We start from the raw sequence: 60,948 nt of genomic DNA, 5'->3' as shown, positions 1-60,948 counted from the left end.
TCCATGCAGAATGTAAACTTTGTTAGTTCAGAAGCTACGGTCATTTTGGGCAAAATTTGCGATCATGTTAGTTCATTTTTTTTAACGATTTATTGTATTTTATCATTGAATGAAAATAATGCGAGCTGAAAATTTTTGATATTCAGACCTAAAAAAGAGGAGTTATAAGCATAATTTTGTAATCATGATACGTACCTGTCTCACTTTACAAACAAAGCGAGCGCAAAGCGCGAGCTGAATTTTTTTTATATTCAGATCTGAAAAGGGGACATTTTAAGGACTGGAAATCAAATCCACTAATGCAGCACGGGCTGGAAATATTTTATATTCAGACCATGAAAGGGGCAATCCCTTTAAGTACTCATTAAAAGGAAGAATGTTTACTCCATTAAATAATAATGATAAAAACTCGAAGTACTAGGAAATATATTTGGTGTATATTGACTAGAAAACGGGATGTTTTAGTACAATTTAATCTCCATGATTAGAATTATTCATCTCTGTCATTAAACAGACGATGCGAGCACCAGGAGTGATGAACATATAGGCACTAAGCAAATTTTTATAAAGTACGGTAATGAAAATTATTTCTTATGTAATATTATAAATATAATCATGATAATTATAATATAATATAATTACTTCTTCTACCATTACTTTTCTCCTTCTTTCTCCCTCTTTTCTTCCCCCCCCCCTCGTTTTTTGCCAGCTGGTTAGGGAGGGGGCACGTGCCCCGTGCCCCTCCCCCCGTAATTACGTCACTGTTCGGGGGTGGGGTGACATCCCCCTAAATCACTATCATAGTACAGTGAGAATATGTTATATGAAAGGTGTTCAAATGTAATCTGCGGTAGCTCTTGGGAAGCTCTTGCCCTCCCCGGCCAGTTTTTCACTACCAAGAGTACAAAAGAGACTCAGGAAAGAATAGGAAAGTGAGGAAGGTGAAAAATTATATAATTTTCTGAATATCATGTCAAAATCTATCATAAAGTTTCTAGCCATGGAGATTGTCAGGTGGATCACCCCCATGGGGCCATTCCGTGGTCACAGCCACGGAACAAACCCATCGTACTTTTTGAGGATTCCATCCTGGAATTCACTGTCTGATACCAACAGAGGGAGACAAAGCCCTTTTCACACGATGTTAGATTCAATTCCTGATTACAATAGTGAAGCACAGCTATTTCTCCAACAAGTCATCATCAGACTTTATTATAGCGCTTGTGATATAGTAGGCTACATCAATACGTAAAACAAGAAATTGATTAATGATGTATACATATATTATTACTAGGATTATTGATTGATTGATTTATTTATTCATTCTTCTTCATTTCAAACAAATTTACAAAGTAAGTATGAACAAATCAGAATATGAATAAATGAAATGAAAAAAAGGGAGCTCACTGGAAAGCATCGCTTGTTTATGTGAGTCCCTTGAAATAAATACCTAATTAAAATTCATCAAAAACAACTAGAAATTAATCATGTTCAATAGAAAAATACTAATGGGGTCAAGCTTCGTAAGTTTTATGCACTATATTACACTTAATACAATCCTTACTACATGATCATACCCATGGCATACAAGATACAAAACAACGATTCTAATAGTGTTTATAAAATAAATTAGACAAGACAAGACGCAATAATAACAAGTAAAAAAGACAAAAACAGTGTACACAGAGGACAAGACAAGACAAAACAGTACAGAAAGAAAACACACACACAAAACAGAAAAAAAATCCAAACGACGAAAACAGACAAAACAAACAAGAAAACTGCACAATGAAAATTAAAAGAGAAGACAAAAGTGTGAGGAGAGGGGAAGGGAGAATAAGAAAAAGAAGAAGAGGAGGAAGCTGCCTAAGTGACGATGGAGGTCTGCATGCGGTTTATATTTGTGGAGAAGAATTTTCTTTGATCCGTTACTGAAACTAAAATGTGTCAGTTTATTGCGCACTGTTTCCGAAAGAGAGTTCCAAAGTTTTGTACCGGTAAAAATAAGTTTTATTCAGAAGGATGGTTCTAGCTCTTGGTGGGTGAAATAGTCCGGCGGACCGTGTTGGATAATGATGAATATTGACATTTTTAGTGAACATGGGATAAAAAATGTCTGGTAGTTCATTTCTATCTAAAGTATACATAAGCTTTCCAAGATTATAACTATATAAATCACCGACCTACAAAATATTATGATTGTAGAAAAGTACATCAGTGTGTGAACGAAAATCTGTATGACAAATAATATGCAAAGCCTTTTTCTGTAAGAGTAGAATTTTGTTGACAAGACAGTCAGCACAATTCCCCCATGCTATTTTATTATACCATACTTTAAGTGTGGCAGAATCAAAGTTGAATACAAATTAAATAAGATATGGGTGGGGAAGAAAATTTTTACTTTATTAATGATACCAATATTTCTCGAAATTATTTTACAAATGTGATCTAATATCAAATATCATCAAATCAAATATGATTATTGCTGTCAATAGTTACACCAAGAATCTTAGTACTGTTAACTCTTTGTATAATAGTATTTTAAAAAATGACATTGCCTGGAAGATCATCTATAACATTACTGAAGAGCAGGTAGTTTGTTTTTTGAAGGTTAGGTGATAATTTATTGGCTTTGATCCATTCTGAAACCTGTTCGAGTTCATGCTTAATTGTAGCAAGTAAATGGCGTGGATCCTTGTGCGAGAAAAAAATATTAGAGTCGTCAGCGAACAAAATAATTATTGTTATTGTCATTATAACTACAACAATGATAATAATAATAATGGTAAAAATAATAATAAGAACAATAATAATCATTATCATTTTTATAATCATTTTCTGACCTGAAAACTAAATATTGCAAGCACTTTTGGGAATAATTATCGGGAATGATATTTAGAAAACTGATGACTGCGCAAAGTGCGAGTTTAAAAAAATTGAGATTTATACACAATAATGGGACATATCCTTCTGAAGAAATGATATGAGTGCGGAGCACATGCGAAATTTTTTCATATTCCATTCTGAAAAATTGACATTTCAAGCAAATTTTGAAAGCGTGCACAGAAATGTTTGATTAACTGATATGACTGAGAGCCTCATATGCACCGATTTCTATTTTTCACCTTTCATCTCTCTGAGCCAGATCAGCTTTCAGCGAAGCACTTTGGGGTAAGGGGTAAAACAGGAACAGCGCCATCTTTTGTTTTGTGAGTGCCACCGCACCGGTTTGAAAATATTTTATATTTATATTTCGTCAAAAGTGATGGCCACATCAGGTTTATCATTTGGATAATCGAGGCAGAAGCGAACGCTGGAGGGGGGGGGGGTAAAAGGGGTTACCCCCACCCTTTATTTTTTTTTTGCTTGTCCATTTTTTGTACGAAACGACCTTAACTTTTCTGGTGAAGACATTTATTGATTTTTTTTTAATTCACGATACATGGGAAGATGCTCGCGATGACGTCAAATTAAAAAAAATCAGTAACCGTTTAAATCTTCTGTGGAATTTCCTCAATCCTTCACCAATATATGTATATTTTTTATTTCTGCTATTGGCAATAGACTTTTTATCATGGTGGACTTCCCTTTAAACTGGCGTACAGATGGAGATTTGAAGGGCATTGCCCCCACCAAAAAGAAAATGTTATATGACCTAAAAGAGAGGGGGAGAGAGAGAAGAAAAACAAGGCGATAGAGAAAGAAAATGAAATGAAAAAAAAGGTAAAATAAGTTTTATCAAAACCTATCGAGATTCATCCCTTTAAACAAAATGAACATAATCATGATATTGTTGACCGTAGCCGACAGTGCATCGTTCTCCCTTTCTCTCCCCATCTCTTCCCGACCTTTTCCAAAATAATAGTCTACCATCCACATACCCAACCCCTCTCTCTCTTTCTGCTTCTCTTCCGCTCTTGTTTCTCTCAACCAGTTTGCTAAAGTTGGCCATCCATCCATCTATCCCGACCCCGCCCCCCCCTCTCTCTCTCTCTGCTTGTATTTCTTTCCCTCTATCTCACCCAATTTAAGTTTTCTGCTTCCCTCCCATTTTTCTTTCTCCTTCCCAAAACTGAACAAAATCATCTACCAGTCTGCTACTAATCTGCACCAGTCCCCTTTTCTTCCCTCATCTAACTCCGAACCCCCCCCCTTCACTCTCTCATTTTCTCTCTGCTTCTCTCCCACTTTTTACCCCCCCCCCCCCCTCCATACCTTCTCACCACAACACACACTCTATATCTCTCTCACACACACATACGATTTTTATTCTTTTTCGCATCACTTGCAGTTCCTTAAATTCTAAATTGTTGAATACGAAAAATAAACAAAATGAATGATAAAAGTCGTTCTATTAATTTCACATTTTACATGTTTATTGACAACTTATTTGACTTCATAAGTCACATACTGTATCACTATGTACAATGGATATACACTATAAACATATATTATACACTATACAGTTATTCACCATGATCAGTATCCCAGAAAAATGAAGATGTATTCATTGAAAAAATGACATTACAGAATACAAAGAGTTCAACGGACCCTTTCACAAACTACTCTTAATTCACCATAATTCTATAATACATCAATATCCTAAATGCTTTCAGCCTTTCAATGATCCCCGTTCCTTGTGCATTAAATGACATCAATATCCTTCAAACACGCTTCATCTTCCCTTAATGACATTACTTGCTTTCATATTCAAATATACTTGCAAAGAACAATTTCATCACATAGGCTATTATATCATTAAAAATGTCTCAATTAGTTCTCACAATGCATAACCATGGCAACATTAAAATCAGAATCCTCACCTACATATCAGAAATCACTTTGATAACAACTTCATGACATTTCCTGAATAATCAAATTCCATTCCCGTAATGGAAATTCATGTGATACGATACATGAAGAATTGTAACATACTAAATAATAACCAATGGAATTTGTGAAATGTATATTCAATCCTGGTATGGTGTGGGGGATATGAGATTCATCAGAAACATTAAAAAAACATGTTTCATATGAAATGTTTACTTGTTTCATTTCACACAAATGCTCAACACCTGTTACATGTACTAAAACTAACATGGAATATGAAAAATTCACAATTCCCTTTAAAACTATATGATACTGCCCCCAAAAGGGACACAGATATTTGAGATAAGAGACCGGGATAGATTGAATATGTGGCCTTTGAAAAATTCAAATACACTTTAAATTCGAATCCGTGTTGGTAAAATATTTCCAAAATGAGATTAAAACACAACACAAAGGAAAACCGAATACTGATAGAAAGTAAAAAAATAAGTAAAATAAAAATCCTTTAAAAAAAATCCAGCTGAAAAAATGGAATGTCATTTAGATCTTCTTTACTACAATGGCACCATTCAGGTTTAAAAAAAAGATAATTACAATTGTTTACGTTTAAAAAGGATGAGAGAAGAATTTCATTAAACAACTTTCTTTTTCAGAACAAATCTATAGGGCTTTATTGTGTAATACAGAAAATCACCCGGTGAATAGAAAATTGCTTAAAAGCAATGGAAATCAAAAGAAATTCTAAATATTTCTTGTCATTTCAATCTCATTTAAGTATAATTCTGATGATTGATTAAAGTTGGTATTATTTTACATAATCCACATATAATATTTTTCCGAAATAATCATCGCAACATAAAACTTACGCAAACAGTACAATTCATTATCCTTAGTTTTGGCAAGCAAACAGGAAAGTTATTTTTATTCACCAACATTGTTTACAGCCCGGGACTTTAAGAAATAATCTACGAGGAAATCTGAATTGGCTAGCCAGCTACCCAAGGTAAATTTGCCCCGACCCACTTGGCTAGGAGCCAAGATGCATCATCAAAATATCAATGTTTGTAAACTTGATCACGGAAAACCCACACTGGATAAACAAGCACCATGGCAATGCCACTGCACATTACGCATATTATGAATTTCCTCTTGGAGAACTTTCCCCGAGATTCGCCGCAACTGCTCGTCAGGGTTTTGTTGGGTAGTTGTGGTTTGTGTGCGTCACTGGAGGTTTCCCCCAAGCTGACACACAGCTCGGGAGTGAAAGAGGAAGGCGGTTCGCTTAACAGGTGATTGGGGTTTGATTCTAGCCAGCTACTGAATCAATTACTCATTCATGACTTACTGAATTCCCAGTAAAATAAACTCACCTGTTGTGGTTATTCATTTATCATAGTCCCCCTTAAAAAAATATCACACTCATCTCAGGAAGCATCAGTTTAAGTATCAATTTCATTATTGTGGTTACCATATGAGTATAATAACACATGAATTTGAATAAAAGAAGGGAAAAAGTAATTTAGAGCAAAAAAAGTATAATGTGAATGTATGATAGCTTGCCTGATAGATTTTCAAAGTGGTAAAAACCATCACATTCTTCATGTAATCAACCTTTACTCATAACATATTTCTTTTCTATCCATTAATATTTATAGGTTAAAGTCCAATGTAGTACACATAGCAAGAGAAAATATGAAAGCAGTGAATAAGAGAGAAGGGGAGACAGGATAAATATATATGTATGTATATAATACATTTCACAGCCAGTTCCAATGTCTCCAAAGTTTTACACTACTGACATAGCAACAGACCACTTTAAATATTTTCCCATTGAGTTATGAAACACTGTGGTACTCTAAAATATGATTACTTCTAGAATCTTGAACAAATAATCCACATTTTTGCAATGACCACACAAAAAGTTTGCAGTAATTAATCCCTGCTTCAACAGTCTTTGTTCAACAAAATAAGTTCCCAGCAGTTGAAACCACATTTCAACCAGACTTCACCCAAAAACTCAACCACATCTATTTTTTTTTCTTTCAAACTAACCAAATATCTTGACATCTCAAAATTCCATGTGATCTCCAGCTCCATTCATAAAAAATAATTTTCTTTTTTATAGTCCTGAGACAGTTTTGAATTAAAAAAGTTCTGCAGATAGAAAATATGTTCTTTTAATTTTGATCCAAACTGATATAGTCCCCTGAGAAACTTCACACATTGCCTCATCTCCACTGAATTTTTCTTCAATTTTTTTTCTAGTTTATTCTTTCTTTATTTTTTTTGTTGTCAAATTTCCTGCCATAAAAGACAATTTCTCACAATATGGCTAAGTAAGGCACTAGCTAGTAGGATAGTAATAATAAGATTCTGAGGCATGCATTGAGTAAGAAAAAAAGGTAAATAATGAGCTCGATAGAAAACAATTTGAAAGTCCATGTGAGAATTAAAAGAACAACCTGAAAACACAATTTGAACAGTAATACATTAATCAATCAATCCATACAAAAATCCAGTTCATTTGAAGAAATATAACAGACTTATCAAAGTTCAGTCCCTTACTTTGATAATTGAAAATTCTGATGTTTCTATCAATTTTTTACTGCAAGTACTCACTCATTTTACAACAAACAATGATTGCATTTCAAAAGGTAAAGCGCATCGAACAAGGATTTCACAGTAAGTATATGAATTGAACTTTTAGTTTCAATTTGTGAGAAAATTACATGATGAAAGCAAAAATAATAATATCAACACAGACAATAGAGGCAAATATCTGGTAAAGAAATAAATGAAATGCTTTTTGACGATAGTACCTATTTGTTGCTTTTAAGTACATTTTATATACTTATCCTTAACTATTTTACAATTTTCTCTTATATTATTTGCTTTAGTAGGTTTTAAAGATTACTAACATAATCATACATGAAATGTAAAAGGAATTTTAACTACTAATCTTATTTGACAAAATATGAATGTATTATATTTTAAAATATAAATTCTATTTAAATGCACTTGTAAAGGTGCATTTTTTTGTAATCATAAAATTCAATATGAATTTGTAAGTTTGACCTGGACAATAACTCATACAGTGAATGAAACTAACATATACATGCTAAATTGACATGATGTAAAGAAATAATTCATATGAAAAAATAACTTATAAAGAAAAATGCCAAGGTTTTTCTGCACATACATGTAACAGATCATTTCAAGAATATATATTTACATTACGCCAAAATAAGCATAAGTACTAGCCCACCTGTTTTGGGTTTGTTTCTTTGTTATTTTCTTCCATTTATTTAATTATTCTATTTTTTTTTTGGAGGGGAGGGGTGTTGGGGAGATGTATGCAATGAACCAGCCCAGCAATGAAGGTATAATGAATCATGGTTTTGTAAAACCCATGAATACATATGGTTGAAATGTGAGAAAGTTACGTTTGTTTCTATTCAGTTTTATCCCTATTGACAGCACAAACAGCTAGAATGGATATAAGACTCCATGGACTTAAGAAATTTATGAAATTGATTCCATTTCTCTATATGATTTTAGCCAGCAGTAACTTCCCTCTCCTAGCCAGTAAGTAAACTAACATCACGACTGTTCTAATATTTGATCGCTTTTATTAGGTGTAATAACTCTTGATCAACAAATATCAAATAAAGCAATAATAATTTTGTTGGCAAAAAAGTAATCCTGCCTGCAGTGCTGAAAAAAAATTACAATCAATCTGTTTCTCAAAGAGAACTTCATGCCATTCATCCAAGCTGCTCAATAGGATCCAAAAAGAATTTTCGGTTAGAGGCAATGCAGCATATCACATGAATAATAGATATTTTCAAATCTTGTATTTCTACTTAAATGCGACATGATTTGTTATGATTAAAAACAGGTCATACAAATTTGAAACCAATTCACCTGGATCATTTCAATAGAAATTGACCAACAATACCAAATCCCTTAAATATGAAAGTGTTTATTTTTGTTTGTGAGCAGATTTATTCATGAAGTATAGAATCACTGTAATTGATAGAACTGGTGTAGGTGGGTATTGGTCAATCGTGAGGGTGGGTATGACAAACCTTGGTAAACCTGGCACGTAGATGACTATGTCGTATCAAGGCAAAATTGGCACACCCCTTTGTAGGTGGGATCTAAAGCTGGACCAGAAACATCCACAAAAATGTGGTATCCAGGTAATTTTTATCAACGTCACATCTTAATCAACTGTGCACGTAAGGGTCTCGAGGACCTGCTTGAGGACCCGCTTTCTTCCACCCACATTGCCATAGCCCTCCATTCTGACGAGGAAGCAGTATGTGTATGACTGAAGATGACATGCCAATGCAGCATCTAGGTGAACCCTCCACCAGGTCCATGGTGTCACCGTATTAAGGAAAACCAGACAACGCACTGTGTAGTTTCTGAGCAAGTTCTGCAGGGTCTCGGGGATACTGTATTTAGGTGAACCGAACAGACCTCTGATGAGGCAGTATCTCGGTGAACCCCACAAGTCCCTGTTGACACTGTTCTTAGGTGAACTGGACAACTGTTTCCAGAAGGTAGACCTTTATAAACAAATGCTGATGTGGTATCTACATGAACCCCACAAGGTCAAGGGGATACCGTACTGTCAACCAGACAACACACCATGTGAACCCTACAACATCATGGGGATACTGTGCTTTGGAAAACCGAACATCCCATTACATGGTATCTACTTGAACTCTAAAGGGTCTTGAGGACACTGTATCTAGGTGAACCTGACGCACGCTTTCTTCCACCTGCACTGGGTACACCACATGTCTCGGTTCTCCATACCGTAAACCTTGCGGCATTTCTTCCCCTCCGATCTGATCTTGGGTTGTCCAGCTGAGCTGTGAGGGGCCGACTTGTGGCGGACTCTGTTCCCCGTGGATGGCTGTTTGTGAAGGAAAAAAAAGGGATGGGGATTAAGTTGGCCTATTGGTTTAACAAGTCTGGTGTGAAGGTTTGTGAAGGAAACTTGATGAAAATCATGTTGAAAATACAATACAATGATTGAACAAATTTTATTCACCCAAATTACATTTATTCTATTCATATTTCACATTAAACTTAATCATCATTCTATTTTTTTTGTATTTGCTTTACTTCATTATCATTTTTATTGATTTATTCATGTTTCGTTCATTCTTATTTTTTTTGAAATTCTTCTTAATTGTAATTTTCATTACTTATTTTTAATTTACTAATTTATTTCTTATTTCATTTTTTTTATTTCTTATTTCATGTTCATCTTCATTATTTTTTATTTTTTATTTATTTATTTATGTTTCATTCATTTTTTTTTTTTTTAATTCTTCTTAATTGTAATTTTCATTACTTATTTTTAATTTACTAATTTATTTCTTATTTCATGTTCATCTATCCATCCATGGACCTACTAGTAAGTCCATGATCCATCCATCCATTTATTTTATTCATCTACTTAAATTATTTACATATTTCTGGGGGGGGGCAACTATCCCCCTTAAAACCCCCCATCATACATTATAGATGACTTACCTGGGAGGGTGGGGAGCATGAGGGAAAGCTAAATGATGTCGGAGATGACGTGACTGGGCACCAAGAGAACGAAGGAGCTTGGGTGCTGGGAATACTCACTGGAGATGCAATCTGGAAGACAGAGAGGGAGACAGAAAGATGGAGATGGAGAGAAAAAGGGAAAGAGAGACAAGAGAAGAAAGGGAAAGAAAGATAAATAGAGGGTTGGATGATAGAAAGGAATGGTAAAAATAGAAACAGAATACAAAAATAAATAATGTGTATTTTGTTACCTTATCTCTTTAACCAAATCAGCTGAGAGAGAGAGAATCATAGAACAGCAAGCAGTGTAAGGCAATCTCAAGGTTTATCGTTTCATGACTGCTTATAAAAGCAACATTAAACAAATAACACCTTTAAACAATTACTATTGACATGAGAAGATAAATATTGATGTAATGTCTGTTAAAAGTCCACCGAGACAGACAAAACAACATCAAATGAGAACTCTAGCCCAATGCAATAGATAATACAAATCAAATTTGAGTTGCAGAGAAAGAAAAGAAAACATGTTCCAGTTTTTACTCATAAGACCTGCTCATTACAGAGAAATTTTGAAAACCTGTGATTCCATTTCATCAACAATGATTATTTTAGAAATACGTAATTTTAAACTCTAATGCAGAACTTTCTTTTCTATTACATCAGCAACATCTTTCAAGTGGGTAGGTACAGCCCACATCCAGACTTCAATCATCCAAAACAATATTGGGGTATTTTATTGACAGACTGCATGCCTATTCACAGTTCAGTTTTAAAACTCAAAAGATGCAGCTACACAATACACTGTATAGATGTAGAAGTTTTGAGTGCCAAGCTGCTTTCTAAACCAAAACAGACCCAAAGGTTAAAAAGAACAGGCGGGTTTTCCTCTCCTTCCTGAACGACATTTGAAACAGGAAACACGATGAAATCTGCTTGGCAAACTCTACCTAACTTCCTACGTCGCTTCCAAGGTACCCTTTACATTGATTCCCCTAGATCCTATTAAAGCAGAAATTTCTGCAACACTTTTCCCCCATCTCCTGTCCTTATTTTCAGTCAGCTTTGAAAATGGCATGCTCATTTCGTCAAACTTTACTAAAAATACACGATATTTTGATTTAAAGAGTTAAGGATTCACTTGTAACCTTAACTGTTTGACAATCCTCTTTTCAATCATTCTTTAAGAAAGAAAGAGCAATCTATTAGAAGAGTGGTTCCAATATCTAGGTCAACAGTGACCAGCTTAATAACACAGATGAAAATGTGTGGGTGTATACAGGGGCGTGAGAGGACGTGTTTACAAACCAAATATTTTATCAATCAATCTGTTTAGGTCAGGCAATTCAAAGAATCAAATCGATTCAATTGAAACTGAAAACAAAAGGTTTATCGAGATTTCAAATCGGGATATGTTTCCAGTGTTGTAAATTCAAGGCCGATGAGGCGATTAGCCAATAGGCTGAAGGATGGGAGCTGAGATATCAACATGACAAAAATATAGTTACCATGGCGATTGCTTGGTTGGGCAGCGAGCCAACCAGAGGTGGGTTGGTCGAGTCACCGATGACGCTAGAAGAAACGATGTCACTGGACGTTGAGAGATGTCGCCCTCTCTTGGAGACGATGGGAGAGGGAGAGGACACCTCCATTGGTTTTTGAGAGATGTCTTGAGGGACACTTGGGTGGGCGTTCTGAGAATGAGGGTGTGGTAGGCGGCTCTGATCAAGGACGAAACCGGCGGATGGAGGTGGTGATGACGTGAACATGTTCGCAAGGGTATCGGAAACAGATTCAACTGTAGTATCAATCTCGGTGTAGTAAAATTCCTCTTCGTGATCACTGTATTCCTCCCCTTCCTTTTTCCTGCAAAGAAATAAAAAAAATAAGGTTAAGATATCTATTATCTTAGTTGCCTTTAATTTTGTTTAGCAGTATGTACTAGAACTGAAAATACACAAAGTAAAAGCTCCATGTCCAATTGAATTTCAGAAGACAATGAGAGAAACAAAGGAAGGAAAAGAATATCAACTGTCATCTACTCAGATTTCAGCAGATATCAAGTTACATTAACTCCATGTCATAAACATTATCATTCATAACATTATAACATTTTGATCAAATTTCAGATTATGTGAAAGCAACAAGATAATATGATCTTTATCTTTTTATGATTACCTTCTTCTCTTTTGTATAAATGGAATAAACATATTTCAAGGGATGCAGCAGCTAAAATGATGTCATACAAATCAACGTAACAAGATACCAGTGGTAGATCTAAGGGGGGGGCACAAGGTGCACATGCCCCATCTATGTTTAGAAAATTCCCATATTGGACATGGACATTTATCGAGCCAAATCTCAGAAAGATGTCATTAACAACCCCTCTTATTGCAAAATCCTGGAACTGCCACTTGAGGTACATTTACCAGAAAAAAACCTGCAAAAAACAGGGATGATAATTGCTTCTTCTCAATCCATCTTCCAAGGACATTAGAGTCTCAATCTACATAGGTGGACTGGAGCAATTTGATTATGTAAGGATTACGTAACAAGTTGTTATTTGTGAATCGCATCAAGTGAGATATCATAACGTTTACAAAATTATTTGTAAGAGCTTAAGGGGATAGAACTATGAATTATTATGGTATGACATAAAACTAAAAATATCTCTTCAAATCCAATTTTGGGGGCGAGTTTGATGAGCCATCTTGGAAGTTATTTCACTATAACAGGCAGATGGAAGGAATTCAGCAAAAAAATGTGAGAAAATGGTTTAATGAAATATTTGAGAACCTTAAAAATTACGCTATAAAAAAAAATAAGGACACAAATCTTTCTGAATTTTTCAGAAACATAAACAAGATAAATACCTGTTACAATTTCATGTAATTATGTCACAACCCCCCCCCCCACACACCAAAAAATATGGGCAGTCCTGAAATTATATGTCTCTACTAGCTAGTTGACATGAAAGGTGTAATCTTGATTACACCTTTTCATGATTTCTCCTTGATTTTATGAAGTGTGGTGAGGATATAGAAATAAGAGTGGGGGGGGGGGTAAAAAAGTTATCATTTCATGGAATGGCCAAAACATTGATGATCACACGAAGGAGAGAATATATGAAATAATAAAAGGCCATGCTCTAACTGCAAATATATTTTGAGCAATAGTTTTGCACTATTTTTTTTGCAGTAAATGCAATGATAGTAATAATTAAATGAATACACATAAAGGGAATTAAAAAAACAACAGAGAAGATCAGAGATCCAAAAGTAATAGACAGGTTTTATTCATTTGGAAGATATCCAAATAATAATTATTATACTACCATCACTTTTCAGGTAGAAATGCATGGAAACAGCTGGGTGTTCCATTATCTACAGTGCACTCATCAAGATGGCAAAATTAAAATATGCAACTAGGCAATTTAATACAGCAAATCATTTTAAAAATTGTACTACTCTGAATACAGATTTACACCATATGAATGAACAAAATAACACAGTTTCACCCATCATTGCTTGCATTTCTTTAAAACTATATATTTTAAAATAATTTCTTTGTCTGGCATGCAAGCTCAACATGGGGACTCGGGTGCAGAGAGCATTTTATGCATACCGCTCTGCTTGCATTAGGCCAATATATATATATCATTTAAAATCAATAGCAATGTGAACTTCCCCCTTCATCCCTTCCACGGCCCCTTGATGGAGTATGTATGCTAACATTAATCTGCTTTCATAGCAACCACGTCGATTGTTATAACCATAGAGTGGAATATATCTCATCCCTGTGGAGATACAAATATTTTGAACAGCATAAAGGGCTGAAAACTGTATTAATTCTGTGATAACCACATTTCCACCCTTTTCCAATGGAGTAGTTAACGATACAGGGACAGATGCATATAAACAAATCTGACAAATAAGATAGATATACTACAAAAAAAACATTTGAAACAGTGGCATAATGAGTAAACAAAAATGAAGGGGGTCACACATGGTGTACTGGGCAAATTTTCTAAAAAGCTGCGAGAAAGCTAGGCAAGTGAACAAAAAATTTCACCTCGCCCCCCCCCCTTATCTGTAGACTGTTGGTGCTATATTATATGAAACATTTCTCCTTGCCCTATCGAACGGGGGAAGATACCACACACTGCGCAAAATATAAACCAAGTAGCAGAAAATAGGCAGATAAATTATTCATACACGGCCAAGGATAAACTGATTTGAATCTCTGTCAGCTTTTACCGATGAACTATTGATCAAGATTTTTCAATGTGGATAGTCAATTTGGATAGGCAAGGTTGGGTAACAAAGGGTGCATGCTCTTTGAGAGGTTTGATAATTGGAAGAAAAAAATATTGACAGAATATCTGTTGGAGGCAATCCTTGATAAAGAACAGAGAGAGAGAGAGAGAGAGAGAGAGAGATAGAAGGGGGTAGAACTAAGAATGGGTGATAGAGGACAAGAACACAATGAAGGCATTGAAAAAAAAAGAGTTGAAGCAAACTTATGATAAACCAAAGGAAGAGAGAGAGAAAAGTAACTAGTGATGAATAAAGAGATAGGATAAGAGACCAACAGAAAAGGAAAGAGCAAGAAAGATCATGGTAGTTACAATATAAGATGGAGAGACAGCAAAATTTTCACATAATTTTTATCTGCCGGAGGGGCGGGGGATAAGTGTATTTTCCAGATTTCATGAGAAAACCAAACTGCACATGATTAACTGTGACACAAAATCATATCTAAATCACCTGATCAGAAGAATGGAAGGTATTGAGGTAGTGGTATAAAACCATACCATATGGTATGTTTCCTAACGTACTCCCAGGTGCTGCAAACGAAACCCGATTGCTGGATTTGGAGCGCTAGCAAAGGTTCACTGTCCGACATGATAGATAGAAACCTTGATGCACGATGGACATCATAATTTTGAATTTAGTCTAATCATCAAGACCTGAATTGGTCAATTACCCAATCAGTTTTGTTTCGAGTACGACAAAACCTCAACAAAAGATATTTCTACACAGAGCGCCAGAAGTTATATTGCTGGGCATGTTTGTCTATATCATATGAATCAAAATGAAGGGAAGTAGACAAATATGTATATAGTCAGGCTTTTGGTCAAGTATAATATTGAGGAATCCCCCATCTTGATTCATTGTGGTTAAGTCTAAACTGATCAGCATTTTTCTTCTTCCGAAACCTATACCAAGTGTGTGTGCTTGTATATATGCAGCAAAGGACCCTGGGAAAATTGATCCGATACCATGATACCTAGGTTGATTTAACCAACCCTTTTCTCTGTTCCTGTGCATGCATTTCATTTTTCGCTTCCATTAGGGCTTTAGAAATATAAATAGGACTACCTTTTCAAATAAGATGACAAGTATTTTAGGTATTATGTACTTGTGCCAACAGTGAATTGATTTGGTTGGGAGCATCATCATTACTATTTTTTTACAGGAGTTTCAAGGGTCTGATATTACAGACTAGAGGGAAGTTCAATGACACTGGATGGTGGTGCAAAGATGAGGAAAGAATGGTGGAAATGGACAGGTTTTAAAAAGGAAAATAGAAAGTGGGCATGATTGAGAGAAAAGAATGAAATGAGTAATGAAAAATTACATAAGAGTGAGAAACGAAGCTTAGTGAGAAAGAAAGAAAAAGGGGTGGGGAGGGAGAAAGATACACAAAAATCAAAAGAAAACCCCCCAAGAAATGAAAAAAAACATAATGGAGAATGAGGGAATGATTTAGAAACAACAGCTTTGCCCCCCCCCCCCCGGAATATCTCAGATGAAAGGGAAGGGTAAATTAAAGAAATTGTTGAAGAAAAAGAAAAAAAAGAGAAGTAATGCATTTTTATGTCAACAAAGGGTCTAATATAAAGTAAGAGAATAGAGAGACAAACAAAGTAAGAAATTCTGTAGAGAGGGGAAGAGAGAAAATCTAATGGAGTAACAGAGAAATAATCAAGAGGGCTAATAAATAGAGACATTGGGACGAAGAGGAAAAAAGCTTTGACAATATTGAGGCCAAGGATGAAGCAAAAAGGGAGAAAAAAAAGAAAGATGAGCTAATACTCTCCCGATCCCCGGAAAAATCAGTATGCCACAACCACCCATTTCCATAAATTAATCTAATACCTCTAGCAAGTGCACAGCGATCTTGTACGTGCATGAAATATCTGCATTCATAAGTAATTAGGCTGATAAGCCCTCATCTGAAACCAGAGGCCACAACAAAGAGTGGGTACGTTGGGCAAAGCAATTTCCTTGATCGCGGGCACAATGTAACTACGCATGAAAAGTATTGCGAACTCGGCAAACATAATTCCCTCTTAATTTGCGCACAATGCTAACAGCCACCACACAGGAACTCCCATAAAATGACGAGAGTATTATTGCCCTAAGCGCTCAACCAGCAATTAGTAAGATGTTTCTGTATAAGAGATGTTATGATGTAAATCATTGCTATGACTACTCCAAATTAAATCACATGTGGGGAAAAAGTTTGCAGGCCGAGGGATAATTGAATCACCGGCAACCGGCTTTCCTTGGCACTGATTCAGAGTGCTGCTCTTTCAAGGAGCATGACACGGTGTTTACATTTGGAGTCCTTTTATAATTCCAATAAAAAGAAACCGATCCTTCTCTTTATCCTAATTCTTTTGTGTAATATTTTCTTTTTATGCCATGTTCATCTGGCGCAAAAGTGGAGTGAGCAATGATAAAAGTCAGTCTAAAAATAGCTTTCTGATATGCAGTTGGCATGGTGTGTATATCGTCCAAAACATCAACATGCATATCATAAAATTAAAATGCTGACAAAAATAGATATCTGTTCATACCATTTCTAAAGGTATTTTGAATCATATTTCTAAATTCTATTCATGTCTCATTTATCTGGCATACAAAATGTAATGGGGGCGGGGTTATAGTGTTTTTTTTTTTGGTTCCTTGGTGACAATCCTAAACAACATGAATTTATTCCTCATGCTACCTACATGTAAAAATGGCAGTAGAATGAGGATAGCCGTGTAAAAAGAACCAAGATGCAGAGATGGTGCACACATTACCATCTCCGAGGTCAAAGGTCATTACCTGAGGTGAATAGTCCTGATGTGTCTCTCAATGCCTTGGACAGTAGAGAGTGTTTTTCCGCATCCCTGCCAGGTACATTTGTAGGACGTCTTCACAGATGGCTGCAGAAAAACAAAAAAACGAAACAGAGTGTTACATAAAATCATTATTCACTATTTCAATGCGAAAACGTAGAGGACTGCTACTTAAAAAATTAACCATTCACTATCATATGCATTATGCCAATGATCCAGCTATCATCTCAAAACCTTAATTTTTTCAAAAACAGAATCCACAACAAATATCTCTTTCTGTGTCTAACTCAAAGCATGCGCTTCAATGGCATCATGCCAATCACATAAATATTCATCCCATGACAACATTTCTACTTTAATATCTCATATCTATTATATACTGCAGGACAGGTTTGGTGAGAGAGTGGTATAAGATCTTGTAATTAATACACCATACACGCACTGGCCACTTGCCAATAACGTTTGGGTACCAGTCTCTTTCACATTCCACTCAAGAAATATTGCTTTAATTCATGTGATCTCTAGGTTTCTAGTCTCGCAAACACAGTTATCATAACTAATCTATCATTGTGATCCCAAAAACAATATCTATTGGAAACCAAGACTGAATAAAGTCCAGCTTTGAAAATATTAGCTGAAATAAGGCAATTCCCCTTTTTTTCAATGAAGAATTAAGTCAAAGTTTGTGCTAAGAAACATTCTTAATTCAATATCTTTTTAAGTTTCGATGGTGTCAAGTGCTGGTTCAAAGTTTGAAGGGGAAATATGTAAAGATTACTTTTCCGTATTTACTATATGTGAAAAAACAAGAACCCCCCCTCCCATCTTCTTTTTTTCCAAACGTACCCCTTCTCTTTCTGGATTCTCCTATCAAATTTTACTTTACTATCATCACACAAATATGGACAAGCAACTTGCCACATCTTCTTGTAAAAACAACGCAGTTCTTGGGGAGAGAGATCATCTTTCCATTTTCCCCACTTGCTGAGGTTTTCTTCCTATTTTTGGCAACCACGTTCTACTTATGTTTCAAGACCCCATGTCATCCCACTGCGTGCCCTAATGTATCTCCTTACCGGGCTATTCCAACGATCCTTCTTACCCCTTTGGAAATACAATGTTGGTATTCTGCACAGCTCAGGAACTGGAGCCCGTTTCACAAAGACTTACAATTACTGTAACCTTGCCATTCTGTAAAATCCAACGAAAACCTTGATTGTGATTGGCTGTTGAGCCAAATTTCCATGGAAGTTGGCATAATGCTAGAGTTGAAATAATTGTAATTCCCCAAGAAACATGCCCCAGATCATGACTATAATGAATACTTAAATCATTCGCTGGTATCCATACAATTTTATCACCAAGTCTGCCAGAAAATCTAACGATTTCCCTATAACATCTAATTATAGATTTTATCACTTTGTTTGTAATCAGAGGAATAAGGATTTGTCACACAAAGAGTTGAAATTAAATGCACCTCTAAGAATCAATTGCAACTGCATATTCAACCAATCAAAAGCCTGCATTCAGGATTTGCACTTGATTTTTCAAGTTACGTTTTTAAAATTCCACCCTTTCTTTAACAGGCCTTTGATACAAATCTGTCTGTCTGTTCAAAAGGAAAGAAAAATTCATCTCAGGATCATTATTTTTGTTTTAATTCAACCAGGCATTTACTTATCTCACCATTGAAAGTATTACGTCATTGATCTTGCACGTCGTTTGAGTTTTCAACATTGGGTTACTAAAGCGCATCATTACGATAGGCCTACCTAGCATACTGCATTGAATTGAATAATTCAACTATGAATACTATCAAAAAATAAAACACATCTGTTCAAATGAACAGAGACATAGTGATCAAGTTACACTTGACTGTGGTACACAGAGCCTTACTAATTCGTTATTCAGAGAACAATAGTTGTTTCGTAGGGAAGAAGGTCAGTTGATGAACTTACATTTGGCAATAGAACATGGATCAATACAGACAGAGAGAGAGAGAAAGAGATAAAATAACCACGGAAGATTACATTTATTCCGAATTGAAAGTGAAGGTGAAGAAATTAAATTTCTTTTCTTATGACACAATTTGAAACAACATCTGTTTAAACAAAACATAGTGATTGATTTCTACACAACTGCGACATGATGAGCACTAATACATGATTACCAAGCACAGTTCATTGTTTCAGAGAGAAGTAGGTCGGATTGCTGAACTTTCGATTGCCAATAGGACATGGATCGAAAGAGTGCGAGAGGATGAAAGCGAGAGAATAAAGGTAGGAAATAAACAGTTATTCAAATTGAAGGTGAAAAAATATGCAGTTGTTTGAATTAAAGATGACGTCCATCCCGAGTTCCTGACATTATATCAGTTTTAATAAAAACAGACAAAATGAGGAACATTATACCATATGGATTTTACACAAGTGCATGTAAAAGAACCACATAACTGTATTGTCAGATTTTACCTTTACATTTACAAGTTACAACCTCTCTCAACACTCTTTAAGGATATTTAATTAAAAAATAAAGTAAATTGAATGAATACAGAAAATCAATCTGCTCGAATTTACATTGAAGAAAACAGCTCAATCTGCAAGTGTGTAATCGAGCATTTTTTACTGTGACTAATGGAGAAGGACACCTTTTTATTTCCATATGTGATATTACAATATTATAGCAGTCATTGAAAGTCTTGTCCATATTTCATTGACTTTGAATCAAGCATTTAGGGAAGTGAAAATATTATTACCCTATCACATAGCAGATGCCATGATTCAATGTGAGAAAGAAATATATTTACGAACAATGAAACTTGAAATACAGAATTTTTTTATATCTCTGCATTTGACTAGCTGCTTAGTTGATTTTGTCACAGAAATTTAGCTTCATATGCTGAAGAAATTTTTGTAGAATGAAAATAAGACCCTGGATAAGCAATAGAAGGGGACCTAGTTATGATTTGGAAGTCTGTTTGTATTCAGCGCCATGTTTGAAAATAATCACACCCTGGTTTTACCAGTCGCTAAACTCTTCTCTATGCATTTTAATTTGCTCCATCAGTAGACCAGAACACACCTGGAGTTATGAGCTCGAATCATTGCGATCAATTTATCGTCATTCTCTTCTTCTCATTTTCTCTGATCCTTAACTTCAGGTTTTTATTATTTCACATAATAAATGAACTACTGGTTTGTGAATTCGGCATCCTGAACAAATTGGGTTGAGAGTTTTCTTTTTATATTCTGTCCAATATAATTTCACCGATATGGATTATGCACTAAATGAAAAGTGTGTTTTTTTTCTTAAGTGCTCAAAGTAACCCCTTACATTTGATTAAAAAGAAAACTACTCAACTTTCATTGATCACAATACATTTATGCACTTTAATGATGCCTTCTTCTCCATTACATCTTTGGACCAGTAAAAATTCATTAGTTAGTAATCATGGGCCTAGTACTTGAATCCCACATGGTAAATTGCGTATAAGAAATAGGATATACAAAGTGCTCGTCTCATTGTTTGGTTTCAAACCGCCTCGATCACAAGAATCCCCATTAAATTACGAGAACTTTTTAAGGCTAAAAAATACCCGTTAATTATTCCTGCATTCACACCGCCCCGAAACACATCCTCCGGGATAAGTTCCCGAAGTTACGAGCGTGCGCAGTGTGGTCTGATAAGCAGGCAAGGCGGGAGATTCAAAATCCCTAGCCCAGCAGCCACCCACGCCGCCGCGCCCAACGACACGCTGGGATAAAAGTTCCCGTAATTTGCTTTCACATCGCCAAAATACCTGCGACCTTGGAAAAATCCCCACGAAAGTTCTCGTAATTTCGCCAAGTACCTACTATTTAGCGGGTATTTTCTTTCGGGGATATTACGCGTAGTTTGCTTTCACATTACCAAAATACCTGGTATTTTCTGATCGGGGTAAATTTCCCGATCAGAGAATACCTGGAACTGGCGAACTTCGAGGCGGTCTGAAACCACCTATAGTTGTATGACATTTAGGACATCAGACCATAGGCATGACCGAATTGGTGATTCCAAGTACCCTTCCCCATTATAGTTTTTATACCCCTCCCCTGAAACGAAACAACAAACACCCTGTTAGTCTACCACTCTGTACAAAACCAGTTTCACATCTGAATTAAATCTAAAACCACAGGATCATGTACGCGATTTCAATTTCTGTATGATATAAATTCAATTAAATGTGCATTAAGGGACTATTTTGGTTATATCAATTAATGGGAGAGACTCCACAAAATGAAATACATGTAGTATTACATATTATAGGGCCTATGTCTTCAAAAGGAAGAGAGTTAACCCCCCCCTCCCTTCATCATTGTCACCTCCACCATCTCAACAAAACAAAAAATAATGACCCATCGTCACTTCTTCATTGTCCCAAGAAGAAAAGAAAAGAAAAAGAAGTCTATATTTGGGCTCATCAAATTCAAGAAGAATGAAAACCTGGATCTGTTTTTCCAATCCCTTTCTTTGATCTCCTCTCAAATATGACGAAGCCCAGATGGTCCTATTACCTATATGTAGGCAGGGATTTCATACAATACTGTTCTTTTAGGCTGGCAGTGTACACAGCAACACACACACACACAACCAACACACTCAATAGAAGATCAACTGAACAAGTGCCTGGGAAATAGTAGTTGCAGATATCAGACATACATATATTCCGTTCTTGACAGAAATACTATAACAGACTTATCAAGATGTATTTGATTAAGATATACAGGTTTGCCTTCATTTTCTTGAACACTTTATTTCATTTAAAAGAAAAAAGGTCAAATTGGTGATATAACACTATTTAATTTGTTGATCTATATGCATCTGATGAAATAGACTACTACTACACCTGCCTCTTGTGGGCAATGCAGGGGTGTGGCAGCTAAACCTATGTTTCCTGAATGTTGATTGGCTGTGCTGTTCAAAGGTCATTCTACTGGGTCATTGTAATCAACCCTAGTCTACTATTTCAGACTACCATAGTGTAAATGTTGTGGCACCCCCCCCCCCCTTTTGCTACAGACCCCGGTGTCTGCCTTTCTGGGTTGTATCTCTTCTTTACTTTCCATTTAAGCTATAGTACTCTCTCATAATCAAATCTGAATGTTTATTATGAAAAAAGACCCCACTACATTTGTGGGAGCATGCTTCGACTGCTTTTCAATAAAAAAATGCACATTCTGTTTCAAAATCAAATTTTTACAAACCTATGATTAATTGTTCGTCCCCTGGAATTTCATCTACACGTGTAGGCCTATAATACTGTTAGATGAGGGGCTTGAAATTCATCAGTGTAGGGGGGGGGGCATATAATTAAAAAAAAATTAAGACAAGGCCAATAAACCAGAATGGTAATGTTTTGCTCTAAAATGGTAAAAATTTCAACAGCCATACCGGTCCGGTATTTAATGGACTAGAACTGATTTCATAGTTACATGCATGTCTCCCCCATTCCTGCTTTAAATCCTAACTCCCTATTCCTGCTTTTCTGACCAGATATATGCTGAAAGCAAAATAAAATTTAGGACCAGTCACCAGTAATATGGGATTACGTGAAAAACATTCCCCTAATCAACTGGGATTTTATAAACTCGAGAAGGGCAAGGGCAAACGGGTACATTGCAGCCAACGATAAAACCAGTTCTTTGGCTGAAAGCATGAATGCAGAGTTTGTTGAACCTGTGAAGAATAAAACCTGGCACCCCTAAAGATGAAAAATGGAGCAATCCGTTTTTTTGTTAAATGATCTCGTACTCATGGGACAAGTTATGGAAAATTTATGATGAGGTGCAACAATTATGGGGGGGATGTCATTGAAATAAAACACTTTACAGGGAATCAAGACATTGATAATGCAAACATGCAAATAATCAATCTGGGAAAATTCAGGTAAAACTTTTATGAGAAAAGTAAGAGCTCTCTAAAGTACCATCAGCTCACATACTGACAATTTGACATAGATTCTTGCTTCATTTAAACTAAGGGAAAGTGCTCGAAATGTATAGTCTCTACTACAATTTACATTGGACGACCCTATGGGAATTCCTGGGGCTCTTTTCTAAATTTTTCAGGGCTTTTAGGAACATTTGGGGGGCAAATTTGCCGCGAGCTGCCATTTTCCACAATAAGTTAGTGCAAGATTTGTGATCTCTATTTGTGCTAAATCAAATTCTCAAGCATTTAGTTTACCAATCAGCTACGGTTGAAATCTGATCTCTGTAGATTCAAATGTTTTGTTCACAGCGAGCATTTAAATGCAAACTTTGTTATTCGTCAAAATTTGATTGGGTCACATAGATATAGTTCATGAATGGGTGTCTGATTCAGCACACAAATGGTCACCAGTCATGGATTAAGCCATGCATTACCAAAACGGCCCCTTGATGTAATAGAATAATGCTTCGATCCCAACTTACCTTGAATTTTTTGGTAGGACTGTCACTGTGTAAATTGTCTTCCATTGAGAAGGGCAATCCCCCGCCACTGATGTCGATTCCTTCGTCAACCGACGAGCTGAACAGAGCCGAGGATGATGGGATAGAACCCTGGGCGGTATTGAAAGGAGGGCACGGCATGCTTTCCATATCACCTAAAAGATTACATCAAAACGTTTAATCAATCATTTTTTAATAACAACATTCAGCTTTTTACTGTTACTTCCTTTGACTATATTTCATACCCTTGAAGTATTTTTTATCATATATGGCGGAAATCTACTAATATTTAAGCATAAAGGGTATAAGTAAGTACTTAGTCAAGCCATAGACATTCATGGTTATTCAAAATTATATTTAAGAATTGTTTTACAAATTATGGATGAATTAAGTTATAAATACAAATTTATAATTGTACTAAAATAAAGAAAAAATCATGTCCATTTCCTGATGCTATTTTTTTACCCTTCTGAATTATCACAAGAAAAAACAGATAAATGAAATAAATATAATCAAGAATGAATATTGTTTCAGACTAAATTCAAGACAATGTGTAAGAAATAAAAGACATGAGGGACAAATTAAGTGGTAGCTCAAAGTTGGGGATCAATCTTGAAAATCATAAAATAATTACTACTTACTATTATTTGAGGATGAAGGGCTTGGCGTACTTCTCGATAGGTCCCACGTGAAGTGAGCATTGATTGACGGGGATGGACTCGGTGATATACCGGAGCTGAAGGAACTAGCTGGGGACATTGGACCTCCTCCACTCAATACACTGTCACCTAATTTCAGAAAGAAACAAAGATTAAGATATCATTTTATATGCACATATTCTCAATTGTATAAAACTATACAAATCTGTAAAGCTGATAAAAGTATAATCCAATCGCATTTGAATCAACACTTGATTCAACCCCCCCACCAAAAAAAAAATTAATTAATTAGATTAAATTAAACAAACAAGAAAAATTTGATGTACCTCTTCTTAATACTGTATTGCATCTGGAATGCTAATAAATCGAGATATTCAGCATAATTCTATGCTTTAAAAAATAACCAAATAAAATTCATTGTAATTTCATTGATCCATCTTGATGAAACTAGTTTTCCAAATTCTAGTACACTAACAAATAAAAAAGACATTCAGATGTTAACCACTTCCAACCTTAGATTTGAATTGAATAAAAAAAATTGGCATACGTCATTTTAACGGCAGGAAGAACACAATCAAGTGTATGATAATGAATCATAGTTTATGAAACTGAAGATATCAAAAGTTTTGAGAGACAAGGAAATGTCATTACAACCGTCATTAAAAACACTTCAATTATCATTCAATATGTAATTATGGTACAGAAGAAGCTCTCTGAATACCTTTCCTGAAACACGCATTTAAAATGTATTTCCTCCACTCAACAAACGGCAATCATCAAGACATGAATCACTGAAAAGTAATTGATATTTTGATCACTGCAGCTTGTAGTTGTACTCACATTATGGTGAAAGTGTAATTTTAGTATCATTTGAAAAAAGAACTGGAGAATATATATGTATATATAATATATCACAGCAAATCTTGTTCTCTAGTGTTACTGCGTGAACAAAATCACTCCATTTGTGAGGATGCTGTGATAGATGGGTTACGATTTCCACAGTAGAAACCATATAATGAATATATACTCGCAGTCTCGAATCAGTACATTTGCAAACAAAATATTCCACTTTAAGGCCTGGTCACACCGCCCGAGCGTTGTTGGAGCGGTTGTGGAGCGGATAGAAAAAAATCATCACTGCTCGCTACCGTTAACCATTTTCGATTTCGATTGTTTTTATTTTGTTTTCGATTCATGTTTTCAATTTATTCCCCAATTTTGTGAGAAAAATTCGACCCTCTCTCCCTACCGCTCCACGACCGCTCCAACAACGCTCGGGCGGTGTGACCAGGCCTTTACTTCTTCAAGACAGCACATTCACAAGAACATTTTTCACACTTTCATTTATCTCTTGATATGATACAAGTTATAAACAGCATTTTTTTTCAATATTGTCTTTAAAAAAATCTTAGCTGCAGAAATATCCTTAAAATGTGTTTTTTATTTGAAAAATAATTGCTGATATTCATCATAACACCCTCTTACACCAGAGGGGTATTTCATAAACATTTCTTGTCTAACAAGTAGTCAGATAAGACAACTTTCATTGATTTTTCCTGGGTAAAATCATCAATATTATGCTGTCAGATAAAACATTCAACAAGTCTTCTAATGCAACACTCCCCAGTTACATGTAAGTCCTGTATAATTTAGATTCAGATTGAGAAATAGTTTCGAACAAAAATTAAATAATCATCATCATGAAGTAGTTTGGACATAAAGCAGAGGTAAAGGGGTGAGATGGAAAAAAAAGATTAAAAAAGGACTAATATAAACTGCCATTGATTGATTTCGCAGCATTGATTGATTCAGAAGAACTTTCCTTTCAATAATCACTGTCCAAAAGAATGGTCACAATGAAAGCAATTAAAGCAAATGAGGTTAAAAGGGACTGAGTGGGATATTGATCGCTTCAAGGAACAATCAGATAATACGCCTGAAACCTATAGTGAGAATTGGATCAATACGTAGCTTGAAATCAATTTCTCAGGATGCTTTTGTTCGTGACCTCATCGGGCTCGTCCGGTTATTCTTGCATGGGCAATAAATAGATGTGTGCGGTTTTCATATAGCCTGTCAAGGCAGAGTATACCACTTCCATGACTTTGCTCCATCAGTTACATTGAATGACAAGTTGGAAAGGAGATGATCCTCTCTAGAAAGTTGAAATTACATATATAGCCCTTTGTTGATATTATACTGTTGATCTAATCATGACTCATCTTTTAACCGGGGATTTCATCTTCTAACTTTTCTGTTCAATATTCTAACAACATTTTCTTTTTTTTAATATTTGGGTCTGGAGACCGGACATGTTTTTGGTTCCTCAACAACGATAGGCACATATAAAGCAAATATGATGTGTGTTTTTGTTCATGCTGTGGCAAGTATTTGTTTATTTGCTTTCAAGTTCTGAGAAAGTTGAATGGTGAAGAGGTGTATTCATCCGTAGCCCCATTACGTCAGCACGAGACACCATCAATAGAGGGACAAAAGAAAAGGGATAGCTTGATCGGGAAGCACCGCAATATCATCACCTGATCCGGTCAGAACAGGAAAACTGACAAAACAATAACTGCAAAAGGTCTGATCATGTGATTGTCATTGATAGCATTTGAAAGGCCTAAATATATTCCATTCTTAGGCATTTTGGCATGCTTTTTGGATATATTTCTCAGGATTGGAGTCTTTTCCGGAACCCAGAGACAGATGTGAACGATCAGCAATAGACTGCTTGATAAAACATGATTGTCTCCTACCCCCCCCCTTTTCATATTAAATGTGAATCCGATAAATGACCCACAGGCCTCTATGTACATATCTTCTACTCTTTCTCTTCCCCTAAGGGAAGAGAAAAGAGATGATCATCTACCGTTTTCAGAAACCGTATCAGCATTTCAGCGCCTCTCTCTAACCTGTCACATACTGGTATATATATGCCCTAAATTTCCCTTGACTGGATGCAGTGGTAAAGAAATAAAAATAATCACTTTGACAAGTTCATTCTGATTTATCGCTCTTCAAAAATAATCTGAGGTGACTAGAATCTCATCATTCCATGGCATGATCCTTCAGGCCAAATAGCTGTAACTTTCAATTTCAGTTATTGATATACAAAGAGTAAGGCCTATATATTCATGGCACACTGCTATCATTACAAGCTGAAATATCTCCAACACTATAGAGATCATGGATATGATGGGGGAAAATAAGTCTACATGTATAGGAAAATAATGGATTTCAAAATTTGATATCCCTTGCCTTTCACAAAATTGCTACCTTCATTTTTTCAATTTGACAAATTATTTGTTTGTCTTCATAGGTATTATGGTATTGAGGCAAATGGGGGATAGCAAAGATGTCATAAAATGATTGTCATTAAATACCTCTGGCCTCAACACTAGGTGAATGCTTTTAACTTAAAAAACTTACACCCTGAAAGGGTCTGCTTTGGGTCGGTGTGAATGTGAAATAAAAATCATCATCGGGTATTATGAGGCCTAAACAAGTTCTCATGATTTAACTGGTATTCTGGTGATAGAGGCATTCAGAATACACCTAATATATCAGTAATCTTTCCTTTTTTGGTACCCTCCATTTTTAGTACCCATCGATCCACAAGGCAGTAAAATTTGCTTTTATTAATTCACAACAGAACAAACACCTTGTGATCCTAAGGCAAGCGTCCCAACTATTTTGATCAAAAATCATTCTGAAAATCCAAAATTGTGCAAGTTACGGCGCACTGGCCACACCAGCAATTCAGTAGAAAAAGGGGTATATACCCAACCGTTGCAAACAAATAATCATTACAATTCGAGAATTTAAAATAAACTGGGAAAAAAATATCTTTGTAAACAAAATCAAAGGTGCCTAATTTTTCTGCAGAGTTGCAGTTTGAAATAAGTGAAAACACTTTTTATAGTGTTTAGGTGTATTATCATATCATGATCTCCACTTGGTACCACTCCCTAAACCTCCTGCGTAGATCTAGGTATATGTAACCGAAGAGGTTTCTGGCACAGCCTCAGACCTGTGCAGTTTAGTGTTATATCATAGAGCTATTAGAGAAGGAGAACCATCTTCCAATTCCTCTGTTAATCCTTTGTTATTGCTTCCTTCGGGCGAGGAATGATATCTAACATCAATCGGCGAGCCGCCAGGCCAAAGTTAGAGCACGCTTACATAACGCGATAAGCCCCCTCGTAAAATCTGAGGTCAGAGATTTTTTGAAGGACCCTGCGAGGCACCGCCGTAAACAACGTTCTCCCACATAACTTCCCCCTAGCTCAGTTTTTTTTTCAAAATTGAAACACGACTTGCTGTTCTTCTAACATCCATATCTCTTCGTACGGATTCCTGATGTACGTCTTTTATGTATGGTTGAACTTCTGAGATGATCCCCTGTGCATACATACCAAATACGGTGCAATCTGAAATGACTCAACAAAATTACAAACGGAGGAAGTTGGAGATTGGTCATTTTAAGTATGTCTGATTTTCTTCCATGGTTAAATCTTTTCCTACCCGTACCTGTTTTAGAAATTATAATAAGATGAAAGAGCATATTTTGAGCTAAATTTTCATGCCAAGATCATTTGCAGGAGTACAATAGAATCGATAATATAACGACGAATCTGCAGGGCATTTCTCTGGCGATTGTCGCATCGTGGAGTACCCTCCGGTGCCCCACGCATTCCTATTTGTGTAAGTTGAAAGTGAGTGTAATGAATGACGGGAGCCGTGCTTGCTCAGCTCTTGTCTCTGTATCGTTTTTGGAAAATAGCAGGGGCCGCGGAGCGAACAGATTTAATTTACAAACCAGTAAAAAGGAGAACAAAGTATAAAAATTGTTATTCTACATAATAAAGAAATTAAAAACAACATGTTTGGGACCACAAAGTATACCCATTTCTATGTCAGGACGATTCATTTTAAGTTACAAAGTCATTTGGAAAAAAAATTACAAGCGAAGTTTTACAATTTTTAGGACCAAAAATAATCATGATTTAAAATGATTTTAGAGAACAAAATAAAAGATGATTACAACTATTGAATTCATATCTTTAGTTTAATCTAAAGAAAAAAAAGGCTTCCAAAATATAAAGTGTCCGGACGCCTGACCCCCCCCCCCCCCTCATTTCTAAAACATTCTCTTTCTGTTCTAGATATATTAAGAAACATTGAATATCATGATTTTTGTTAGATTAGGAGATTTTTTGTTTGTTTAAGATTGTACTTTTTTTCTTTCTTTCATATCCTTTTCCTGGCATCATTCTATCCTTCCTCTTTGCCCCTTTTTTTATTCCATCCTATCTTTCTTTCTTGATCTTCTCTCTCTGTTCATTTTTCTCTCTTTCCTTGTTTGTCTTACTCTCCGTCCTATTTTAAATTTCCTTTTTTCCTTCATTTTTTCTTTCCAATTTTCTTTGCTTCCTCTCCCTTTTTTCATTCTTTCTCGATCCTTCCATTATTTTCTTTTTTTAAATTCTCTCCTTAATTTTTCCTCCCTCTCTTTCATCCTTTCTTTCATTCTTTATTCTATTTTCCTTCTAATTTGTGTCCTTTTTTCTTTATTTCCCTCCCTCCCTTCCAGGGTGACCAGACGTCCCGTATTTCCCGGGATTGTCCCGTATTTTGCTCCTTTGTCCCAGCGTCCCGACAAACCCTTCCCGGGACGCCTTTTTGTCCCGTATTTAAGAATATTGAACAAAATGTAGTTATTGCATTTAAAAGTGGTGATTTTTTTCATCAAATAACCAACAGATGACGAAGCAGAGATAACAATGAAACTAATTTGGAGATATAATCGGTGGAACAATTATTTAGTTTTCATAACTAGATCTTGTTTCAGCTTTCGTTTTGAGTCTTGTTGTGTATGATGCCGCTGTTTCATCTAATTTTTAAGTTTGACAATGTTTCACTTTAAAATTTTACTCATTTCTAAATAATGTTAGTTTTTCAAAATTCTGAAAATATATTAAAAAACACCAAACTTCATTATGATTTTTGTTAGATGACTTGATTTTTTTGTTTGCTTGAAGTTTGAACTTTTTTCCTTTTTCTTTTGTATCATTCTTTGTTCATCCTTATATCCTTCCTGCTTGCCCTTTTTTGTTCCATCTATCTTTATTTCCGATCTTTTTTTCCTGAACCTTTCTCTCTCTCTGTTCATTTGTCTTTCTTTCCTTCTTTCTGTTACTTTTCTTTATCAAATTTCCATTCCTTATTTCCTGAATTCATTCATTCTTTCTTTCCTTAAACTTTTCTTTGCTTCCTTCTCACTTCCGGCCTCTCCCCTTTTTCGTTCTCTCCTTCCATTATTTTCTCTTTTTGTCATTCTCTCATCTCTTCATTCTTTCCTCCCTCTCTTTTCTCCTTTCTTTCATTCTTTATTTTATTTTTCCCTCCAATTCTTTTCCCTTATTATTTCTTTCCCTTCCTTCCTCCCTTCCTATTTTCTTCTTTGTTTCTTTCTTCCAAAGAATGAAGGAAAATATTTCTTTCCTTCATTCTTTCTTTCCTCCCCTTTTTCTCACTTTCTTTTTTCCTTTCTCTTCTTTATTTTGTCTTTAACACATCTATTCATCTTCCCTTCCTTTCTTTTTTGTCTTTCTATATTCAAAGAATGACGGAAACCTTTTTTCTCTCTTATTCTTTCTTTCATCCTTCTTTTATTCTAATTTTCTTTAATGTTTTTCTTTTCATTTTCCCCTTCAGTTCATTTTTCCTTTCCTTTTCTTTTATCTTTTCTTTCTCTCCTTCATTTACCCTCCCTTTCAATTCTTTATATTTTTCACATGTCTAACATTGTGTATCTTTTTTGATCTTTTTTGTTGATTGTCCCGTCTTTCTTTCTTTCAAAGAATAAAGGAAGCATTTTTTCTTTTATTCGTTCTTTCTTTCCTCATCCTTTTTTCTTGCTTCTTTTATTTCTCTCCCTTATGTTTTCTTTCACACATCTTCCCTTCCTTCTTTTCTTTTTCTTTCCTTCTAAATTCATTTCAAATAATGACGGAAACATTTTTTTCTTTTATTCTATCTTTCATCATTTTATTCTAACATTCCTTTTTTTCTTTATTTTTTCCTTCATTTTCCCCTTCATTTTTTTCTTTGTATCCGTTCTCAATTCAACTCTTTTCTTACACCTTTTCATTCCCTCCTTCATTCTTTCGTTCACCCCCCCCCCCCCCCCCACCTTCCAATTCTGTACATTTTTCCCCAAGTCGAACACCGTGTAGCCTCCTTTGTTGATCTTTTTTTAAGACCTGGCTCGGTCGATCCGCTCATGCAGCGTACTTTGTCGATTGTCCCGTATTTCTTTTTGTGAAATCTGGTCAGGCCTGCTTTCAGCTGGTTCCAAAATCAGATTTTCGTCTTCGAAATCACGACGTTCGAAATCGTGAGCCGCCATGTTTGCATAAAATTCGTGAAGCCGATGTGAAATGCATTATGGGTGAAAACACTACTGCGCAAGCGCAAACCCGAGCTGTTGATCGCGTCGATCAACTTTCCTTATCTGATTTACGAGCGGCCTCTGTAGTGCGCCGTGAGGGACCCTGCTGAGAGGGGATTAGCGGTGCCACGCATGGGGCAAAGCGTTTGAGAGAGTCAGATCTCCTTCTGTTAATAGCTCTATGGTTATATGGTGAAATAAAGGATTCTACATGCAGTCCTGAAGCAAATTGATGATTGGACATCAGACTGCATGCTTTTTATTTCTCCTCCGCTGGAAAAAAATTGGTACAAATATAGCCTACACAAAATTCATCAACATCTGAGTATCACAATTGAAATAATCCCCATCCCCACACTTCCCAAATTTGTTCATTTAATCCCCCAACTTTTTTTTCTGAACATACAGTACATAGGGGCCTACAACATCATTGATATTACATTATGGGTGGATTGATAAAAAAATGTAGCCTTCAACCTGTTTCTACTCCCCCCACCCCCCTATATAATCATTCAGACACCATTTTATTGATCCAACCCCCTATCTTTGGAAAGTCACAACTACCTTACCACCCCTTCACATCATTCCAAAAATACACCTGGGGAGAAAGAAAAAAAGTTTTTCATCTCTTATTTCTGTCCCTGGAAGGAATATTTAGCCCATTTCAAGATGGAAACTTGCTGGGGTCAAATTGATGCATGACCCCCATCGCTATTCTGCTAGTTTTAATAAATAGACCCTGATCACAAACAGCCACTTCCCCCCCCCCCCCCAATGGAGTACTTTTTCTTGTTATTCCATTGAACCAGTAGGTAAGCTGTGCTTCTGTTCATAGCCACACTTTACACCATAAGTCTCCCCCTTCTCCACTCCCTGGTGAATATTCCAGCCAGTCACAGAGGTACATTGCTTGGCAGACCACGAACAATTCCATTTGCATCTACCGGGTCATATTCAACCAACCCCTGGGTGGGAAGGGGCAAGCATAGATTGATGTCTTGCTTTCACGATTTTGAACTCCAACAGGCGAATCAGAACCACTGGGCCCAAAACCATAATGATGCACTTATAAACATCTTTCATCAACAGTTCTTTGAGGTCTTTAACAATTGGATATTGTGTCATGGAATGTATTCACTCTGTTATGGACATTGTACGTTTAGCCCCCCCCCCCCAAAAAAAAAGGTAAGGGCATACAATACTTGCATGTAGAGTTAAAATCACTGGAAAACACTCCTTCAAACACCATGTCCTTATACTCGGACATAAACAATATCTTCCAGATTCCAAAAGGGTCTGAATACATAGCCTAGATTTGGCTCAAAAGGGATTGGTTTCCTGCCTTTGAAAACAACACAGGGAAGCCGGTAGGAATACCAACCAACCGGCCGGCTTTCAACAACTAAAAACTTGGCAATAGTCGAGTAGGCCTATAATACATGTATGCATGCAAGCAGGATATAATCTGGTGGATGTCTTGTAGCAGGCTTTAATACACCGGACTCCTGCCATCAACATTTCGGTCACTGATTATCACAGACCATTTAACAAAATACTTCCAAACGAAACAATCAAAAGAAAGTGAAAACATCAGTATAACTGACCTCAGATACTAGAAACTATTAGTAATGAATAAGACCTGCCTTCTAATGTATGTCCTTTTTGAGGGCAAGGGAACATAGGCCTACCTTTCGACCATTCTCTGTGTTTTGGCAATGAACAAAATACAACCGTAATGCTAGATGAGTGTGTCACCTTGCAAACTCCACTCCGCTGCCCCCTCCCCTACCCCAAGGTAAACCACACTAGCTCCGTCCAAGTGGATGGTGCCTCTGGATATGGTGCAGGGCACCGATTTAAATCCACACAGCTGGAGTCTTCCACAGAAATATCCAGTTACCCCCAACCTGCATTCCAAAACTGCCACTTCTACTTCTTAAAGAAATATGGTGAAAAGAATATATAACCTCATAAAATATCGTAAAACCTAAATAATATCGATAATATAACAGAGTCATTTAAAAAGAAGGGTTGCCCCTTTTTTTTATTTTAAGTAAGAAGTGCATAGACTTGGTTTTAAAATAGGCAGTAAGAACACAACCTCAAAATTAGCATGAAGTGAATTGACTGACGTACAGGACATTCATTGGAATTCATACTTGTACTAAGCCTAAATAAAAGTCCTAGAAACCTGATTTACCTAAAGCACATAATTATAGGCATATAACTATAATTTGAATGTAAAATGGAAATTAAAAAAACCTACAATTTGAGAAAAACGATTCATTATAAGGAATAAAAGGAATGAAGTAGGCTCATGTAAAGTGAAACACTTTCAAATATACAATTCTGTAAATAATCCATTTATTTCTACAATGTATCATTTATTATCAGACATATATATATATATATGTATGTATGTACATGTAATAAATCTAGGCTTATTCAGCATAAGGTTACCATGGCACAAACAAAAAGCTTCATGGTAGAATATATGAAGAAATGCAAGATACCATAATAATGTCTTTCCATTTTCAGGGCATTTTGCATTTTAGGTCATGTAGGAATCAGCCCCCACAATAATTAATGTATTATCATTCCTTTGTTGTTGAAAGACTGCCAAACATACATGTGATTTACCTCAGTTCACATGCAATAAAGGGCCTTTTCACATGTGTATCTGAAATCATCACTGTAAAGATGATTGCAATCCATCTTTAGAATCATCGGACCTTTCTCACCGAAAAACGTAATTTGAGTGAAACGCAAATGGAAATCACCTCTGAAGTAGAGTTAGAATTCGTGATTGTGATTAGCATTCGTGACTCTAGTTTGGTTTCACACATGCTAAAAATTTGTCACTAGCCTTATTTTTCACTGGAATCATCATTCAAATTACAATTTTTACCATGTGAAAGAGTGGAAATTGATCGGTGGGGAAAAACACATACAACAATGCTTATTGCATATTTAGCTAGCCCTGTGGCAGCATGCAAACCATAATTATTTGTAGAGAAGAATACTTGACAATATTGATAAGTTTTCATTGCGTAGCAACACAACTTTCAGTTTTGGATCATCAAGCACCCATTACAAGGTCAGCCTTCAAGCATCTAGTAGAAGTGCCAATTGCTTGCTTCGTGGTCGACCATCATTGGTCAAGCAGCAATGACCATGGCATGGCCATCAAACAAAGAGATTCGATGAGGTCAACTAGCTGGGGAACTGGACAAGCAAAGATGAGGTCAGTTTAGACCTTGAAGTAAACATGGTGTATAAAGGGTGGTGGTGGGGTGGGGTAAGGGGACCATACAGACCATACTGCAACAGGTCAATGATTTGGTAAGGGAGGGGTGAGAATGTTTCTGAATTTGTACCATTTGCAGAAGATTAACGAGAGGGGGACACAATTCCCCAAACAGTATAATATTTCTCATTTTAAATAGATAACCAAGTTTCTCGTCATTGAAATTTCCTTACTATAGTGTATTGGTGGTGATGGGGGGGTGCAAAGCCGCAAATTGCAGAGGGTGGTCTCGCCCCCCCCCCCCATGCACCAAAAATATGAAAAATTGCCATGCCTGGTTATAACAAACTTGTCTATATATTAATGTTTACCCAAATGTGGCTTGCAAAACATTCTGTCCCTGATTTGTATTGTGTTTCAATGCCAGAAAATATTTTCTTCCTGATAGCATAATGGGTGTCTCTTTAATGAGTGTGTGGTCAATAATTGCAAGGTCAATGGTCATTTGATGGTCATTTATATGGCAATAATCATAGCTGCAATCTGTTCCTGAAAGCTTGGAGGACAAACATTAATAGTCTTTGCAAAATAGACCCAAATTATTATTATTATATAGGAAAGCCCTTTACAAGGAACTACTGATGACCAGCCTATAGGCCTATATGTTTAATGTTTAGGCAATAGATCACTGGGTTGGTCTTGCTTTCCGTAACTGCATGTGATTTTGGCAATCCTCTAACTTTCATGCATAAACATAGGCCCATTATAACAAAACAGAAACTACAATATTATCATATTGAATCATCAATTAAATTTCATGGTACCTGTATTTATTCCATATTTCTTCTATTTTATTTCATCATTTGTTTTGTTCCAAGTTTCCATATGTACTTGGTACTATTTTTACCAACAGGTTTTGAATATGATGTGGTCCCAAGGAAGGGGGACATGTTGTCCTATCTCTTTTTAAGGATCTACTCCATTAATAATATTAATTATAGTATTGTTTGGCTTAATGTTACAACAAAACCCTTGCTGTTGTACCACCCCCCCCCCCCCCCTCCCTGTCACATTAAAAAGTAAGAAGCATTTATATAGCGCCATCTATCTAGAAATATTCTATTCTGAGGCACGTTGTTATTATTATTACCCTCACTTAAGCTCGAGATGCCTTTCAGTGCTCATGCATTCAAGGAATTAATCCTGCCAGGATTACCACCTCACCCGGGTTGAGTGCAGCACAATGTGGATAAATTTCTTGCTGAAGGAAATTACGCGATGGCTGGGATTCGAACCTACAAACGTCTCTTTCAAAGTCAGAAGACTACCGGTAATCCACTGGGCCACAACGATCCACATGAAACCCAAACGGGTCTGCAGTGCGAGTCTATATCCCACCACTCATACCAAGTCATGTGATGTTTTTCACCCAGGTCTCTTCATCATTTTGCTCAGCATTTGTGCAGCTGGCCCAATTCCACCAGAGGTCATCCACTGCTGAACACATAAATTGCCTTGAGCTTGACATACTTGCATTCAGACCTCGCCACCACAATTGTCCGCAAATGATCCATAATTCACACATGAACCTCATCACCCGCTGCATTCTCGCCACAGCACTTCCTTTCCACAATACATCAGATTATAAAAATAGCATGATTACTGTCATCATTGCACATTGCAATTCGTAAACATTATATTATGTTCACAACTTTACATCTTTTCATTACAAGTAGTCTGAAAATAAAGACTGGGCATCAAGAGCAAGGTCCACATGAATGCTGAGAAGGTTGTGCTTGAGATAAATCCCTGCACCATTTAGCTTAGGTTTTATTTAAGTGTTACACCAGAAATTCATGTTTGCTGTGATAAATGAATATCTTACATTAATAATTTCCAATGATTTCTTTAGTCTACTATCAACCCTGAACTAAGTCACACAATATTATCTCCATACATACAAACACATTAATTTATCCATATCATCATTATGTATGTTTTTCAATTTGAATCAAGCAAAAAAGGTCTATTAATATGCCTCACAGCCAATGGCTGAATAATGTGTACAATGCACGATAAAATGACACATATGTACAAACATGAAATCATATAAGTGGAATATAATAACTTCTTATATAATTTATGTTTATTTAAGGGCTTGTTGCCCTTATCAATAATCTGATGTTATTCCAATGTTTGTCAAGTATCAAGAGAAGACTAAAAAATGCTTACCTGAAGGGTTCCTCTCTCTGTCAACTTTAGGACTACCAAAGAGACTAGTTAACACCATGGCTGCCATCACGTCATCCATCGGTGGCTCAGCCTCATGGGTCTTCTGCGTTTTGGCACTACAAGGGTTAATCAAAAATGAGAATAGAAATCTGTGTCATCAAGGCTTTTTTCTTAAAGTTATACAAAGTTCTGGGCTAGGCATACATGCATTTGGAGTCACAATCAACAAAATTCACCAAAAGGCCAAGGGAAGGGTGGCTATTTTGTCTTTTTGTTCAGCAATTTTTAAAATATTTTTAAAATATGGGGGGCTATCTGCCTTACCCCATAAACATGTATTGTATCATGGCGAACATTAGTTTCCTTTTCTTAGCATGCCAGAAAAATTCCATGTTTTATGGGATTCCTGTATTATTTGGTGCATATGTGCAATAGCATGTAAAGACTTTATTTGTTCGTTCATCATCCCACCGCTGCCACCGGTTGTGGAGAACAACAAAACAAACCAAATGTTAAAAACCAAAATAGGGATAAATTAGACTCAATAACACTCAACGATCAAACAGAATGTAACAGGAGCAAATTCTAAAATCTTATACCCCTTTCATAAACCCAATTATGCGGCTAATAGCAGCATAATTTGGTCGTAAAATCAGAGGAGGACCAGAGTTATCCACATTATTTTGATGCTGCTATTATAGCAGCATCAGGACCAGATTTTGACTTTATGAACGCATTTCCAAATAATGCAGATAATTGCCATGGTGCGGTCACAAGGTCATCCTTTTCCAACACAACCACATCGGAGGGGCCCGTGTGCAGTTGTCATGACGATTATCTGCGCTCGTAAAAATAGTGCGGATTATTTTCAGAGTTTGAAAACGCAATTTTTTTTTTTAGGAGGATGGGTGTATGAAAAGGGTATTAGAGTCCAAAGACAGAGGAAAATGAAGAACTCATGAACTCATCTCAACAAAATCTTTTCTGTGCTGCTTTTATCAAAAGCAAATGAGTTTTGTAATCATGTTGCACATAATCCTTTATTCTAATTGAATCATCCAATTCTTAGGTTTACACATGCCTGCCCCCTTCCATTCTTCCAAGATCGCTGATAGATCAAATGTGTCTGGTGATTCTTAAAATGCCTTCATCACTGATCATTTGAACTTGGGTTTCAGAGATTCCAAAGATACCAAGAAATGTCATCAACAAGCAAATTGGTTTGAAATATCTAGCCCATGGATGAACTTGTTGGTCCCCCTTCACATCATTCATCTTGTATGTCACTGGGGTGGTGGGGGGAACTCTTGACAGACACATCCGGAATGTGAGATACAATGGGAGAGAAATAGAGATGAGGGGAGGAGAGAGGGTAGAGAGAGGGATGGAGAATTGGTGGGAAGGGGAGGGTTCGAATCAAAAGAGTAAAAGGGTAAGATAGATAAAGAGAAAGAAATGATAAGAGCAAGGAAGGGTGACTAAGGAAAACTTTGGGAGAAAGGGATAGGTAGAGAGAAGGGAGGGGAGGGGTAGTGGGAAGGGTAGGAATGGAAGGAGTTAGGATGGGGATGAGGGAAGGGAAAAATCAACAGATGGAGGGGGTGGGATGGGAACCAGGTGGGTGTTTCATAAAGCTGTTCGTAAGTTAAGAGCGACTTTAAGAACGACTGGTGATCCTTTCTTGTGGTAAATGGTATATTCCTTGGCGATGGTTAAGCACATAAGAAAGGATCTCGAGTCGTTCTTAAAGTCGCTCTTATCTTACGAACAGCTTTATGAAACGGCCCCCCTGGACAGGAAAAATACCAAAAGGGGAAACCATGAGAAAGATGAACAGAGAAGGGATAGGTCTCTTTTAATGATGCCATGGCCAGGTCTTTATATCTGCAATGATTGATATAGCAGAACTTTCCACCATCCAAGTTCAACCAGCGTGTAGGTTGGTATTGTTAATAACATCCCAATGTCACTTCTGCTCACAATCAGCAGTTCAGCGACCTCGTTGAGGCTGGGTGACAATCCGGTGTGATTAAGCTGTATCATGGCTGCCCATCAAAATAGCAGGGGTAGGCTTATAAATATATTTCTTGGGGCTATACGACACAATCATTTCTCACAATTTGACAATTACTTTATTCATATGAAGACATTAAAAAAAATCATTTCAAAGATAGCACCTCAACTCTTTTGTGGCATGTGAATTTAAAAAAAAAATTAAACATGACTTGAGAGACTGAGGTTGACATGGAGATAGATGTAGGCCTAAATGCATTTCAGAATGTTTACAAATTTACCAAAACAAAACACACTTCATTTATCCATGTAGTGAATGCTATGATAAATAAGGCAAGAAGATAATGAAATATATATATAACATAATATAATACTCATACAATTCATATCGAAACAACTTTGGAAATTCAGTGATTAACATTTCATCAACAATCAAAATAGCAACATTCTCACAAATAACCTACATAATAGGCACAACTGAATTTAGTGGGAACAACAAGTGCTCGCAATCACTGCCAGCTCTAGAATGTTCTACGGTATTCACTGGAACTTCTACTTCACCAAATACTAAATTATGATATCAACCCATATTTACCAAGTTCCTGTCAAACAATCATGACCACCAATAAAAGTGTGCAATAAGGAGTTTACCAACTTGGCATGATTCCAATAAATTTTGCTGCGATATAAAAAGATCTTGTATATACAGGTATTTCTCTCTTCCGTTCCGATACAGGGTCGGGTGTTCAGAAGGAAAAAAGGTACAATAGCTCGCACATAATTATGACGTATTTCGCTTCCTTTCTTTGGGAGTTACCAATCTCTCCTCCGATGTTTATCAACAATACACGCCGGTAAACACGATAAGAACTCGGCGGATTACGAATGCGACCTTGTTCACATATTGAGATCTGAACAGGTCATTTTGATGTTTTCGTGGGCAAGGCCGCCTTTTTAAAAGGGTGCACTTTTGTGAAATGGGGGAGGGGTTGGAGGAAGAGGCATAGCCTGAGGCTGAGTAGGATATACAAGGCCACAGCCTTGAAATTCAACCCGTTGAATAGGAGGAACCGCCTACAAAAAAAGAAAACGCGAAAAGCCAAAAGACATTCACTTCAGATTTCTTCAAAGTGTAAACTAATGGGGGCACCACTTCACTATCTAAACCCCACCCGCTCCCTTTCAAACATTTTGATTTTCAAGTTTGTACACCACTTCACTCAGCTCCACGTTCAGAGCAATCCGACGGTTCAACCATAGAGCTAGCTTTATGGCATGGTTCAACTTTCCAATGTTCAAAGAAAATGGCCGCCTACGCAAAATACGATCTATAGCTGCCAAAGAGCTGGTCTTTACACTTTACCTTCAAAGTTACTTATTATTTACATTTGACGCTGACGTCAGATCATTGACGAGGCCGAGATGGATAACAAGAGCAAACAATGATCTGTTCGGGTCTTGTTGAGAGATGGACAAGGTTACGAATATCTAGATCACCAACGCTTCAAAATATTTGTTTATCGGAAAAGTCAGATCATGATCATAACATGGTCAAATAACTTCTCTCGAGATACATTCACTGAGTGAGTGGTTTAAGTCCATGAACTTCAACCAATATTTCATGAAAATATAAAACAGAAATGACAGAAATATAATAAAGAAAACCATCTACACTAGCTCTGCACTAACTATCCCCCATCTTGTGATAACAATGCCATTTCATTTACCTTTCCAACTTACGAGGTCAAACAAAACCGATTTTCAATTCTGTATTGGCCTTGAAGCCTGTTTGAAAAAAAGATTTATCCAAGTAAGAACGCCACGCGTACCGGCTTTATTAGTCTGCAAAATTAATCCTCTATCTGACTGTTAGTTAACAAACGAAAACATGATTAAATAAAGGTAATGAAATAATGAAATACAACTGCCGATTGAAAAAAATAATTACACCATACGCTAACGAATTTAAATTTCAACCTTTTTTTTTACATCGGTGAAATAGGCTCGAAATAACCTGGGGTGGGTGAGGTTCTTATATACCACGTGCAAACATGAAAGTAGTTGGAAAACGGAGCTTACATAAATATTTATGACATTGTTACTGCACCTACGAACAGACATACCAGGCAGTGCCAACATCCCCCCACTTTTACACGTCAACGTTATTTTTTGATTTACTAAAAATAAAGTGTGATGTTCCAGACTAGAAGTTTAAATCCCCGGCACCCTTGATGTTTGAAAGTGACGTGTGCAAAGTTGATACTGGTAGCTCTCCATCATTTACTCTATCGTTTCACTGATTAAAGTGTCCACCGGGCAATTAACAATAATGATATCATTCGGCAATCCAGGGACTGAAAATGGCAGCGGCACGAAGAATGTCATCGATAAAACTTAATGAGTTGATGTGAATGTGAAAATGATGCATTGGATTGTTTTTATAATTATGATTCGATGGGATGGTGGCGCGGGGGGGGCAGACATTCATGCGACTTTGCGAGAGCGCATCAGTAATGAATGTTGTTCATCCCAATTGCCGGACTAAACACACTACAAATTTAGATGTATACCATATAGGCCCATTTACGTAATTAATTTGTGAGAGTTGGACCCTTTATAGCGCAGCCATGTTGATCTGGATGGGATTGGACGTTGGGAAGCCCTATTGGAAAAAGGAGTTAAGCGTTTGGAAAAAAGGATGATCATGATGAAGTGATGGAAGAACAGAATAAATCTTACCTTGGACTTGGAACTTCAATGGTGGTTGATACGGGTCGCTTCTTTGGTTCTGGGCATATTTCACCGAGCCTTTCATGCCTGTTAGAGTCTGTGAGGTGGTGATGATGGTGATGGTCAGTGAGTTTAACAATCTTGCGACTTTCCAAAAGTCGGACGTCGTCGAGTTTCCTCTTGAAATTCGTCTCGGAGGCATCGGCACTTTTGAGCAAAACCTCGTTCGTCTGCTTCCGATGCTTCTGGACAATGGCTTTTACTTCACGGCCATCAAGGTTTGTGTACACGGGCTGGTTGAATTTGAGATGAGTATGAGAAACTGGTAAGAATCCCGGGCCAACCATCGTGTCCGCTTGGCAGTCCATCGCGACACCGTCTTCCCGAACGACCTCGTACACGAATTCGCCGGTCGGTGTTCGGGCCTTGATGCCTCGTATCAACACGGGGTAAAAGATTCCATCCGAATACATGGCGCTGGCAAGTGTACCGATAATGGATCGCTTCGGTGTTCGCTTAGGATTTGAGAGCATGATTACACCAGCAAACTCCTTCTGAAGGAATAAATCTCACAAATTAATCTTCCAGTTCTAACTCATCCGAGAAATGTAATAACTATCTGCAAAAGTCTAACGCACGGCATGCACGTACACAACATAAATGAATTGTTTTGGAAGCGAACATGCGGAGATTGTTTTGATCTCGAGCGGTGAAAGAGATGGGCGTGACTCTAACCGGTTTAGTGAATCGGCAGCCGCTCCACTAACGCGCGCTGATTGGCTAAAGATGACGCACCCCTCCTGTGATTGGCGAGTGGCTGGAGTGACGTGTGTGTATTAGCTCATGTGAAGCCAGGGTATTTTGTTTACAATCGGAGCCCGGCTTATTCGCCCTCTCTTCAGCATCTTTTATCGTTACAAATGCCAATCCTCGATGGAAAATACCTGTGTGGTGGTAGCCATATTGGAAAGCACGTGGTCCTGAAATTTTGTACAGTCGATATTGGGCTGGGATAGGGGTTGCTGCAGCGTTTGCCATGCCAATGAATTATTGAACATGATTTGTTTGTCAATACTTTGATAAGCTTTTTAGTCCATCCTTTTAGTAGTAGTTGGCAATATCATCAGTGGAAACTCAGCCAGAAACTCAGCTCCGTTGCTTTATGAAAAGAAATAGATTTCAATATGCCTTCAGAAAATTACTACTCAAAGCATGCTCGAAGGACCCCCAACACCTCAGCACATGCACATACACACCATCAAAATAAACTTAGTTTCACCAAGACGACCCCCCCCCCCCTCTTACCATTAAAATTGTTTAAAAAACTGTACTTTTGTTTCTTTTCTTCACGACCATGACAACATAAGGACATGGAACATTTCTTCTGATGGACATTTGAGTAGAGGCTTTATAGGGCCTATATGTGTCGTTTTCTTCTTGTAAATACATTAATAGAGAATTCATAAATTGTATTCTGGACATGGGTTATTGGTTATTTTTTCCACTGTGACCACACGTTCCTGATTTTGCGAATAAAAATATGACCTGCCACACGTACGCAAAATCGAGGTCCCTCTCTCTTGCGTTGAGGTGCAAGTATTGAACGTGCTCCCTCTGGTAGCCGGTGGAAACGCCGGGTCAATGTAAAGCGCCCTCAAAAAATAAAGAGACGAATGCTGGGCGACGCGAATGCTAAAATCAGAGGGAGTATACACGGTAATAGTAACTCCTCAAACAGAAAGAAGAAAAACCCCTCTGTAGTGAGTGCGGTTTGTTTATGTCGAAACTTGGGGTCGAGCCAAAAAGCAAATGACCGATGTCTTTCCGTAGTCTAAACATCAGGCGCACATTGAGCTGTAATTACAAAATACCAATAAAAACTTTAATAAAGCATCGAATGGACTTTTAGAACTAACTGAAAAAAAATCACTTTCAATTGTTTTTTTATCAATATAGAGATTGGCTCCGTTATACGGCAACTGCAAAGATACAAATTATTTTCATTTATAAAAGAATGTATGATTATGAAAGACTATTTTTAGTGAGCTCTGCAACCAAACGATGTGTTATGATGGCCGTAAATCAACTGAGGGGCCCCGCAGAACGAACGAGGTATATAAAAAAATATTACATAATCTTTTCTATGAACTGATTTTATACAAAGCGATCGAATGGATTTACAAGCCGTATTTAGAGACGGTTATATCTGTCTTGTCAATAGCAAATTTATTGGATGGAAAAAAGATACTACTTGCAGTCTGTTCCATGGAATATCACTCTACCTCCATGATCTTACACAGTGTTTGAGAAGAACTCTTCACAATTATATGTAATCACTTTTGTTGACATTAATTACATAATTATTGTCACAAAGTAGGCCCTGTAGTCCGAATCCTCCACTTTCAATTTCAGCTACCCCCCCCCCCCCCAGAAAATATATGAAATCTCCACGTCAGCTCAGTTGCTTCTCTCACTTGCTTAAGCTACGTAGTGCATGGTATTGGTATTCTTGCCCCCCCCCCCAAAAAAAAAATGAAAAAATCTACAGCTATACCTTATTATAGCGGCCCAAGCACCACCAACACGGTTCTCTATTACAAACACATTTTGCAAATTCGATAATGATTAACAGAATTATAATCATGTTTGATCCCTAATTGATTTACCAAATGTATACTTCAAGTGGGAGATCATAAATGGTGTTTTGAAACTCATGTAAAGGCTGTAAAAAACTTGGATTTAATTCCTAAAAAGATATTTAAAAAAAATGAACACCGCATGCATACACTGAACAAAGAAGAAAACACGGCGCGTGCATATTTTGGCCATTTTCAAACTTGATATATAATAATGATAATTACCTTAATGAAAGCGACATAATAAGATACAAGATGCGGCAAGTGACAAAAAGTCGAAAATGATAATTCTAACCAAATAACAAGAAATAGGAGTAGGCCTATACTGAGGACCTCGATTCTATGAGCTATGAGCTTTACTTTGAAATATCCTATAACATTCCGTGCTGGATTTTTTTCTGTATCATAAATTCCTTTTTATCACAAATTTGATCACAAATCAAACAGCATGTTCCGGATAATCTGATATTCGTAAGATTTTATACGGGGCTTGGTATATATAAAGGCAGAGCTCTATCAATCTTCAAATCTTAAACACTCGCGTTTAATATGACGTCATAATACAAGTGGTGGAGCAGTGTTTACCTTTCATGTTGTGCAGTTTTCTCATATCATGCCAGCCACGCCCACTATTATCGAGGGGAATCCCCAAACGTCATTGCTGACTGATGCATGAATGGAAAGTTTATGTTATTTGACATCCCATGAATTCTAACTGGAAAAAAAAATAGCAGACGAAATGAAATCTGTTTATTTTTTATATTCGCTTAAGGAAAAATAGTGTGTGTACTCGGCCTCTTCAAGAACAATTATCATTTTAAAATCAATAATTCAATATTGCACGCATCCCCGTATTTCACTGTTACATACTCATATGATTGTTTTGCGTTTTATTGTTAAAACGGAAATGCCAAAGGCGAAGTGGAATGTTTAGCTCAATAAGCAATTAGTTTTTCATGATGGAAACTTCCACATGATGTGTTTTTTGTCTAAATAATTTAGTTCTTAATATGCAATCACGTGGATTTTTTTAGGTTGTTTGTTTTATTTATCTTTTGCATTCATAAAATGTATCTATGTGGAGTCCGGTTATTTAAAGGAGGGATGTAAAAATGACTTGATTTATTTATTATGAATTATCAAAGAAATAAAAGGTAATTGTAGTTATACAACAAATTCATCATATTTCACATGCTCTATTTCTTTATTTGTTCCTTTTCCTTCTCCCCCATCTTTTTTTTAAAAATCTTTTGGAAGTTCATATACGGGCCGGTCTCCCATTGGCTTCCCTCCGCGGACTCCCCCCCCCCCCCCCCCACCCGCTTCCATCCCATGCAGTATATAGCCCTTCACCGGATGCAGCGAAACATAGTAGGGAAACATTAGTCTTCTGGTTTTAAATTTCTATTTAAAAACAACAAAATTGAACTGGTAATATTATAACACCGTTTTTAAAGACATTGTAGCACATTTGTTGTTGTGCACGGCATGCAGGGGTCCTACAAAATGACTATTTCCCAAAAAATAACGGGAAAAAAGCAACTTTGCAGTGGGAACATGGGATTGTTTCATAATTCACAACATCTTCTTGTTTGTTTGTTTGTTTGTTTGTTTGTTTTTATCAAGTTTCGCTCAACTTCCACTCCTTTGTTTCCTTTTCTCTTCTTTCCCCTTTTTTTTACGAATCCAATCGATTTCAACGTTGAATTTCCTTTGTTGATATTCATGATCCTGATACACATGCAGTCATGTCAAGTCATGCAGACAATGTATTTAAGTTCATGAATCGGGGATTTTGAAGGAAACAAAAGGCATTATGTCGCAATCGCAAAGGCAAACTGCATCGAGTTGAGCAACGAAAGATATATTGGTATGCAACTTTCAATTTAAGAAAAACGAGAGAGAGAGGGGGGGGGGGGGTGAGAAAATAAGAGATGACATTGTCAAATATAATGATTTTATATAGTTGTTTATGAGTTTACCAAACTCCGTTGTTGATTGATTTTTCTTTCTTTTTTTAGTTAATCGGTAGTGCATGCATGCTTGTTCGCCTTTGGTGGTGGATTTGAGTATGTATGCTCAGACTAACAACAATTACAACCAAACTGAAATTGATATATTATTATACCCGTGCTTTTATATAATAATGAAGTATGTTTGTGATCTGATATTTTATAATGCGTGCATTCTAGTCGTGATACCGGTACGGATAATGATAATGATGTAAGTCCTACTTCTTTTGTTGGACAAGAGAAATGTTAAAACTAAGTAAAACCCTGTTGTGAACTCTAGTTATATGCAATGAATCCCCAACTTTTCTTGAATGTTCCAAATTACACAACCAGTTTCATTTGCAGTTAGCCTACTTTCTGGTTATTAAAACCCTTAATCTTGTAATAAGCTTTTATATACATGCCAATAAATAGGTTAATGTTGCAGTCTGAATGAATGCCTGTATCTTGTCCGTATTCAATGGTCCATTTATTCACTGATACCTTGCCATAAAGATGATTGTCCCATATAGGCCTATTCGGTTTAAATTGAAAAGGGCTCAGGCAGATGCTAATTCCTGTAACTTTAAAAAAAACTACAGGGCCTATATAGATGCAATTATAAAATTCCACTATACATTCAAAGTATTCTTACCAAGAAATTGCTCAGTCTCTTAAAAATACAAATTCCATAAGGGAACACAACACTTACAGTATTCGTGTCAAGAATTTGGTCAAATTATGGTGAAGGGCATATTATTAAAGGGGATTCCTACCCAAATAAAAGCTGTTGTTTTTAGAGGAAAAATAAAAATCAGACAAGTCGATAGCAGGGCCCTGCATTGGGTTTTTGTACAGGTGGTTGGCATAAGTAACACAAAAAATGACAACCAAAAAGGAAGGAGGGGGGTATTGCTCTCAAATCTCCGTCATTTCGGAGCAATAAACCCTTTTTTGCCTATGGTATAGATAACATACGCCGTATACCTCCTGAAAGATCTTGGGGTCACTAGCGTATAATATACGAGTCACAACCCATGCAAAGGACGTATCCCTGCCCCCCCCCCCCTCCTGACGAGCATGAAACACCTTTTTTGCCCCCCCCCCCTGTCGAGCTTGAATACCTTTATTGCCCCCCCCCCCTGTCGAGCTTAAAGACCTTTTTTTCTGTTACAATATCCTTTATTTGTGATTGAAGCCCCCCTTATTTTGTTTTGCTTGTCAAATTTTTGGTGGGACGGGTTTTGCCCCCCCCCCCCTGTGGAAAATCCCAGGTATGCCACTGTTTGGGGGTGTTTAGCCCCCGCTTCTCATGGTCATTGTTGATAGGTGAAAAATTGAAGGAAAATACATCGGACAAAATAATAATGATAAGAGTCATTATGATTGGTAATCACTATACATACGGAGAAATCAAATTGAAACATGGAATATCACGTTACTGCATGCACCCCAGTGGCGTAGTGAGCAAATTTTTGAGGTGCTGATATGGCGAATGACATGAAATTAATGAAATACGCTGAAATACGCTAGCTCGCAATTCCGACATTTAAAAAACCAAAAAAAAGTTTGTGATAGATTTTGACATAATATTCATAAAACGGTTTCATATTTAATCCTTACACCTTTCCTTTTCTCTTTATTTCTTGGTCATGTAAAAGGGGGGGCGCCCAAGCCCCCCCCCCCATCTGTGCGCCAGCGTTGTACCAATAGAATTATAAAGAAATATTCATGAATTAAATCACTTGGTAAACATGCCTATCGATAAAGTAGGCTCATTTTAAATATTAGTGTCAAGAATTTGCTCTATTATTGTAAAAACAAATGCGAATTCAAAGGACTAAAAATGTATTCGTGCATGTAGCAGTTGGTAAATTATTCATGTGTATAGGTCAGAATAAGAGAAAAGTTCACACTGCATGAGAGTAAATTAGTTACATAACAATCTCACAAATATCAAAATTTTGGTGCTTCGTAATCGACTATGATAATGAATAACAAAAAATAATTACACAAGGGGTGTCAGATATCAAATAAGGATATTAAATAAATCTAGGCTTGATGAATATCATGATGATGACACAATAAAAACATTTTAGTATAATCCCGCCCTAATATACTTTTTATGGGGGGGGTTAATTCGCTGTGTTCTCGTTTTATTGAACAAAGAAAAACAACTGGGTGTACATTCTTCTCCTTTAAATATCCCTTTTTATCTTCTTTAAATTACAATTTAGTCAGGACAGTGTCTTTAAAATAGAAAATCACATTCAAAGGGATGGGCCATTCCATTATTTCAATGGAACATGTTACTACATGTTTCTAACCACTATAAATTTGTAAACACTCACGTCACAGTGAGTGAGCAATATAGGCCTATCACAATGTGGATTATTCATGAATGGGTAGATGGAGGTTGAACCAAAGAAAACAAACAAAAAGAATTATAAACAAAATGGATGACTACTTTTGAGGGGGGGACCACCACAAAATTTTTGACAAGCAAAAAAAGGTTATCGACCACAAAATAGGGGACGCATGAAAAAAATTGACAAGCAAAAAAAAGGGTTCAAACAAAAATTTATGGGGGATCGTCCCCCACCTAAAATTTAGGGGGGGACACGTCTCCCCCCCCCCGCTTCCGCCGCCTATGGCTGTATATGTTATCGTTTATGCTAGTGGCGTAATTAGCCAAAAAATTGAGGAGGAGAAAGGGGGGAGTAGAATGAGGATAATTATGATCAGTGGCGGGTCCAGGGGAAGGGGGGCATTTCCAGTCTGCCACCACCCCCCCCCCCCTTGAAAGTCATAGCCAGTATTTTTAATTCAAATTCTCCCCGCCCCTATGGCTGTATATATTATCGTTTATACCAGTGGCGTAATTAGCCAAAAAAATGAGGAGGAGAAAGGGGGAGGGGAAAGTAGAATGAGGATAATTATGATCAGTGACGGGTTCAGGGGAAGGGGGGCATTTCCAGTCTGCCACCACCCCCCCCCCCTTGAGAGTCATTTTCAGTATTTTAAATTCAAATATGTCGTTCATACACAAGTGTGCCCTCCCGTTTGAGAGTCACAACAAATATTCTTAATGGAAATAGTCGTGTCGTGCATACACAAGTGAGGACCTTTTTTTGCTTGTCAAATTTTATATGGGATAAAATGACCTTAATATTTAAAGACAACAATTTTTTTCCAATTTTACGTGGAACAAAACGACCTTAATTTTTTTAATGACAACCGTTCCCTTTATTTGTTTATTTAATAATTGATTTATTCATTTATTCATTCCTTCACTCATTCATTTATTTATTTATTTTGCTTGTCAATGGGACAAAACTTTATACCTCAAATCTTTAAAGACAACCTCTTTTTATTGACGATCTATTTCCCCTTTTTTTGGCTTGTCAATTTTTCATATGGAAAATGTGCCCCCCCCCTTTGGAAAATCTTGTATCCGCCTCTGTATTATAGTATATTCTTGCACCCCTTTCCATCAAATACCCTGATGCCACCCCTGTATGACTGACATTGACCATCACCTTGAAAAGGTCCGGCCTTCTTTGTCTAAAATCATAATTCCTCCCCTCACTAGAAAATTCTGGAATATCGATTCAAGAAGACAAGAATTATGATTGTTTATATAGAGAAATATATGAAATCACCCCAAATTTAGGAAGGGTTGGGATTAACATACTAGATATATATTGTTTTCTTTGCATTAATATGTCTTATTTATTGAAGGAAACCTTCGATAACAAGCTTTGCTTTCCAGAAGGTTCCTATTTCATTTCAAAATGTTATATTATATTTTGCTTTACTTTGTATAACTTTGTTAAAATTTTGGAATGAATAAATTCGGTATCAATCAATCAATCAAATTCAAACGGAGAATTTAGTGCAAGATTTGGAGTGAAATGTTCATTTTACTCTGAATTTTCTCTCAATCTCGATCATCAATCGAATTCGTCGGTTTAAGCATGGAACTATCAAACACAGGTTTAAGCCTATTAAAAATTAGTATAGGAAGCGAAATTTTTACTCAAAATAGACTTTGTAGACTGCATTTCCTATTTCATTTTTAAGGAAATGACACTTTGATTTGATATGTTCAGATTTTTTGGAGAGAGTGGATGGGGCATGGACTAAATAAGAGATGAGGTAAGATTTAGGGGCGGCGGCAGGGGGGTGGGTAATATTCGAGACAAAGCAGCACAGGATAAGGAAGCGAAATCTTGATTTTTCTCGACAGATTCATCTTCATTGTCATGATTGTGCAGAGTAAAACTTATGAAGAAACAGATAAAAATGCTCTCGATGGTTTAATTTCTCAATTTACATGTCTGAGTTTCATTAAGCCTGGATATGACCACGGACAACTATTCAATGTTAATGAACCCAAATTTAAGACCTTCAATTCCATGACCGTATTTCAACAAGTGAGTCAGCCGGGCGCATCACAACGCCCTACGAGTACGTGTGAGTCATTCCATTCCAAAATAGAAAATGACGTAATATCGAGGATGCCCCTTTCCCAGACAAGGTAGAAGATAGGTATTTAGAAAATCCTCAATGAATGATTGGGACAATGAATGATGACGTCATCATTAGTGATGGATTTACATCAATAATGAAAAAAAAAATTATACCTATATTTTTATTGAATCATTAAAAAAATTAATTATCTTATGTAGGGAATTTCTAAGCCACACCACTTGTGTCATTTCTCCAACCGTGTTTTACATTATGAATAAATTTACTTAAATGAATGATAACATAACTTTAATCCCAAATTTGTTTTAGACAATTTTAAAGGTTTGAATTTATCCGCAGATGATTATAATGGAACGGCTTGGAGGATGCGATCCAAAGTATGATATTTTTAGTAGAAATTTCGAATCAAAGTATTATATTTTTAATCTGCCAAATAAAGATAGGCAAAACCGGGGTTATTTCATCATGAACACGTCAAAGCATCACTACTGTTTCGCTTATTTTTGCACATTCTATTTTTCTCCCTCTTCTGCCCAACAATAAAGTTCAAAGATACATTTTCTTCAGCTTTCCTTTTAATGTGTGTGAGAAGACACAAGGCTCCCCCTCCGGGATCATAAGATTTGGTTCGGAAGGGGTTTGCAGCTGAAACCTCAAACCCATACCTATTTTTAAGGGCATTTTGAAGGTGCAAGCCCCCTAGCCGCCCCATCTATACGATTGGTATATAGACATGGAGCGAGGCGCTGGCGGCGTCATGGCCGACAGCTGTTAGCGATTTGTTGAAACTAGAGGCCCTATGAAATGATTTGCGTTATGAATTTAAATAACTAAATAGCTTACATTCCTATTTTCTTCAAATAATATTTGTCTTTATCCTTCACTTTCTATTTCGTTCCAGTCAAATTGATATTGAGTTTTCGTTTCTCAAAAAAAATAGAAGAATGGTAAACATGGTAAAGTTAAAGTGAAATTACTTTAGAAAAATAAAACAGATAATTGGTTTTACAAACGAAATATTGATCTAAAATTGTAATGAATGACGAATCGAAAATTATCAACCTTAAGAAATCAACCTAATTGACTAGAAACGTCCTAAAATTTCATGAATATCTTGATAAAAACATTATAGAGATCTAAGCCTTCTTGAATTTGATCTAAGCCTTCTCGATATAAATCGCTAAATAAAATTAATTATCTGTTAAGTTAAATTTTCATCATTATGTTTTAATACCATTATGTATTAGTACATCAATTATTACCTATCTGAAATCGGACTTATACCCCTTTAAAGTAATTGAAGCGGATTCGCCTTAAAGGTAAGACAGTAGCTGCAGCAAAAATTATTATTTCATGAGAAAGTCTTTTAGATCATGGTTTATTGGCAAAATATATTTATCATACATCTAGATCTGGTACTGTAAACTTTTCTTTGTAAAATCTTGAAGTCTTTCAATAATTCTGATGATTATTAACACAGAAATCATAATGCGGGAGTGGGACAGTGTACTTATATTGTTTCGAAAAATACCCGACATTTTGATGGAATTCTATGCTTATTTTGCTAATTTCTCAGCAATTATGCATTTTCTTCCAGAGCTATGTGCTGGCACATATATATATTTTTAATTTATACATAATTACGAACACTTTGGTGTAATTTCATCGGATTCTGTTCGAATTCATTTTGAGATCGTTACCACAACTGGTATTTATCTTTAAATCTGTATTTAGAGCTATAAGCTTCATGTAAAATGTCACGTAGACTTGTGGGGGTGTGATAATAACGATTGACTATTCAAGCAAACTTACTCGAATATGAAATGAATTTGGTCCCGTTATTCCTCATATATAAGCTATTGTTTGCTACTGAATTGTTCCATTTGCCCGACATCACTATCAATAGATGTTTTGATGGAATCTCTCTTTTCAGCAGTTGGTTTTCATGCTGTATAAAGCCCTTTGAAAAGGGTGTATAATTAGCAGGTTATATTCATAATAGGGGTGGGTAATGTACCCTATGCTATGGGGGAAATAACTGTAACACACTTATGGGTGAAGTGAGATAGAGTTGGCTGGTAGAACATATAATTTTGAATAACATTAAGACAAAACTTAAGGAAAAACTTACGTCTGGTCCCTAGGTTTTGTTTTATAATTTTGAGTTGTGGAATGATTGGTTTGACGATTTAGTTTCTGTTTCAAATGATATACTAGTATTTTCTATAAATTTGCCCTGTTTTTGTCCTCCCCATTTCCCCTTTTGTTTTACCCTTGTTTTATATTGTACTCTGTTCAGATAAGTTTTTTTTATATATATATTATGTATTATTGTTTATGTCACGGTGCAATCATCACAAGCTGTGCTTTCTAAGTTGCTACTCCATTATTGTTTATTCAAGTTCTTGAAATGTATTGATGCTTTTTATCGTTGGAAATAAATGTATTTTCATTCATAAAAAATACCTATCTGCATAAAGAAATCACAAAATTGCAACGTTGTAACCCTGTCGTAATAAACTTGAAGAAACCGTGATCCTCCCCGTAACTATATAGCTATAAATCTTGAAATCCATTAAATGGTCATAGCTATATAATGCTTCTTTCACGGTTTGATTAGATGGTGTTGTCAGGTAATATTGCGGAATATAACTCAATGGCAGCAGGCCTACATCTGTTGACATCAGGGGTTATATACAACTGGGTTTGAATTAAATGTGGATACAGTGTTTATTTTATTTGAGGGGGTATATGTCAGTGTTCATTGGATATGACATAAAATATGCCTATTATATTTGCACACAGAAAAAAAACTGTGGTGTTAACCGGTGTACATAATAGAGGACCACACCAGTTATTTTACACCGGTGTTAAATTGGTCGTATTAATTTTACACCTATAGGTGTTATTACAACACCTTTGGTTGTTACATTAACACTCTTTGGTGTTATGTTCAATCTCTAGGGTGTAATTTTAGCACCTCAGGGTGTGGTCCTCTATTAACACCAATTGGTGTCAGTTTTTACAGCGCACAATTTCTGCTGGGGTATGGAGGTCTGTCTGATAAACTGAGAAGGTTTGTTTTCTTTTTTTCTGTATACCACATTTCACATTAGTTATTTACTTTAATTAATACATGAATATTCTCCACGATACACTCAAGCGATATTATCATCCTATTTCACCCATGATCCTTGAACTATATCCTATTCATTGCAAATCAATCAAACATGCACGCACATATTGACTTTTTTCTACAGGTCCCGCGTTCCTTTCTGTTTGCTCGAACTGGCTCGAACATTCGGAGCAATAGAAAGTTGTCATTACATTGCCTCCACTGAAATTTCCGCCGCAATCATATTTAATTTGCCGGTTTTTATCTTTGTCAAGCCGGCCGGGTCCCTGGATGAGTACTGCCCAGGGTAGTCCCATTGTGTGGCAGCTGTTGAAGTGGCGTACCTGGTTGCTGAGTGCAGGCACTATTATAGGTCTTTAAAGGATGCAGAGATAATTAAACCGCCTTCCTCCTTTTTAACCGTGTAATATGGTACCTCGTAGAAGTGCCATTATACCGGGTACCATGTGAGATTAATGTAGCATTATATACAGCCTTTTCCAATGTACATAGCCTTTATTTATAGACTTGGAAGTTGGTTTAAAGCCTGTTTAAAGCAGATCTACATAAAAACAGAGAATGGTGTTTTATCCGGGATAGATAACGAGAAGTATTATGGGCCTTTAGGAGGTGAAGCCTCAGTGCGTGTTATCTGGAACGAAATGTGATCGAGAATAATTTGGAAAACTGCTTTCAAGGTCGAATGAATAGGTGATTTCGAGGTTTCGACCAAAAAGGGTCATCCCGTTGTTAAGTATGGAATGAAATTCCAAATGATATAAAAAAAAAATAGTCCTACCTTATCAAGATTTAGATTTTTATGCAGGAAAATGTTATTTTCCGTTTATTGATCGTATGCATATAATCTCACATCTGCTTCTCCCCCCCCCACCCCCTTCTCCTTTCTTTTCGCTGCAGGAGTGTTTCACTTAATTTTGATCTAAGATTTTTACTCTTTGATTTTTTTTTAATGTATTAATGTAGCGTGGTGACCCCTTTTATAAGCATCGCTTCTCCGGGGTCTCCGAATCATCTATGTTTTTTTTGTTTGTTTGCTTTTTCCTGATACTTTGTTAATATTGTACTGTTTTTATCCTTTTGATGGTTGGTTGAATGAATAAATGAATTGAAAAAAAATGAATATTTATTGAACCCATCAGTACAAAAAACAACGTGGCCAGCATGGGCCTGGTAAGCGGAGGGTATTCATTGAAAATAGGGTTGACAAGTTGTTGCTTCCAAATAGAGATGGACTGAGATTTCCGAGCCACAACCTTTTTGTTTGCCTGTTTTTTTATTGCCTGACAGTTTTTTTTAACGACGACCCCACCCCTGAACACCCCCTATATAAAAATCGTTACCAGGGCCCTCAACCAGCCCATACCATTCTGCTATTGTTTGGTTTTACACCGTGATTCCAAAATTTATCCAGGTAACTGCTACCTGAAATATCGGAGTGGAACTACAAGAAATGATAGGAGTGTAGGTTATATATTCAGGCTTTGGCGGTGATTTCATGATTTTGGGGGACCAATCGTAGGGGAGGGGGCGAGACCAAGGGAAAAACAAGAAAGAGAAAAAATGAAGTGAAAGAGGGTACGATAAATATTATGTTATTTTCTAAATACAATATCAAAATCAATCACAAAATTAGTTTTAAATTACAAAAAGGTTTTTTTGCGGCTCGCTTCATTCGCTTGGGACTTTTTTTCCACATAAGCCATGTTCCTTGAAGGTGGAGGCGGCCCTTTCCCAAAGGAGAATGCACAAAATTCGAAATTTGAGTTGGATACAGGGTAGCCGCAATTTATCAGTGGAAGCGTCGTGGTGTAGCGGTTCAGATGATTCTCGTGCGCCTTGTAATCAGAGGGTCATAAGTTCGAATCCCATCGCGGCCTATTTAGGGTCCTTTAGCAAGGCGTTAATCCACACTTTGCCACTCTTCACCCAGGTCGGTATAGGATGCGTATGCCTAGCAATTGAGTCTGAGAACTCTTGTTGGAAGTCTCCCCTCCTAATGGAGAAAGTGAGTACATTGTATGCAGGCATGCCAGGATCCGATGGCCGGGCTAATATATACTAATTGCACTGTGTAAGCGCTTTGGAACATAATGTCAGCACTATATATCATTCAATGTTAAAAATAATGATAAAATAATAATAATAATAATATGTCTTTATATAGCGCAGTTACTATGTGCATATACTCAACTGCGCTTTGATACTTGGTATCATATTATTACCCCGGCTGTAGCTGAGCCGCCATACTAATAGGCGCTAAAGCGTTCAATGAAAAATCATACCGGGTACCCATTCACCTCACCTGGGTCAAGTGCAGCACAATGTGGATAAATTTCTTGCTGAAGGAAATTACGCCATGACTGGGATTCGAACCCACGACCCTCTGTTTCAAAATCCGGAGACTAATCCACTGGGCCACAACAATGAGAAAGTTATAGGATTTTAAGTTTGTGCTTCAAGAAACACTTATATGCATAATTATTACCGGTACGTATACAAATGAGGGAGAAGCAATGATGTCTCACACTAATGCACTTATTTCATTTTTTGACATTTCAAATATTTCACCCCTCCCCGGATGATTATATAGCCTAAGCATGATTTGAATTCTCATGGAACATGAATCATTATCACTCCAGCTGCTTTATCATCTCATATTTTCTGATGTGAAATGTTTGGCATTTTGAAATATACCAATGAAATAGTGCGTTTGCATAGTTCGTATAGTGACACCATTCGTTCCCTCATTATTTGCATACCGACTGTCATGATCGCGTTCTGCGTAATAATCATGAGTGTTGTGTGAAACTAGGTGAAACTTAAAAATGTCTGTTTTAAAAAATCATATTTTCAGGTCTTGCTTGTTATTTGGTGATCTGTCAATCGACAGATCAACTATTAAAGAGAAATGCCAGTAGTTGCAGTAAACGCTGATTTCATGAAAAAGTCTGTAAAACCAGGCTTAATTGTCAGAATATCATCGAGGATCTGGATCTGGTACTGTTACATAAGCTGAACTTTGTGAAATCTTGAAATCTACGCTGAAAAATGTTCACACTGAAGATCACCAACACAGCACACGTGGGACAGTGTATTAATATTGCTGGAATAAAGACCCGCGCTTATTTTGCTTATTTCTCAGCAATTACACAATTTCTTCCAGAATCCTTTGGCACATATTTTGTATTTATACAAACAGACACTTGGGTGGTCATTATATTAGATTCTGTCAAAAGTCATTTTGAGATCGTTACCAAAACTGGAATTTGTACCACAATGTGTATGACCTACACTTTTTTCACACAACTTTCTGATTTCCCTCTTTTTCAAGACTATTCAACACGTTCTTTTCGTAAGAAAAGTTCAGTTTTCAATTTCATCATGTTGATCTTAATAAGCATGGTGATTGTATTATGTGATCATAAAAATTAGAGACAGATCACCCAATTCGTCCTCATGACGAATTAAAATTCTAGTTTTCTATCTTTTTATCACATGAATTTGTGGAATGTGCGCAAGTGACCTTTAAACAATACATATGAGACCCTCTCAAGATTATTTTGATAATTTTGAAGTGTTATTTCCGTATTTCTCTAAGAACTAGGTCTTTTCCGCTTCATTCAGGCATCTTCTCCATCAACCGTCATGCACTTAAAACTCACCGGTCGGGAAGCATACATATTAACAGGCCTGTACACACGCATATACACTGCAAAAACTCCGGTGTTGATTTAACACCAGCCCGGAATCTATATATGTCCACACCAGAGAAGTGTTAAACAACACCGGTTTGGTATTTAGTCTAACACCAGATAAGTGTTTATACAACACCAAGTAGTTTTTAAACAGCATTGGTTTGATTCCAAACTGGTGTTGTTTCAATACTTCTCTGGTGTGGACATAATAATAGATTCCGGGCTGGTGTTAAATCAACACCGGAGTTTTTGCAGTGTAATATGATAATGTTTACAGCTATTTGGGAAGATTCAAATAAAAAAAAGTTATTGAAGTTAGAAAATATGTGATCAGGGGCGCAATAGCAAAACTAGAAAATCGTGGGGAAAAGGTAAACCATGAGGGAAAATGGTAAAAAAATACTTCAAAGTTCCTTTACTCTCGATTATCACGCTAATGAACAACCGAAGTATATCATGTATATAGGCCTATACCAGTATCCAAAGTTGGAAGAGCGATATCAACTGTATCTCCACCACCCCTCATTCCCCTTTGCCGTTATCAAACAAAATACATATTAATACACCTCAAGACCTTACCATTTTTGAAATGATAATTTGTGCCTCCCCAAACCCAGAACTAATTATTGCAAACGCACATTTTTCTATAGGGGGACTAAGTTGTTTAACAGTATCCCAGATAATATTCGTAATTGTATGACCTTAAATCAGCGTTTTCATATTTGAGACCTTGATTTTTTTTCTGGGGGAGGGGGTAGTTGGTTGGGAGTATATAAGCACACTGATAGCGTTTTTTTCTTCTTCTTCTTTCCTTCTTTTATACCTTTTCTTTTCTTTCTTTCTTTCTTTCTTCCTTTTTGTGTCTTTTCTTTTCTGTTCTCATGTTCCTCTCCTTGTGACTCACTCTCTCTCTCTCTCTCTCTCTCTTATTTGGTCCCCAAGGAATATCGGTGGGGCTGAATATGGGTTATTCAACCGTCTTTTGTCATTTATCTTTAAAGGTCAAGCCCACCCCAATACGGATGTAAAATAAGAAAATTATAACATTTTTAAGTTTCGATTATTTTTCACAAAACAGTGATATGCACAACTGAGTGATATGCAAATGAGATCGATGATGTCCCTCACTCCCTATTTTTTTTTTATTGCTAGAATTAAACATTTTCATTACAAATTGGATAATAAGGACCGACTTGACTGATTGATTTATGTATGAATTTATGTTTACGAAAAATGTAATGACATGGAAGAAAATAAATGTTTTATTTGAATTGAATTGAATTGAAACAAAAAATATCATTCCAATGCTAATTCCACATATTCAGGGAGAAATATAATTGCTGATACACTTGGCAATGAGAAGAAAGTTAGAATATTTCACATTTCATATAATAAAGTCCAAAAGAAATAGTGAGTGGATGACGTCATCAATCTCCTCGTTTGCATACCGACCAGGATGTGAGTATAACCGTTTTGTAAACTTAAGCAAAACTTTAAATTGTCATAACTTTCTTATACATCCGATTTTGATGAAATTTTCAGTGTTATGATTGTTGGATTTTTCTCTTGTATTCAAATAAACTTATTGTTGGAGTGGGCTTGTCCTTTAACTTCCTAGCATGTTTAAAGCAATATTTTTTTCTAATCAGTGTTTAGAACTTATTTCATTATGTATGTATATATATATTACTCTTTGTGTCTCTTTACATTATATTGGTTTTTTTTTTAATGACGGAAATAAAACAAACTCCCCTTCATTTTTGTCAGATGCATGCTGGTAGGATGGGATTTATCCTGGTTTCATAATGTTATTGGTAGGGGTGCATTTGCTCAAACGATGTTGGGGGGGGGGCTACTACAATTGGTCTATAATGCCAGTTGATTGACTCTCCACAGGGTCTAATTGTCGTTTCGTCCAGTCAAGATCGCGTCTCATAACCAGTTGGTCAAATAGTAGTCCATTTTGGTTTGATTGTTAACTGGGCAAAATGAATGGGGGGGGGGGGTGAGTATTAGACCAACTGGTTATGAGACAAAATGGTCATAGATGAGCTGGTGATTAGCCGAAGTCACTAGCGTACCTATGGGGGGCAGGGGGACATTTTTTTCTGGTGCGAAATGTCCTTTATATGCGGTTAAGGACCTTTTTTTGCCTGTCAAACTTTTGGGCGGACGAATTCCCCCCCCCCCTGGAAAATCCTATATATACCCCACTGGCCGAAGTGCTTATTGGACCAAATAGTTGTTATACGAAATGTTAATGGATGGAGAGAAGGTAGACCATGTGATGACTGGACGAGATGGCACTAGGCGAATTGACGATTTACGGGGGGGGGGGGCACTTTTACCATTATTTCGTTGAGTGGGCACGTCTTAACAATAATATTACTATGTATTGAGTTATAACCATCGTAATAATTTCCTGACCAGTTAAGGAGTTACAGCTTTTGTGGAAAGTCAGTGTGTGTGATATACAACTATGTGACGAGTCAATCGTGAATAGCAAATTATATAGGTATAAACCTTATTTCCACGTACTAGGCCTACATTGTAAATAATAATTTTGCGAAATATGATTCATGCCGGAGGAAACGGCTTGGTTTCTATCATTTCCCGTGTACGTGCGTGATTTGATTCATGAATCTTTATCTCTCAA

The 60,948-nt window shown here is 36.5% G+C and overlaps 1 protein-coding gene across 1 annotated transcript; it reads right to left on the bottom strand.

Annotated features, from left to right (window-relative positions):
* Window positions 1-9,250: 9,250 nt before the first annotated feature.
* LOC121418212 (zinc finger protein 704-like) lies at window positions 9,251-43,443 on the bottom strand. The gene is made up of 8 exons (XM_041611952.1): window positions 42,353-43,443; window positions 37,601-37,716; window positions 24,648-24,794; window positions 23,989-24,161; window positions 17,523-17,623; window positions 11,913-12,270; window positions 10,384-10,494; window positions 9,251-9,757 (listed from the first exon to the last, which is right to left on the bottom strand). The coding sequence occupies exons 1-8, from the start codon at window positions 42,874-42,876 to the stop codon at window positions 9,590-9,592; spliced, it is 1,698 nt and encodes a 565-aa protein (XP_041467886.1). The 5' UTR covers window positions 42,877-43,443; the 3' UTR covers window positions 9,251-9,589.
* Between the last annotated feature and the right edge of the window lie 17,505 nt (window positions 43,444-60,948).

The sequence above is a fragment of the Lytechinus variegatus genome, chromosome 1, assembly GCF_018143015.1.
Source record: "Lytechinus variegatus isolate NC3 chromosome 1, Lvar_3.0, whole genome shotgun sequence".
Lineage (NCBI taxonomy): Eukaryota > Metazoa > Echinodermata > Echinoidea > Temnopleuroida > Toxopneustidae > Lytechinus > Lytechinus variegatus.
This window is presented reverse-complemented; position numbering and strand designations above follow the sequence as displayed.

Bases quoted from the DNA above. Each gene is read 5' to 3' on its own strand.
- LOC121418212 (XM_041611952.1), bottom strand. From the start codon at position 42,876: ATGCTCTCAAATCCTAAGCGAACACCGAAGCGATCCATTATCGGTACA. The intron at 24,162-24,647 runs GTAAGTAGTAAT...GTAATCTTTTAG, and splicing joins CCCTTCATCCTCAAATAATA to GTGATATGGAAAGCATGCCG. The intron at 9,758-10,383 runs GTAAGTCATCTA...CTTCACAAACAG, and splicing joins CATGCTCCCCACCCTCCCAG to CCATCCACGGGGAACAGAGT.